This window comes from Thunnus albacares, chromosome 17, assembly GCF_914725855.1.
Source record: "Thunnus albacares chromosome 17, fThuAlb1.1, whole genome shotgun sequence".
In the NCBI taxonomy this organism is placed as follows: Eukaryota; Metazoa; Chordata; class Actinopteri; order Scombriformes; family Scombridae; genus Thunnus; species Thunnus albacares.
In genome coordinates this window covers 1,063,317-1,135,405 of record NC_058122.1, presented here as the reverse complement: position 1 = coordinate 1,135,405, position 72,089 = coordinate 1,063,317, and the positions used below count along the sequence as shown (strand labels likewise).

Below are 72,089 nucleotides of genomic sequence, written 5' to 3'. Positions count from 1 at the left end.
CTTACATTGATTAATGACTCTTCTTGGCTTTTTACTTGCAAAGCTTTTATTGCACTTACAGTAACACAATGAGTTCAGTTGTTGTCAACTCTCCAACTCTTCACCGTTGTCTGTCTCTCCTCTGCTGCGCTGCACACATGGAGGGTGCAGCTGTGCCCGCGCTGAGAGAAGCAATGAGACGGCAACCATAAATGGCAGCAAAACGCAGTAAACTGTCTTTCTTTATGTAATTTACCAAAGTTATGTTTAGTCCTTTAATTTCAGCTCAGTGTGAGAATCTCTGTTGCGTTTTGCTGTCATTTATGGTTACGCTACTCTCTTCTGCTCTCTGTGGTTCACTGCGGGTGGGGCAACTAATCAGCAATTAATCTTAATTTCTGCAAACATTCACAGAGGTATTTTGTTATTAATCTATATCAAAAATGATATTACAAATTCTTGTCCTCATCATGCTTGTGAGAAGCTTGCCTGCTCGACACAGACCCATCAGGGAGCAGCAGCATGTATTGACAAGGTTTGCTAATGGGCATGTGCATGAGTGTCTTTATGAACTAAACAATGGCCAAAAACTAATACCAGCACACTAATGCCAGTGTGACACAGTCAAATATGGAGCTGGGAATAACAAAAAAACAAAACAAAAAAAACCCAGTAATGTGTGTTCTTTCTTCTTGTGTGTGTGTGTGTGTGTGTGTGTGTGTGTGTGTGTGTGTCAGCGTCCACAGCAGACGTTCAGCCATGTGTGGGCTGCCTAATTAGTGTGTGTGTCTGGGTCTGTTTCTGTGCGCATCTTTATTTGTGTGTGTGTGTGTGTGTTTCAAGGACCCCCAGAGAACTCTGTTTTCCTCATTTGTGGTGACAAATAGGCAGCCCGTGGAGAAAGGGCGATGTGCCGCGTTGCAGTTGACCCTTGACATCTCATTTGGGCCTGATAGATGGGCGCAGTTGCAGGGTGCTGTTGCCTATCTGAAGAAATGACCAGGTAGCATACACAGTCTCTCCCCAACAAACTCCTCTAGCACAGAGCGGCTGCCTGTATGTGAGGATGTTACTGGACAGGTATTGGGTGTAGGCAAAGCCTGTTGCTATTATTTTTATGTTCATGGTGAACTGTATGTCAGACAGAATTGAAGTCTAACTGGAACTGATCTGATGGACTGATTAATTTTTATTTGTTTGTGATGGTTTCTTCAGTATCAACAGTAGCACAGTGATTTTTGTCTGTCATGGGCATAGATTTGGGTATGGACGGTATGTCCCTACCAATGTCATGGTTTTGCTGAATTGTCCCTACCGATATTTTTACTTATCTCAAATGATCTTGCCATTTTAACTCTGTATAATAATACTGGTATGAGATCTATGCAGAGTTGCCAGGTTTGTGTGTTTTCTTTGTTAAATGGGTTATTATGATTAAAAAAATGAAAAAGAGGGATGTAGAGGCTTGATGATCTGGCAACCCGTAACTTCCAACTGTATTATGTATTGCTGACTAGCTGCAGCAGTTATATCAGCAAATACATATTCAATAAAGTAAACTTTTTTATTTATTTTATGTGTGTGTCTGCGCACACATGTATTCATATGAACAAGCACAACTATTTATTTTGGCTGTCTGAAAAAAATGTCCCTTCCAAAGATAAAATTTAAGTCCTTGTGTGTGATCAGAAACTGTCAGTAGTGAAAGCAGCATGACTTTTCATGTTAAAGATTTGCCAAAATGTGAACAAATATAGACTAAAAAATCATGGACAGTTTTAAGTTTGATATTCAAACAGTTGTTGAAGTTACTCCTCAACAACTTTTGAACATTATCAATAGAATCATCACATTTGTTGTGCAGTGCAGGATAAAGCTTGACTGATGTTGCACTGGCAGTATTTTTATGTCATGATCCAATACTGACATCTGGCACCGTTTACAACTTGACAGTAGATGGACACTGAGGAGCTTTAGTGAGAGACTGTCTCAAAACTTTTGTCAATAGTTTCGTCATTTTTTTGTCACAGACACTTCAAACCAACTTCATCAGGACCTCCTCCCACTGCATGCATAACCTGCAGTTTGATTGTTTTTTGAGAAAAAAAGGCAATATGGCCAGGGGACTGGGATAATAATTGAGGCTGTGAGTCTAAAGTCTCACTCTGCACCTCTGCAAAAAAAAAAAAAAAAAAAGCAATCAAATATATTTTTTAGTTTTATTCTTACTCACAAAACAAGTGTCTTCAGTTTCAAGAGTTAGTCTTGAAACTAACTTCTCACTTCTATAGTTAGAGAGTTAGTTATTGTGTCAGGAACATACAAGAGCCCAGCCCACATGGACTTATAAGACACCAAAATACAGCTGCAGTAACATTTGTCAAACATAGTTAAAGTAAAAAACTTCTCACATTACATTGCAAAGAAAGAAGCTTTGTCTTCAAGCTACAAAAATAATAATAATAATAAAAAAAAATCAGCCACACAAAAGGTTCCCTTCCTGAAACAGCTCAAGTTTTTTATAATCATTCATCCAGAAAAAATCATCAGACATTTTACTACATGTAGCCCTTAAATCATCATATAATTAGCAATACAACATCAAATGGACTTCTTCTTCAGTCTCATTTAAATCACATAGCAAACAAAATAGTTTCTCTTCAGAGAGACATTAAACCTCCCTGTTGATATAGCTAATGGTGATGTACCTATGTGTCTATAATGAAAGCCACAGGAATAAGTTTGTTTTGCACTTGGCATTTTCACAGAGCTCTGAATGGACTTCTGTTGATCATTAGGAAGCTCTGGTTGCTCTGAGTAATTGGAGCTACTTCCACCTGACAGGAAAGAGTATACAGGTTTTTATTTTCAACATTTCCACGCATAAGCATCTCTTGCTTTCCTACATGATTAAGCGTTCATATCAGTCATTAATTTTTAAATCATCAGTCCATATGATTTCCATCAAAACTGTTGCATCTGTAAATCCAAATGCAGATGTATTTGTGAAATAAACTGACAAAGTTAGAGGTTGTAGCTATGTGTTACACCCTTAGTATACATTGCACAACTCTTAAATGTTGATCTTTTTGGTCTTTATTTTTGCACAAGGTTGTGTGAGCATTTTGACATTTTTTCTCATCAGCTTGCACGTTTTGTGCCTAGTAAGACCAAAAATGGTGTTTCTTTTTGGTTCTCAACCTGCCATATTGCCTGTGAGAACACACTGAATTTGATTTCATTTGGAGTTTCTACCTGAAGCATTGTCTGGCCTCAGGAGTGGGTTGATAGGTGCTCTGATACCACCGATAATTTGCCTACTCATGCTTGGAGCATCTTGGGGTGCTATTATCCCACTGCCTTGCCTTTCTTTCTACACAGGGTCGAGACGAGGTATTCACCACACTTGGCATCAAATTGGAAAGGATTGGGAAGAACGCACTGGCCACAATGTAATAAAACCTGTCACTGTAATAAAAATAAGATAATAATGATACTTTAAAAGGATCTCATCTGTGAATAATGGTCCACAGTAATGATCATTAATGCTGTTCCCCCGAATCATCATCTGCCACATTTTTCATCACGATCGCCCAGTTTTCCATCCCGACTGTCACCACATACCCCAGAGGCCTTCTAATTACAGGCAGCTCCAACAGTGGACTGTACTGATGCCATGATGGTATTTATACTCCAAAGCAATGAACTGTTTGTTGGCAACATCAAGAGTCACTTGCAGTCTTCCTGAGACAATAATAGAGTGGAGAGATAAGACAAAGCATTTGATATTCAAATCAGAGTGGAACATGAGGGAGAGGGAGTGCCAAACTAACAGAGTGAGAGGCATCAAGAGATATAGAGAGAAAGTGTGGGGAGTGAATGAGAGGCCAGCACAGAGGTGTCATGTACATGATTATAAATAGATTTTCTTTAGAAGCAGAATGTGAAGTGTCAGATATGAAGGTCAGGGGTTTTTATGTGAAGCGCATCTCTTCACAAAAACGTGTAGGGAAATCCACAGCTCCAGGGGACTGTATAGCAAGTAACATTATATATACACTCGCTGAGCACTTTATTAGGAACACCTGTACACCTGCTTATCATACAATTATCCAATCAGCCAATCATGTGGCAGCACAGCAATGCATAAAATCCTGCTGATACAGGTCAGGAACTTTAGTTAATGTCAAACATCATACATAAGAATGTGGAAAATCTGTGATCTCATTGACTGTGGCATGACTATTGGTGCCAGACGGGCTGGTTTGAGTATTTCTGAAATTGCTGATCTCCAGGGGTTTTCATGCACAACAGTCTCTAGAGTTTACTCAGAATGGTGTGAAAAACAAAAAACATCCAGTGAGCAGCAGTTCTGCCTTTTTGATGAAAGAAATCAGAGGAGAATGGCCAGACTGGTTGGAGCTGACAGACTACAGTAACTCAGATAACCCATCTTTACAACTGTGATGAGCAGAAAAGCATCTCAGAATGCACAACTTGTCGAACCTTGAGGCAGATGGGCTACAACAGCAGAAGACCACGGTGCCTTCCACTCCTGTCAGCCGAGAACAGAAATCTGAGACTGCAGAAGGCACAGGCTCACCAAAACTGGAAGACTGGAAAAATGTAGCCAGGTCCCATGAATCTTGATTCCTCTCAATGACAAAATTATACATGGATATTAGGACATTGGAGCAGACCCAGTATTATGGATGGGCCCTGGGGGGCTCTCAATTTACCAGTCAATCTACGTTCCAAATGTCACCTATGGTCATGAGCTTTGGTGTAGGGACTTAAAGAATGAGGTCATGGATACAAACTCTCTCCAGAAAGAGCTGGAGAACATGGCTGAGGAGAAAGACTTCTGAGCCACATTACCTACTCTGCTGCCACCACAACCTGGACCCACATTAGTGGCAGAGAACAGATTAATGGGTTGAAATACTGTAGGCCATGCTGAAAATCAGTGAGCATAACTGCACTATTGGATTTACCTAAGTGTTGCATCAATTTGATGAAATATCTTCACATGTCAGATATTTAATTCACTGGATTAGCACCAGACATCTGCAACAACAGTTAATCAATTTAATTTACAAAAAAGAAGTATATCATGACATCCTGCATACCCATATTAAGGTATAAGATTACTTACTTCTACAATAACTGTTAGATTTGGTCTAAATCACCACTAGAAATTAACATTACAATTAAGATGAAAATATGTTATAATGCCGCCATAGTGGCTGGCAAGAACAATGTTGTCTTTAAAGAAAATACTGAAAATTGCAAAAAGGAACAAATATCAATCTAAAGTCTTTTCTTTCTTTTTTGGTAAACTACCTCAGTGCAGAGATTATGATGCATAGGTAGTTTAATGATTTTCTTATCTCCATTGTTTGTACTGTGTACTGGCTTGTAAGATTGTGACTACACTGCTCAGCAGACATCTTCCTGCTCAGGGTTCATTCTGGCTGCTCTGTACTTTTAAATATGCATTGGAATAAGATAGCTTCCTTATTTCTTCACTTTATCCTCTTTTCCTCCCCCTATAGCCTCCCCATCTCTCCAGTCTCATCATTATTCTCCTACCACCCTTCCCTCAAGCTTCAAATGTAAGCTGCCTATTCTCTGGCCTATCTAATCCAAACTTAATCAGAGGTACACATACACTGCTACAGAGACGGAGGGACAAGGAGATGGAAGAGTGAAGGAAGAATGAATTGCAGAAAGAAAAAGCATGATTGAGAGGGAGACAGGTCAAGCAAAAAATAGGGGAGAATTAAAAACATGGGAAGAGAGAGACAGAGCGCTTGACTGACAGACAAATGAGAGGGGAATAGTTGATGGTTCTCTCCAATGACAAGCAGCTAAACAGCACATAATGCAGGATAGGAGCATCTCTGTCATGGAGAGAGTGGATTCATGGTTTTCCCTTTTCAAGTGGTGCTTGTCTGTTATCTAAAAAAAAATATCTGTAGGCGTATCTATGGCTGGATGCAAAGTGGAAATGGGCATTTGACAAAGTAATCTGAACATAAGGTTGGAGTTTGCTTCTCATTTTGTCAGAAATTTCCTAGAATTTTTGGTTTCTATCTTAAATCATGTGTGTCTCCTGCAAAAATCTGTTACATCTATTTTTTTCAAGTCATTTGCACTGGGTAACACATTTAGGATTTATGTGGAATCTATACAAATGATGTTCCACTTTTATCATTTGATTACTGTGATCTTCTGATTAGTTTACTGACCACATTGATAACTGTACTGTCGTTAACTTATTCCTGTAGTAGAGGTTTTCATAGGTCCAAAAATTTGTGCCCGAACCCAAAAAGACCTGGAAATGTATTACCCAGAACCGAATGAGACCCATCTATTACTTGAAAGGTGGGACCTGGACCCATGCAGAACTGAGAAATGTTGGACCCAAACCCACATGGGAGACTCCACCTTGCCAAGAAAGTTGGTAAAATACATCTAGGTTCTCTGTTGCTCCTCTCTTGCTGAAATAGCATGGCTAATCCACTTGTTATTTCAGTAAGTCCACTTACTGTCACGGTGACAGATGAAAAACGTGACTCATTTAGAATCAGCCTTGCAGTTTTGTTGCATCTGGCACAATAAAGATAACTTCAGCAGTTTACCCTTTTGAACTATAATAATGATTGCTCATTCGATGCTATGACTTCTAATGTTAGCATTGCTAATTTGCTATCATCTGTGCTCTCCAAGATAATAATAATAATAATAATAATAATAATAATAATAATAATAATGATAATAATACGTTTATTTAGTATAGCACCTATCACAGAAATGAAATTCACAAAGTGCTTTACGGGAATAAAAGTTAAAAATAAGACCATAAAAACATACATACAATAAAAACATATGCCACAAGTTAAAATTAACATTAACACAATAAAACACAGACAGCAAGGTTCCTCAAGAAGATACACATGAACAAATGATCATTACACATCACACACAATTCAAGATGACACAAATGCCAATTTAAAAAGATGGGTCTTCAATTGTTTTTTGAAAGCTTCTATAGAGACTGCTGACTGTATATGTACAGGAAGAGAGTTCCATAGTGTTGGAGCCACAAATGCAAAAGCACAATCACCTTTAGATTTCAGCCAAGAGCGAAGGACAGCCAGTAGGTCCTGGTTGGATGACCTGAGTGACATACTAGCAATGTAGGGATGGTCCATGATGTACTCAGGTGCCTGTCCATGTAGGGCTTTATACGTAATAACAAGAACCTTAAAATGAATCCTAAAATGGATGGGAAGCCAATGCAAAGAATTTAAAAAAGGAGTGATGTGAGTCATCCTGCCAGACCTGGTTAACAGCCTTGCAGCAGCATTCTGGACCATTTGTAGCCAGTTCAGATATGCTTTGCTGAGACAAGTGAAGATGGAATTACAATAGTCCAGATGGGATGGATGATATGAAAGCATGAATGATCATTTCGAGTTCCGGTTGTGATATGATGGACTTGAGTTTTGTGATATTTCGTAGATGGAAAAAACATGTACAGGTCAATGATTTAATATGTTGATCAAAATGCATAGCCTGGTCAAATTTGACACCAAGATTTTCTGAAGTTTGACCTAACAGCTGATGAAAGGTACCCATTAGTCTTAGCGACCTTGGGAACTATACTGTCAGAAACAATAATGGGAACCTCTGTCTTGTCAGTATTAAGCTGTAAGTAGTTGTTTGACAGCCAGTCCTTAATAGCAGTCAGACAGTTGTGAAGCACAGACAGTTTATCGGGGTTATCAGGCTTAAAAGATATATAGAGCTGAATATCGTCAGCGTAACAATGATAGTAAAACATCACTAAATTTGCTGATAACCTAACCTAGGGGGAGCATATATAAAGCAAAGAGAATAGGATCCAAAATGGAACCTTGCAGCACACTGCAGGAAAGAGAAGCACTTTCATACATGTAAGGACCAAGAGACACAGAAAAACCCCTATCTACGAGATAGGAGGAGAACCAGTCCAGGTCGCTCCCTGAGACACCCACACATTGCCTGAGCCTTTCAATAATTATTCTGTGATCCACAGTGTCAAAAGCAGCGCTAATATCCAGCAGCACTAAAACGGAGTACTCACCCACATCAGAGGACATCAATATGTCATTGGAAACTCTGAGAATAGCAGTTTTGGTGGAATGCTGATTGGAATTTATCTAAAATGTTGTGTGCATTCAAGACAGCAGTGTGCCGTTTGGCAACAACCTTCTCTAAAATTTTAGAAATAAAAGGCAGCTTGGATATAGGCCTGTAGTTATTGGGACTGTATAGATCAAGGTTCGTTTTTTTCAGGAGGGGCTGAACAACTGCATGTTTTAAGTAAGCTGGGACACAACCAGATTGCAGGGAGCTGTTTATAATAGAAACCAGGCATGGCCCAATACACTCAAGTGCATTTTTGAGCATGGAACTGGGTAAAATGTCAGGGGAGGAGGAGGATATCATACTACTCACCAGATCAGTGACTTCTTGCATGGAAATAGGTGAAAAACTGTCCAAAATTGATAGCCGAAAAGCATGAGTGGAGAGGGGAATAAATGAGGGGATAATACCAGCTCTGACGTCTCTAATTTTACCAAGAAAGAAAGAAAGAAAATTGCTGCAGTCCTTATTGGACCAGACAGGCACATCCAGAGGTGCCGGAGTGATGATGTTGTTAATAGTGTCAAACAGGACTTTGGGGTTGCGCTTACTGGTGGAGATAAGGTTGGAAAAATAAGAAGCCCTCGCATCTTTAATCATGTTGTTTAGCTCAGTTAAAAGGTCTTTGAAGTGAAGATGGCAAACATTGAGCTTAGATGATTTCCACAGTCGCTCTGCCCTCCGACATCTACGCCGGAAACAACGAATGGTGTCATTTAACCAGGGAGATGAATTTATGGATGGAACAGGTCGCAATTTATAAGGAACCACTTTGTTCAAGATGGTGGAGCAATGAGAGTTGAAAGATTGGACTAGACAATCTGTGTCTGCTTGAGGAGACAATACTGCACTTAGGTTAAAAGCTGCAGCAAACTTTCCAGCTGTGAGGTGATTTAAGATACGAGAGCATTTTAAACTTTCACTGGGCAGAGAATCTAGGTTAAAAGACAGGTTGAACAAAATACAACTATGGTCGGTAACAGGCAGCACCTCAGAACAAACAGTCAATAGATAAACCATGTGTAAAAACAAGGTCCAGGGTATACCCCCTAATATTTCTCAATAAAGTCATCAAGTCTATTTACAAATAGTTTGAGTATTTTAGAAAACTGAAGTAGCAAAGACACAGGTCTATAGTTTGATATAATATGTTTGTCACCATTTTTATAGATTGAATCACCTTAGCCACTTTCATTTTATTGAGAAAAATACCTGTTTGAAAGGATTTATTACCTATATAAGTAAATGGCCCGAGGACACAGTCAATTATTTCTTTTATAAGTGACATATCAATATTGTTTTCATCAGTGGATTTTTTATTCTTAAACTTTCTGACCACTTCTAACATCACTCTCACAAAATCCACCAAGGAACATTGTATTGTTGTTGTCAAATGCAAAATCAAGATTATTGTCTTCATCTGTAGGAAGGTTAATTTGCCAAATTTGGGCCTACATTAACAAAAAATCATTCAACTCATTAACAATTCCCTCTATATTTTCAATAATTGAATTGTCATTTTTTACAAAATACGTTGGAAAATCATTTTTACTACAATTTTTAATCATGTCATTAAGTACTTTCCAGGTAGCCTTAATATTATTTTTATGTTTTTGCAACAATTGATCATAATAGTCTTTTTGTTGCAATCTCATAATAGATGTCAGTCTGTTTTTATACTTTTTGTATTTGTCCTCCTTTTCCTTTGTTCGATGCTTGATAAATTCCCTATAGAGCCTATTTTTCTTTTTACAAGCTTTTTCCAAACCCTTTGTTAACCATGGTTTTCCCCTCTTTTTAGGATTTTGTCTATATTCTTTCAATGGACAATGGCAGTCATAAAGTTTCAAGAATGTATCTAAAAATGCATTATATGATTCATTAGTACCCTAACCCTAACCAAATTGTTAGTCTGCCTATTTGTTCTTAATTTTAACTTATTATTGATGTCTAACATTGTAAAAACAGGCAAATGATCACTTACATCAGTCACTAGTAGTCCACTTTTTATCTTCCCTTCAATTGCATTTATAAAAATATTGTCAATCAATGTTGCACTATCCTTTGTTATTCTGCTAGGTTTTACAATTAATGGATAGAAACTCAAGCTAAACATAACATTAACAAAATCCATAGTTTTGGTATGATCATTACATTTCAGCAAATCAATGTTAAAGTCACCACAAACCAAAATCACCTTATCATTATGTTTTTCGTACAAATCAGAAATCTTCCTATTAAATTGATCAATGCATGATCCCGCTGTTCTGTAAATGCAACTAATTAATATGTTTTTGGATCTTTCAACCTCAATTTCAATGGTTACACATTCCATCAAGTTGTTAACAACTGTTGTCATATCACCAATAACCTTACATTTAAGAGCAGACATCACAAACAGGGCAACACTCCCTCCCCTTTTATTGACCCTGTTTTGCCAAAACATTTCATAGCCCTCTAATTCATCCTGCAGATCTTTATTATCACTCAGCCAGGTCTCTGAAATTGCTATTACACTAAACTGTTGCTGAAGCTGAAAGGTAGTCTTTAATGTTGGAGAAGTTACTGTATAGACTCCTACTATTAAAGTGAATCACTGAAAACCCCTCCATTTTCATGTTGGAATTGAACTGGTCCTGAGAATAATATTGACAATTCATGTTAATGTTCTGGTAGAAGTGGATCTCTGGATCAATGTCATTTTCTAACTCATAAAGTTTGTGATCCTGAAAGTCAAAAGACTTAAAATCTGTATATTCACACATTTTCTTATACCAGGTTTTTCTCTCACAAACATTTCACCTCATATTTCACAACACAACTAAAATAACAGTATGACATTTCCCCACTATTCCACCTCTCTACCATAATATTTTTCATTTTCATTTATATTGATCAAGATCTCTTATGTCTCTGATGGCTATTACTTTAGCCTGTTCAGGTGTACCATTCAGTCTTATCATTACCTTACAGTTCCTTGTCCAAGTGTCCTGAATTTGCTTCCCCTTTCTCAGGATTCTGGCTTGTCTTGCAATTTCAGCATTTTTATTTGTGAGATGCTCATTTACATATACCCCTGTGCCCTTCAGTTTTCTTGCAAGTTTTAACACCTCAATTTTGTGTTTTCTACTCACAAATCGAATGATGATGTGTGGCCTGTTGTTTTGTTTTTGGGGTATGGCGTGACAAGCAGCTATACTTTTACTGTCTATCGGAATGTGTTTGCTGTTGAAGAATTTAATGACTTGCTGCTCAAGCGAGTGCAATACCTCTTGGTGCATCCCCACCCTCCTTATCACCTGCTGTGATCCGTGCATAGGTGCGGTGGGTTGTCTGAAGTCCAACTGACCATATAAATCGTGGATCTGAACCTGTACAGGTCCTGGGTCGGGTTGTGGGTCCTAGGGTCCTCTATCCTGTAGTTACTGTTCAGGTTACCATACCATGCAGTGATATTGTATGACAGATCACTTTCAATAAGAGATTTAAAGAATAATGGGAAATATTAATGTCACTGACATTACCACTTACAGTGGATGGTATTATTACAAGTGTGGTATTCTATACCTTGGGTGAATGCTTCTGTTTTGTATGTGAGGTTGATGTTGACAGATGTGAAATAAAGCATTAGTATCCTGCACATTGTTGTTGGAGAGTTTATGTATTGGACAATAAATGACAATATGATAAGAAGATGTCGACATTGCACTGCAATAAAACTAAAAACTGCAAATAAAACTGCAATAAAGCATGATCAAAATTATGGCAAATTATGAAATATGAAAGAACATCAGGTCCCAGAATCTGATGGGTCTCAAATGCAGTGCAACACCTGTTATCTTATAATTATGAGCTAACTTCTTATAATTATGAGATCCAGATCTCAAAAGTATAATAACTTTTTCTGGTAATTATGAGATTGTAAGTCATGAGATAAGGTCTCCATTTTTTTTTTTTTTTTTTTTTTGGTGAATGCAATGCACTTCTGTACCAAAGCACTCACAGTTAGGCCAACTGGATGAACCATAGTTTTGTCATTTATCATGATTTCATTGGTTTACAGTATACAGAAAATAAAAGGGGAGATAAAACACTGCCCTCTGCTAATTATAAGTTTCTCAGACACCCGTTGTTTTGTAGACCTACTGTGAGCTGTATTATCTTTCACTGGTCATATTTTCAAAGAAGACACTGTGGCAGACAGCATTATGCCATCAATATACAAGTAATATTTCACGTAAAAGATGTCTTCATGTGTAAATGAAATGTCGATCTCGAATTTGTTTTTAAACATTGTGCACTACATTTATTTGGACAACTTGCCAAATTAAGTACTAAGCTAAAAAAACAAAAATAAACCAAAACAGAAAACACAACAGTGCTTCACAAAAATACCACATAATAAATCAAAATGACAGAAAACACAACTGTATTCCAGAAAACACAAAAACAATTCAGAAAACTTCAGAAATCACAGAAAATTTAGCAAATCTGACATTACCGACATGGTTTCTATTACATCAGACATATCTTTGACTTTTCTATACTCACTTATTTTCAAAAAATAACTCAACTGAACTAAAATTGTAAAGACTGTCTGAATATTTTGAGGATTTTTAAATCAGCAGCTTCAATCAATAAGAAAATGGTATTCAACATCACTAGACAGCATAACATAAGCCACAATTATTCTTAGTCCATGATGATGATGGATTTACATTATTGAGGAGCTGATCAAGGTTGGTTACTTGTATTTTGCATAGTGCAGTGAAAGATTTCACAGTAAAATCCCCTTGGCATTTTCACCTTGACCAAATGATGAACGCTTCTCTGGCATCACGTTGGGGGAGATAAAAACCCTTCCTTGGGAAATGGCAAGCAATTAAAATTATATTAGCCATTCAAGGCCAAAAATAATTACTGCTCCTGCTCCATTGTGTTTTAGGAAATAGCTGTGGGCTGCAATCATAAGCTGCATGTATTCAGACATGTACACAAACACAGCTTGCACTGCAGTCACACTGTAGTGTGAAGGAGACACACATACATACTACACACTGAACCAGCAGGCAGACAGAGGACCTGCATCAAACCAGCATGGAGCTTTCTGCTTGACTGTTGAGCTTGCTCAACTCAAACACATGCCCTCTCTGAAAGGCTTCACTTTGATTTCACCTCTCTGTTCACTCCAGCCTGTGGCCTCTTTTGCTGCACATTCTGTCCTTCAGTTTCTCATTTGCCTCTAGAATAAGACGTTATCTGCATATTAATCAAATAAGGTCAAAGCTGACCCTTTCTGTAATTATGCAAGGTGCTCGTGCATGAGACACAATACAGGGCCAACACAGGATGTGTTCATGGTTAGGCTCAGTGGTGGAAGAAGTATTGAAATACCTATACAACAGTGTAAAAATACAAAGTATGAGTAAAGTATTATGAGTTTGACATAGTTAAAGTATTGCAGTAAAAGTAGTGGTTTGGTCCCTCTGACTGATATAATATTATATATGACATCAGTAGATTATTAATGCTGAAGCATCAGTGTTAGAGCAGCATGTTACTGTTGTAGCTGCTGGAGGTGGAGCTAGTTTCAACTAGTTTATATACATTTAGCCAGTTTAGTCCAGTGGTTCCCAACCAAGGGGTTGGGCCCCTGCAAAGGGTCACCAGATAAATCTGATTGATCATGAGATGATTAATAATAATAATTTGATTTTTGGTGAAATATTGAATCATTTGAGCATTTACTGAAATGAAACCATGTGGGAGGTTTAGAAGGAAAATCACTATTTGGTGGAGCTGTTAACAACTCATAGACATCTGGGGCCAGATGTATAAAACTCTGTGTAGATTAATTACTAAAACTGTGTGTACGCAAAAAGCCAGAAATATGCAGATGCATTCTTTTCATCAGATCTATCAGATCTAAGCCGTGCATATGCATGTTTCTGTGTTATAATTCTCAGTCATTGAGGAACTGGGTGCATGTGCACAAGCCTCTTTTCCACTCCCACTGTTAGCCATAAATGCATGAAGACATGCCCTGAACCAGCTGTTTTCATATAAATTTGCTGCCTGCTCCACCAGTCTGTACACCTGTCAATGAAACAAACGGGAAAGAAGTGCCACTGATTGTGTTGCACTGGCGAGGTTCCCCAACAGAAGGACAACTGTCATCACAGCTTTGTGGCTCTTCTTTTGTCCATATCATTAATTCATCACATGAACATGTAAACCATCATCGGCAGTGATATCTCAGAAATGTAATCAATGACCAGTTTGTAGCACTCATATTTCAACCCACTTTAAAAGGTGTGACACAACTAAGGATAAAATAAAAGGAATATTAACACACTGCTTTTTGTAAGACATTAAAAGCCCAAAAGGTTGGAAACCACTGGTTTCATCTTTAACAATGTATTGTATTTTAGAAGCTTGTTATGTCATCCATTGTGTCAAATCTTCATCTGAAAAGTAACTAAAGCTGCCATAACCTAGAGGAGTAGAAAGTACAATATTTCCTTCTGAAATGTAGAAGTATAAAGTAGCATCAAATGGAAATACTCAAGTCAAGTACAAGTACCAGTACTTAAGTGCAATACTTGAGTTAATGTACTTTTTACGTTTCACCACTGGTTAAGTGTGTAAGTTCTAATCTTGTGTCCCTGTGTTAATTATTCACTTATCTCTTGTTACATTCTAAATACTGTATGTGTAAATAATAATAATAATAATAACAATATTTTTTGAATGTTTTTTTACTACAAGGTCTCTCACTTTTCTTTAACTGTAAATGCAAACATATTTTGATAACTCATCTTTGATGCAGGTCAGGTGACATAAATGTAATCCAACCAAATATGATTTGGGTTAACTAGCTAACCTTACCCATCATATAACACAAGCTGTATTGTTGAAGTTGAGGTTGAAAGGTCCCCTAATTCCACCTCTCCCTGATATCTCAGTGTAACTGGGGGAGGATGAGTTCAACAATATGTGTAACCTTCCAAAACAGACAATCCAACAGCCACACCCACTTCGCTCAGTGACTGGCCAGGTGGTTGGATGTGTGACAGTAGGTGGGGTTTGAACTTCTCTCTCAAATTCTCTTTTCTCATTCTTCACACAACTACTTCCGTCTCTTTTCATGTGAATACCTGACTGTAACACCATGAAAGTCTACAAGGAGAGACTGTCTGATAGAGTGCGCCGTTATCCTCACTTCCATAATTTTATTGCATCGAAACTACAAAGACACTGAGGCCTTTTGCCCTGCCTTCAACTGTGGTCATTTGGAGCAGGTATACACACGTGCTCAGATGACTCCTTATATGAACCAGTTAGTTTGAAGCAAATCGAGGCTTTCATAGAACCTGAATTATATAGCATGCTCCAGTTATTGTGTCCACCCCCTGTATATGTGAAAGATAGGAGATGTGTGGGCAAGTGACAAGGTATGTTTGTGTGTGTGTGTGTGCTGAAGAGACAGTGTTAGCTCTAGCTGGCCTGGAGGCAATCCTTCCAACAGGATTTACTGCTTGGAGATGAGAGTGTGCCCTGCACTGCAAAAACTATATATACCCCCTGCTGAACACACACACACACACACACACCTCATTTCTCCAGGCTGCGTGTGCTGTGAAAGTTTTGCAGGACTGTTGTCAGCGTAAGGTGGCTGCTGCTGATGTAAAAAACAGAAAGAGACAGTTGTAAAACAGACAGAGACCATTTTGTTGTGTAAGGGCCAGAAATAGTTTCTGCTTCAAGAAAAAACAAACAAACAAAAAAAACACAGGGCAACAGGGAACACACAAACACACACACACACACACAGCTGGAAGAACCAATCCAGAACCACCACAGAATAGGAAGTGAAGGCAAGGATGGGGAGAAGGAAGGTGAAGGTGGGTAGATTGGAGATAATCTTCTTCTGCATTTATCTGTTCTTCTCCTGCAGCCTGCTGGCACATTGCCCTTGGGTGGAGGTGTGGGGGTTTAGAACAAACTGTCTGCTGTAGCCTGAAAAAACCCCATAAAATGTCTTAAAGCTACATGAAGGTAGTGCGCAAAATAAAGGATAGTGAAAGTTAAAAATAAATAATGATCAAAAGGAGGTTTACACAGATTTAATACATATGACTAACACATTTACACTAATCACTTTTGTTATATTCTTTCTTTGCTTAAATGGGTGTTTTCTCATACATGAGAAACAAAGGTATACTTTATACATTTATACTACTTGTCATCTATCTTAAAACAACATTCACATGCCGTATGTTCATTGAAAGAATTCTCGGCTGTTATCATTCCTCCTCTTCATACTGTCCCTGTAGTGATCCCTATCACTGGTCTTTACTGTAAGAGACAGGGGAACCAAATCCATTCATTCTGTTGTCTTAAGATAGACTAGAATGAATCTGAACCTATTCTTTAGTGTACTTCAATATTCTGTTTGTTCTTTGTTTGCATCCTCATTGTTTGAATTCTAAGGGAGCTTTTTTGGTAGATTTATTGTTTGAGTTGTAAGGTTGACGTGGTTAGATGTTTTTTATTGACATCTGGAGCCAGATGCGTAAAAAACTCTAGATTCATGACTTAAACTGTGTGTACACACAAAGACAGAAATATGCATACACATTTTTGTCACATTAAAAAACTGTGTGTATACATGACTCTGTTTTATAAATCTCAGTCATTGTGGAAGTGGGTGCACAAGCCCCAGTCTTTACTAGCTAGGTTTCCATCCAAATAGCACAAATTCTAACTTAATTTCCAGAAAAACGGTAAAAGAAATGTGATTTATGCGTTTCCATCCACACTCCAAATATTGGATTTTGTCGTCAACATATACAACTGGTGGTGCTAATTCTCCAGTCGGTGCCATTAAACCGTTGCAGAAGAAGAGGACACAACAACATGACATCATTAAAAGAGTGGCAGTCAAAGCTCAAATGATGGAAAACAATGAAGAGAGCGTGATGGAAATATGACATTTCTGTTTGTTTCATGTATTTATTTGAGGAACGTTACAGTCTCCTCATCACTTCACACAGATCTGATGTTTTCATCAGCTGCTCATTTTCTTCAGTGGAGGCTTGAGTGACATCACATGCGTCATGTATGTCATGATTTATTCAACATCACTTTCCATTACCCTTTGTCACATTTTGCTTATATCGATACATCAACTTTTCCACATTGTAAAAACTTGTTTATGATATTTTGGGATCCTTTCAAATTTTCAGCGTTTCCATTTTGGGTTTTTCTTTATGCACAAATTGAAAATTTGAATAAAAACCAGTGGGTGGAAAAGCCCCTAATAAACAAACTAAGAAGAAGTGCAACATTGATTGTGTTGCATCGGTGAGATTGAGGTTCTCCAACAATGCCAGAACAGCTGTCATCATCATTTAGGGAGTCATATCATTAATACCCGTAAACCATCATCAGCAGGGATATCTCAACCATCAGAAATGTAAATACTTTGTTTGTAGTGCTCATATCAAAGCAGACTTTACAGAATCATCACATTGATCACACAAAAGTAATGAATCAATATTAAGTTTATAAATGCACTTTTGATTGGCATTTTACAGATCACTGTGTAGATGCATAAAAATCATGCAGTCAGTGCTGTCGGAGGATAAGACTGGTGGTTTTCTATATTTCTCTTATTGTCATCAAATCTCACATTTGGATCCAAACCAACAATGAACGGATCTACTAACAAGTATTGTGTGTGTATCAAAGTCTGATATAGCTTATTCATCTGTGCCATAGACCCACAACCAATTGTTGTCCAAAAACTACTCAAAACACATCAGTGAGTCACACTACTGCACTGGGGGTGACATATTCGTCCATGAAGATGGGGGTTACCATAACTTGTTTAGAAATGGCTCCAAAGAGTAAAAACTGCAATAACATAGTAACCCTCAAGAAACATGGTTCCGTTTACAGAGCTTCAGTAGCTTGTTGTGCTACATATAACCTCTTGACTTTGTGCTATACTATTAATTTCTCAAAGAACTTCAGTACAAAGTCAAGAGGTTGTGTTATATAGCACAACATGCTAACAAAGCTCTGTAAACAGAACCGCGTTCATGTCACCCAGTGCAGTGGTTTGACTCATTGACGTATTTTAATAGTTTTTGGACAACAACAGAGGTCTACACCCCAGAGGAATATGATATATCAACCTTTGGATACACAGCTTTCATTGTCGTTTTGGCTCCAAACATGAGATTTGTTGACAATAAGAAAAATCGCCAAGCTCATCCTTTAACAACCTTAACAAAGAATGTTTTATTATATTTAAATTCTGCCTCTCAACCTTTCTTTCATCTCCATGTCATCATATCACCTCAGATCACTCTAGAAAACAGTCTATGTCTTGTCTGAAGTCTGCATGAAGTGAGCACTAGGGATGTGCAGAGAGCACAGTATTTGTATTTGTATCTATATTTGTTTTTACCATTTTACATACCCATAACACAGAGACAGCACACTATGTAATGTGTAGGGAAGAACCTCAAAGGTGATTCTTGCTTTGCACTTTTCATTTATTGCCTATTTTTTTACAACATAACTTTGTGGAAAGAAGGAACAACAGGTTATGGAGAGTCCCATGGGAGCACTTTGCGTGTGTCAGTAGCTCAGTTTTATCTCTGGAGTACATACCCAACTCCGGAAATGATGTTCAAATTAGTAAATATGTGTCATGTAGCAGGTGGATGTGACTCCCCTCATTGAGACCTGCTGATAGACGTAACAACAGAGCAGAGGAGAGAGAGACTGAGATAGCGATGTAACTGACCTACACACTGATATTTTATGTTTTTTTTTCTTCCATAAAACAAATAATTTTTAAAATATTTGTATGAAAAGGCTAAGTGGTATGAATGTTGTATGAAAATCTCTGTCAATCATTCTTTGAGTGCCATAACAGGAAAATAAAACAGGATGCTAAAACAGGCTAAAAACTAGAACTGTGAACTGTGTTTGGTTGTACTTCTGAATAGATTCTGCAGCTATAGTGACCCTTTCACATTTCATAGAATCATTTGATCAAGTGTTAATTGACTAAATGTGCCAGAATATGTGGACACATGGACATTCCCACCATTTTCATAGTTGAACTTTCCACAACCATGTTCATCAATCTGCTGCAGTAAAATCTTAATGTGGTTAATAGAATAGTGTTTAATGCAGGTTCAGTTTCCCCCAGTAGCAGTTAAACCTTTTGTCAGTAGCTGCTGGCAGGATCTTCAACATCTTTACATAGACCTTTGATCAGTGTTTGTCTGTCATAACTGATATGTTCTTTTTAAGGATATTAGCAGATGCAAGTCTATTTTTTGTCAGGAGCTGTTAAGTTTAAATTTTTCTGTTTATTCCTGGTTGGTACAAAACGTTGATTAACTGATTGATTGCACAGGACAGCAGAAACTCTTTGGAATTTTTTCTCTTGGTGTATCATTTTGGTGTATCTCCTCTGTCCATTTCCTCTGTCTTCCCACAGTCTCTACTTCATTTTTCTACTTTCTGATTTCTCTCACTCTGTCTATATCTTGTTTTTCCGCTTATTTCTGCTCTTTTTATCTCTCTTTAAGGGCATGCATGTAGCCATTTTCTAGCCAGTGGTTCAGTTTCCTCCCACATTCATGTTTCACTTCCATGTGTCTGTGGCTGGAGGTGTTCTTATCTTCTCCTGCTGCCATAAACACTGGAACACACAAACACTAGCCTCTAAGGGAGGAAAAACTATTATCTTTGCACCTCTTTATGATCTGCCATTTCTGTTTTTAGTGTGTGAATGTGAGTCAAGAGGATTTTTGGTATAAATACTTTTTTTTCTCCTTTGGTCAGATGGAAGTGAGAAGGTGGGATGAGGACACAGATGCACAGATATATATACTGTATATATAGAGATTATAAGAGGCTGTTGTAGTTTCATGTTTCTTGTTGAAATAAAAACTGGATGTGGTTCATGTTACCACATCTTCCTCCACCTCTCCCATGAGCTGCTCACTGCTTTGTATTCATATACCTGGAATTTTTAATCATCTTTCACAGATCACTCAGTTTCAGCAGGTTGCAGCTGATGGTGCTATTTTGTTTTTATGCATATATCATCTTTATTTTAATGTGTCCTACTTATATTTCAGGTGTTTATTAGGGTGTAGACCAATGTGTAGTTCAGATTTTAATCAACCCCTTGTGAAAGTCATTTTCTCATGCTGTATAATGTGCACTAAACGTAAATGTAAAACTCAGCTGAAGCTCCACTTACTCAGCAAAACCAAAAATCAGTAAGTTCAATGATGAAAGATTATTTTGTTAGTTGCAAATTATATTTTCACAAATTGCTGAATTATTGAATTATCTGTTGAAAAACATCAGATCAGTTTCATGTGTGAGTCAAGAATTGGAACTCCGTTAAGGTGGAGTTTAGAAGAACAGGCCACCACAGCAGTACATTTTTACAGTAAACCTTCCTTCCCATAGAATTAAAAAATTGGAATAACAGATTGACCTCCTTAATATTCTTGAGCACAGTTTTTTCCTCTTACAAGAGAAGACATAAGACTCATGTACAGCCCTGTGTATGTACTCTGCTCTATGGGCATGTAGAAATCCCTGTGTGTGTGTGTGTGTGTGTGTGTGTGTGTGTGTTCGTGTCCATGTGTGTAGGTGAAAATCCTGTTGAGTCATAGAAAAGCAGCCTCCTATCACTAAAAAAAACAGTGTGCTATCAACACACTAAATGTGTTGTTTCAGTAGTAATGTGTTTCATGTCAGTATTTAAAATAATACATGTTAAACACGTTTTGCATTACATTCACCGTATCCAACACATGCTGCAGTGCTGGTAACTCACTCATGTTTCTGTCACCACATCTGTTCCACAAGATTGGCTCCCAGCGGAGCGAATCATGATAAAACCCTCATATCAGCTTTGAAATGTGATGAAGCAAACAGAAGGTAAGCAAATCAAAAAGACTGCATGTTACATAAGCCCAAGCCTGTAACAGTGCATACACAGTGAACCTATTCACACTGACAACTCAAGCCAAGTTCACCACACAAGTGTTTTATTGTAGGTGTGTTGTAATGTGATTGCTGAGTATCGTCATAAAGTAGGTGTTAGGAAATGGAAAATGGATCCAAATAAGCCTGGCACAGTCTGACACCTATTAACTCACACTGGGCCTCATTTACTAATATGTGCGTAGAAATGTTCTTACTCGGCGCATTTTGCGAACGGAAAATTACCGTCAGATTCAGCGAATTTTGCTCTACTAACATGCATATGTTAGTGAATCAATATCATTCGAAATTGACAGGTGTGTGCCAGTTATCAGTAATTAGCATATTACCATTTCTCTATATAAGGAAAGCTCAGTTGGAGCAGTGCAGTAGTGGAGCGAGCTGTCTTTCATTACAAAGAGGGCTGTGATGGTAAAAATGTAGAAAAGCTTTACTGCTAGTGAAATGCAAACAATAGTTTCAGAGGTAGAAGCCAGAAAAGGCAGGTTTGGCTGGTAAACATGTCACTGGAACAACCATGTGGAGCCTGATTGTGAATCCTGTACACAGCCTGCATACCTGTTCCACCACTACCACAAAGTACGTTCATAACAAAATAAAAAGTTGGTAAATATGTAGATCTGAACTGATCTAAATAAATCTCGACTGGAGCACCGGGTGCACATCGTGTTTCATCTCTGTGCACAAGAGGCTGTGATGTAGTGAAAGCAGAGCGTCCCTCCCTGTACCACTACTGAACTGTCAGGCTGTGAGGACACTGAACAGGCTGCTGGTTAACCAGCTGCATATATCACAGACAAATCTGATGGGGGAAATTACTTGCTGTGACATTCCAATAAGGAAATTCCGATATATACATTAAGCTAGTGTCATCTAAAAGTGGGAACAGGACAGTTTTAATATATTGATAATTTCATTACATTTATAATGATGATTTATGGATTACAACGTCTTAGCTATTAAGTTTGTAATTAGAAAATAAATTGTGTATTATCAGCAATTTCACCCTTTTAAATGTATCTTCAGGCCTGATCATTTTTTAAATAATTGTGGTACTAATATACTGTTTACATTGAATAAATATCGACTACATAGTTTTTTAAGAATGTGGGACAATTATGATTTGTGTGTTTACATGGTCTAAGGGAGTTTTAAATTTGTTTGCAGAGTGAGAACAAATTCAGATAAGACCATGTTGATGAATCCCGGGTTTGTGCTTAAAGTTTTAGTTTAAGCACAGATTTGTGCGTATGCACTGTTTGTGAATGAGGCCCACTGTTTGTAATCTCTCCCTATTTCACCCAAAATGCGAATGATTACATATCGATCAACAACAACATTGTTGCTTTTTCTTTGACTTCAGGGCCCAGGCATTCTGAGGGATTCATTCATGAAAGACAGTTTCAGAATATGTTGAGAAGAAAGGAGAAGTCATCAGTCTATGTAGTGCTGCTACTTGTTCAATTAGGGTACTAATTCAGAGGCAGTCTGACTGATGAGAGTTTTTAATTATAATCATGCCACGCCTCTAGTGTGATAAATGACTGAATTAAGGGGCCTAAAGTTTGATAAATGTTGTTGATTGCACAGATCGGTCCAATCAAGGCCAACACATTATCTGTCAGAGAGCTGCAGTGACTGAGAGAGCTCTTCTGAGAGAGAAGAGCTGTGTGAAGGAACAGAGCTCAGGGAAGGTATCGCAACATTTGTTGGAGCTGACAACAAGATGAGTATCAGGGAGATGTCTTTGACTGAATCACTTTATCTTTTTTCTTTAACTTTTCCCTGTTGTATAACATCAGTGTCATTGTTTAGCTGAATGATAAAAGTGTACTACCTCATGCAAGAAAGGAGAGAATGTGGCAATTTCAACCGCATCTTGTGGTCTTTAATCAGCAAATGGATGGCTCAGTTGTCCTCACATGACCTATTGTCAACTCAAAATTTCTCAGTGGCGCAGTGCTGTAACCACTGTTATCACTTCTCATTACCTGGTGGACTGACCTTAGTAAAAATCTACAAGCTACAAAGCTAATGTTGCTAGCTGTAGATCACTACATTTCAGAGACTCAAACTGTGTCTTTGTAACAATCCTGGTAGCTGCATCTGCATGCTGATATTTGGCCAAGGCCCTTCAGACAGACGACTTATTCAGACCAATCCATGATTTAATGGAGTGGCTACTTGAAAAATAGGTCAATGCAAGCAAACAAACAAACACACCGACACCTCTGTTCCCAGGGAAGACAATACTGATGCACACTATGCAGGTGCCTTCATCTGTATGTGATAAGATAAGATAGGATATACTTTATTTCCCTGAGGGGAAATTTGACTTGGGCAATAGTGCTATATACAGCTACAATCAACCTAACCTACAATATGTAACCAACAAAGTATAGTGGTACATCAAAGACACAATAATAATGTACAGCAAATGTAGAAAATATATTTCAATCAGGACAGACAAGTGAATGAAGCAAAAAGAATTGTTTATTATTCAGATGATATTGATGATTAGGTGTTGTCAAAAGTATTTGACTCTACAGAGAGATTTTGAATTGAGGGACATCAGTCCTGAGCAGCAGCAAGATAGATCCCCCCATGGAGTCCAGACACTGGTGGTGGTGGCTGATGACTTCTGCTAAGACTGATCAGGCTGATGATGTGGACAAAAGCATTGATCTGGTTGTTTGTTGAGAAGTGCTATAGATGTAGGGAGGAAAGAAAGCTTAAATAGGCTGTTTTTAAATTTGCTGGCTCTGTAATATCTACCTGAAGGTAATAGTTGATATTCAGACTATAGAATGTCTGAAAGGTCCTTCAGAATTGATGTTCTCTCATTAATAGTGTGAGGGGACGGGTGCTCTTTCTTCCCTATCACTTTTACTGCTGTTTTCACCATATTGTTCATTCTTGATCTTAAATGGATTGCAAGGGTGTCGTACCATGATGTCATACCATATCAAATGATGCCTTCTAGCACAGTGTTGTAGAATATTAACATGATCTCCGTACCCACACTGAACAGCCTGAGTGTATAAAGACAGTGAAGTCTCTGAGCCAGCCTAGCACACAGATACTCAACTCCACTTTAGTTTATTGTCCATGTGTATGCCCAAATACTTGTAGGAGCACCTGTTTAATTTCCCTGGCACCACTGAACACAGGGTCATGCACTCTCACCTTTCTGGGGTCAAATATAATTACTTTAGTTTTGTTAACATTAAGAATGAGGTGGTGGCTGTCACACCAGACCTTAAAGGTGTCAGTCTCTCTATGGTACACTATGGTGCAGTCGTTACCTCATAGCAGGCTTAATATAATTGTATCATCTGAGAATTTGATGATTATTTGGATGTTCGCTTCTGATTTAATTTCTATAGTGTGAAGAGGATGGGTGGGCTCACACAGCCCTGTACTACAGTGTTTTACTTCATAGAGTGAGCTATTGACCTTTACCAGTTGGGACCTATCTGTTAAGAAAGAATAAAACCATATAATAATAATAAAAGGATTTACATGCATGTCATTTAACTTCTGGACCAGCAGGTGTGTTGGAGTGTATTAAAAACTGAACTAAAAAACGCAAATTAGAGTCCTCTGAATGCTTACTAATTAGGTGCGTCACACTGATAACAACATCCTCCGTACTCCGCCCCTGCATTTAATGCAAACTGAAGGGGGTCCAGACATGAAGCCACATCAGTCTCAAGCATGTTTACTATGACTCTCTCTAAACACTTCATCGCTACAGATGTTAAAGCAACCGGTCTAAAGTCATTGTTGGCAGATGACTTTTTCCAGAGAGCTGAAACAGTGTGACTGTCTAAGGACCATTGAAAAATAGGACTCCATGCCGCAGTTAGGTATGATGAGAAATTTTTTAGCAGGAAGGTGGGCAAGCCATCCGGCCCCATTTATTTCTTATTGCAGACTTTGCTAAAATGGTTTGTACCTGCTTTGGTCCAACTTCCAGCCTGTAAGAGGCATCAGTAGTGGTAATGGAGTCTAAGGTCTCAGCCCTCTCCTGAGAAAAGTCTTGTGTTTCAAATCTGAGAGAAAAGTCATTCAGTTTATGAGCCCTGTCTTGTTCATCCAGAGAGATGAGCTGTTTCCTATTAGAGTCCATGCTTATGTTTTTCATACTATCCCATAAGCTTTTATTGTCCATTGAACTGAAGCTCTGTTCAATTGCAGATCGATGTTTCTCTCTTGCTTTCCTCAGAAGACCATTAAGTTTTTGTGCTGTGGTCACGCCCATACAGTCTTTGTTCCTAAAAGCCTGCTTCTTTTTGTTAATACAGACTTTAACCTCCACTATAATATACAGCTTATTGTTGGGGAAGAGTAAAATGTCTTTTTTAGGAACTACATTGTCCACGCAAAACTTAATGTAATCCGTTATTGTATCTGTTGCCTCGTCAAGCTCCAAGTTATGAAAGATTCTCCAGTCGGTGCTAAGGAGATAACCACTCAATTTTTCCACACTGTCTTCAGTCCCCTGCAGTACAGTTTTGTGCTGGGGCTTGCTTGACTAGAGCGCAGATCTATATGTTGGCATGAGATAAGCAGTCAAGTGATCTGAGTTGGAGAGAGGAGGAAGAGCCTTGGCTTTGTAGGCACTTTTAATGTTCCCAAAGCATTTATCCAAAACTCTGCTGTTCCTGGTTCCACATTTAGCAAACTGATGAAATCCTGGTGGTGCAATCTCAAGTCTACAGTGATTAAAATCACCAGGAATGAAGATGGGAGCCCTAGGAGTGTGCTGGAGTTGGGTTTGAAAGCATTCTGCTGGACAATTTGCAGCTCTTATAGCATTTCCACTTGGAGGAATACTGTAGGAATTTGTGCATGGGGGTTCCTTATGTGATCCTTTCTGCTTGCAGGAGCTTGTTTAGATGGTCTGGTCAGTGAGGAGTTTGGGACTCTCACTTATATATTATTGGCCAACATTCCTGGGGCGTTGAAGAAAGAGCTGGTTGGTTGTTTAAGGCTTGTGCTGTCTGCCTTCGAAACATGCAGGGACTTAACCCACAAGTGTTTCTACATAATATTACCTAAAGGAAGCACATATAAGGTGAATAGTATTGGTCCAAGCACAGAACCTCGTGGAACTCTGTGTCTAACTTTTTCATGCATGGAGGATTCATCGTTAACATGTACAAACTGAAATTGATCTGATAAATTAAAATCATTTATTTATTTAAACCAGCTTATTTAAAACATCTTAATGCAGTTCCTTTAATGCCAATTAAATTTTCCAGTCTCTAATAGGATGTGATGGTCAATGGTGTCAAATCAGCACTAAGATCTAACAAGACAAGTACACGATCTCATGATCTTGTTTCATGATCTTGTCAGCACAGCCAGGTGTCTGGCTATGTTAGGTTTCTCTCATGACAATGAGGGTCCTCACAAGTATTACAAACTTCAGTTTGTGTGTTTGTGTCTTCGGGCATGTGCCATCTGCCACCTCAGTCAGACTTGGGATGTACCACAAGCAGCCTTTAAACACTGACCCTCTTTTGCTTTTATCTTATTACAATTGACAATTCAGCTACAGACCAAAAATGAATAAGTATTGTCATAATAGCCACAGATAACAATAATGATATTGTGTGTCAACCCTGTCTCCCAGAAATTATGTTTATATACTACTAAATTGTTTTCCCAATTACGTTGCATTGGCAAACAGAATCGCTGCCTGAATTCATAGCTACATTTTTTCTAATAAAGGAAGAGCTACATTTATATATCACACTGAAGTCAGTGGGAGGTGGTTTGGGCTGATGGCAGGTGTACACTATGCAGGATGTTGACACAGGATACACAGGTGTGTGTGTGTTAAGGTTTAGGCACCAAAAACACTTTGATTAAGGTTAGTGAAAGATCGAGGTTTCAATTAAATGTTAAAGACCACATTAATTAAATTGCTTTTTTTGTACTATGGCACACGTCTGCTCTGTATATCACCTGTCCTGTGTTTTCCTTTGAGAAAAAATCTGAAACCAGACGAAAGAAATTTATATTTTAAATTCTATAATTTCATGATGGTGTGCCCTACTTTTGCATTCATTTGATGAAATACTGTTCAGTTATCCTATGTTGTCCTATGTAGATGAAGATCTTATTTCAATACAGCCAATCAAATCGTTGCATAAAGCAGTAACGTGACATTCTATCATAGGCAGAGCAGATGGTTATACTGAGCCTGATAGCATCCTGCTACACAACACAAGAGCCACAGACTGAACTACAGCCCACATTACCTTTCCTGCTAAAGTCTCCTTCTTATCTAACTTACAATTATGAACATGTCTTGTCCTGCACCTTAGCTTGTTGAATGAGCCGCCAAACAAACATTCACTGAGGAAGAGTGCATTGCTAATGTCAGTTAGGAGGCTAGATAGCCAATTAGCTACTCAGTTGCAGTACATTAAACAGCATGTAAACATACCTGCAAATGTCACTTCAGTCCAGATGCTGATGTGGTTCTTAGTCTTCAATACCACTGCTAACAACACACTGTCTGCACATGACTTGTAGCTACAGCAGTTTGCTTACTTTGTCTCTCATTCCATACAGTGTAACACCAACACTGCCTGCCAGCTGGTGTCAATCAAACACAGATACTGATGTGCCCCTCCAGCTGACTGAGAAAAAAGGACCAATTTTGATATTTAATGAGAAAGAACTTTTTTTCCCCTAAACTGAGGTTGAACCATAGAAGCAGTTTATGGCCTTCCATTGGTTGATTTTGCTGCCAATCAAATGTGTCTGCACTCCTATTGGCTAGTTTTATTGCCTCCGTCTGTGTTTGTTTTCTCCTATGTATGCTTGTTCTTCTCTCTTGGGCAGTTTAACTGAGTGGGGGACGTTCCTTTGTCGCAACTCAGAACCCAGAAGCCCTGCCCTGCTGTAATGTGACAGTGTTTATATCAAACAGGCCCCGCTGCACTCAGACATGGAGCTGAGTGGCTTGCTGTTCGCTTGTGTATTCAAAGTGTATTAATATTAAACATGTCACATGTCCAAATTGCACCCAAAGAACTTTTGTCTCCACAGTAAATCATCTGTTGAGTGTTTTATGGTTGTTTATTTGTGCTTTAGAATGTAACTGCTGTTTAACAATCAGAAAATAACGTATTTCTATCATTCACAGGCTTTCCCTCTCTCAGAGAAAGCTTTCCAGCCTGTCTCTCTGTTACTCACTCCTGCTCTCAGCTCCCTCACCCTCTCTCTCTCTTTTTCTTTTGTCTTTTTTAAAATGAGTTGGGAAACTCACAACAAAGCAGAACCTTTAACATTATCAAACAGAGATGTGGTCCCCTCGTATCTCTCATGGCAGGATTATACAGCTCTGGGCTCTGACTGCATGATATGCAGTAGCAGAGCCCAGAAGCCCCACCCCACCGCTGTGATGCAGAGTGTTCGCTTGTTTATTCCCAATTTATTCATATTAAATGTGTCACATGTCCAAATTGCACCAAATTTCAACAGTGCACTCCCTTGTATCCCCAGCAATACACCTGCCAAGTGTTAAATGGATCAGATGAACGGTTCTCAAGATATGCAAAGGACAAACATACAGACAGACAGACAGAGAGACAGAGATTCCTTGTTTCATATAGAGAGATTTAAATGGAATTTCTAGGAAACAGGGTTGTGTGTGTGCAAAACTGACATTAGGACCTTGGGATGGCACTAAAGGAAAGCTTGTATTCCAAAATGCAAATGGGGCCTCATACATACATGTAGATTTGATAAATGTCAAGATAATTAGTTTATGATGTTTCTGGTGTCACCTACGGACATGGTCTCACCAATCTGATCACGTTTTCTATGTGCATTTACACCTTGCATTAACATGTTTTTCCTTATCCAGATATCCAGATAACAGAGTGCATGTTGATGCCTAGTGTAAATTTTGTTTTTATTGCTGGTAGGTGTGAATGTGAGCCTGTCTATATTTGTTGGCTCTGTGATAGAGGGCGTACCCACAGTTTACCCCACCTCTCGCCCAGTGTGAGTTGATAGGAGACCCATGAGCCGCAAACCCTGCACGCAATAAGCAGTTATAGATCATGAACACATTTATTTATCAAAATTCTCAGAGTAGAAAATCAGTCCTAACTGGAAATCACTGCTCTCGCACAATGAATTAATTTATATCATTTGCATATATGCAGCAGTTAGACAAAAATGTGAGGGATGCACTGATATTAAAATTCTCCAAAAAGCCGAAATCACAGGTTTCACATACAAATCTTAGTTGTGTGCACAGGTGTACAGTCCATACTATCACATGATAGTCAGTTATATCTTGGATTAGTGTGCAGTCAAAGTTAAAAAAAAACATCTCCACACTCAGAGCAGTAGGTCTCCTGCAGCCAGTTTTGTGGTAACTCCAGAAAATACTTTGCAGACTGGTAGCAAAGTTTTTACACACAGGCAAAATTAAGAGTATTACATGTACCTGGCAACAACAGAGTGGTATTAGGTCTCCAACAGCCAGTTTTGCAGTAACAAGCAAAACAAAATTGTTTTGCAAGTTACACCATGAGGATTACCTATAAACCTAAAATTGAGCTAGCAAAGTCACAGATAGTGTGGTGTACTCAACAAATTACTTCACGCAAATTACAACCAACCACTATCAAAACAAAGCATTTGTTGTGGTAGTTGGGAGTTCATCTCACCATACAAAAACATACAACACACTTTTACCTATAAAAACAAAGTTATAGAAGGTATTAGAGCTTATTACATATCTAATGTTACCATGAAGATGGGATATAGCAGACTGGTAGCAGAGTTTGGGGCACTCACCCCTACTTCTGGCGCCAGTGCTCAGAGGGATTCCTGAAGACAAAATCCTCTCATCCTCTGGTCTATTGTGCATCTATTGTGAGGTCCTTGACATGAGAAAGTTTGCAACAACAGGGTCTCACCATCTGTTCCACACATATACAAAAAACTACTTATCGTTACTTATCTACCCATAGGATGATCTGTTACTATTTACTACTTTTAAAGAGCTGTAGCCTACTCGACGCCTGAACTACAGCCATAGAGAATGGTAACCTATTATTCTGTTTGCTCTGTATATTTTGATTTTCATCTGATTTCCATCATTCGTTGTTTTAAAAAGCCATTTTTTACAGAAGCCATTTCGTCTATCACGGAGATTCCAACAGTAATTGAATTTGTGTTACCTGCTTACGGTGAGTTTTTATTTGTACTCTACGCATTTTGTGTGCCTATTTAATGTATTTCTGTTTACCTTAATGTCGTCTCTCTCTCTCCTGAGGTTTCTCTTGAAGACTTAGAGGGTTGGACAATGTTCGCACCAGGGTTATCTGCAGTGCATTTGGATCAAAGCGCAACGGTCCCAGTCAACCCAGTGGTAAACAACAACAGTCCAATCCCTGCAGACAGCTGCGGGGTAATTCATCCAACTTAAGAACAGAGGTCGCCAACTCCTTTAACTCTACCAGCTGACCCTCGGAGCCTGGTTAACCCAGTAGTAAACAAGGACACTCCAAACCAAGTGGACAGCTCTGATGCAATTCCACGGGTTGAAGAACAAAGGTTGCCTGCTCCTGTAAGTCAGCCAGCGGCCAGTCAGAGGCTGTGGAGCAGGTCTCATCCAGGGGGGAGACAAAACACAGATAGCAGCTGCAACAGCAGCAGCTCCAAGAGATCACACAGATCAGCCAGTGGTGGTAAGTGAAAAAATGTTTGAAATAACTAATCTGTGTCTGCATCCCTATGCCTGCACCATAGGGTCTTAGTTCATTAATGTTTTTGGTCCTATGTGGAACAAACAGCAGTGTATCAAATGTTCCTGTGTGACATAATGAACAAAAATGAAATGGTGACATCTGCTGGGTAGCTAATGATGTTACATCTCTATGACTGGATTATTTCTGAGACACTCTTACTGCTTATCTGTTAAAGGCATAGCTTTTAAGTCTAACTATTTATATATTTATGTAAAGTTTATATATTAATATTGTCTCATTCTATTAGTTATATTGTATGAGTAAAATCTGAAGTTGTACTCTATTTATATATCACTGGAAAATTAATCAATAATAATGATTCATATTCTATTTGTGATTTTTGTTTTTACATTGTTTTCCTCTGAAATATACAGAGGATTATTTTTAAATGTGTAAAACCTTAATTCATGGTGTTAGATTACCTAATATGCTCCTTTGTCTCTGTCTCTCTCTCTCACACACACACATACACACACGTCTTTATATCCTTGTGAGGACACTCATTGACATAATGCATTCCCTAGCCCCTTACTCTAACCTTAGCCATCACAACTAAATGCCTAAACCTAACCCTTACCCTAAACTGAACCTAAACCCAATTCTAACCTTAACCTTAAAACCAAGCCCTTTGAAGTTGGGAGGACTGGCCAAAATGCCCTCACAACACAGAAATGTCCTCACAACGCTGGTTTTCGACTGAAATTGGTTCTCTCAAAGATAGAAAGACATGCGCACACTTACACACATACACACAGAAAATACTTGCAGTCTGACACTCTCTCTCTCTCTCTCTCTCTCTCTCTCTCTCTCTCTCCCTCTCTCCAGAGGAAGCAGGAGGCAGTTGAATAGACACCACTGCTGATGCAGAAGATGTTACGACGAACACAGGACATCCTCTTTCTGATGAGTGAACCATATTGGGTCATGGCCAGGACTTTATCAGTTTGTAGCAGTCGTAGTTTGTGACATACGATATGCAAGATATTTTCTGTATGTACTGATTTGTAAAAACTTGTGTAATCAGGTGTGACATTTTTATGGCATCATGGTGAAAATTCTAAGGTTTTATCAGACGACCTATGACAAAATGGTTTAAATGAAGTTGAAGTGCCAGGATAGTTACAGCATCTAATAAACAAGTTAAACGAGCAAAACCCCTCGAGCTCTGAACTTTTTGATCCATTGAATACTATCAATGACTGAAAGCTTGGCTGAACTTGATCACTCACAAACTGTAGAACGCAAATGGAGTGATTCAGATCTCTTGACTGCAGTAGACAATGCTGTAAAGTGATTATCGGTACCCTCATATGCAGCTGCTCATTCAATACAGCAAGGAGTAAATGTAAATCAGACAGAATCCTCACAACATGGGCAGAATAAACCTCAGACTCTCTACAACGCACAGGAAATGTGGATAACGTAAACAATAAATCACCCCAGCCAAGGTTGGTGATGCAAAATAGATTAAACAACATTGAAATAAGGCACCTCAGGCATTCCTGTTTACTGATCATTTTATGGGGGTGTGATGGAGAGTTTACACAAGCTTCCTGAAAGGGCCTTTTTACATGCAAGGCATCAAGACATGATAAAATTGGAGTTGAGAGGCGAGAGACTGCGTGGTAATGTATCCATCATCTTAAGGGGTGACGCTGACATGATCTATCTGGTTTTCAGGCTCTCCTGGACTGAGCCATACAGTCCAACATGTCTGTTATGACAAACAGTACTCTAGAATTGGCTGCACAGATGATCCTTAACCCTTGAGACTGCGGTAAAAGAATGTCGGAAAAAAACCCTAAACAGCAAAATCATTAAAAATCGTAGAAAACCCTGATATCAAATTGTGTTGTGCCATCAATTTGGCTCATCTGCTTTATCCCAATCTCACTGACAGAGATGCCGGCATGTACAGTAGAGAGATTAAGAAAAAAGTGGGATTGAATGATGGCGATGACCTTTAACAACATCCCAAAATTTGAAAGGGCTTTGAATTGTAGAAAGGTAGTGTTTTACAGGGCTGATGGTGACAGGACCCTCTCTAAATTTTAGACCAGGGGGTGTTCGAACTGGTCATTTGCACAGAGTGTAACAGGACATGTGGCTCGCTTTCTGTTCCACCAAACACAAAGCGTACAGAGAGAGCCAGGTCTCAAAAATATGTCAGTAATTGCAAGGTGGAGTTCTCAGGGTGTTTCAGGAAACTTAGTAATGTATCCATCTTTGTCACAAATTTCCTACCTCCTAAAAGCATAGAGATAACTTCACCCAATGATAACAGATGTCAATTCAAATCATACTCAAACACCAGCATCCAATAGTTAGAGTGGATATCACATACCAATTGCATCTTCATTCAGCACACTTTGAACATGGGAGAAAAACAGATAGGATGCTACTTTATAGACGGCTAAGCCAAGGTTGGTATGAAATATGTATGGGAGTTTCTGGGTGGTTTTTACCACAGCTATGCATCATGTTTTCAGCCTCATGTGACCTGTCTTCTGACAGGCAAACCATTTGAAGAGTTGCTCTTGTCCACCATGGTGAGATTACAGACGTTACAGTCTGTCCATTGTATCTAAGTGATCATTATGAGAGAGCATAACTGGGTGGAGATGAAAAACTTCCATCAGGGGTTGAAGGATTTCCTCAAGCAATATGACACTCCTCATCCCCTGAAACCGCGCAATGCTTTTTATGGTGGAAGGACAAATGCTGGCTGAGATACACGGTGGTGTCCTGACAAATAGACCTACCGCTCAGAATGACCTACCAACACAATGTGCGCATGTGCAGAGCGAAAAAAAATGTTCCAGAGGGCATGCCCATAATTTTAAACTACCCGGGATCTTCATGGTGGAAAGAGCATGTTGTAGCTGCTGCAGGTGGAGCTCATTTGAAGTACTTTATATAAAGTTGGCTAGTTTTTTGCTATGAGCACATCACTCTCATACAGTTCGTATCTAGTTTTGCTAATATTTAGCACTCTATGGATATGCAAAAGTGGCGCAGTTTGCATAGAGTTAATATGCTCAACAAATACATTGCTAGAATAGCATTTCTGCCAAAAATGCTAGCTATGTAAGGGGCGCATTCACAAGGAATGGATTGTGGCTGCTGATTGCACCATGAATTGCACACATATGCGACTGTTATCTACCACGTCTCAAGGTCTGATTCACAAAAGATATTACACTAATGATATGACGGCACAAATACGCCCATAAAGTTTTGCCTCTGAGTGCAGTTTGCCCTTATTTTGCATCTAATTGAGTGAGCTGAGCGGTTTCCAGTGTCTCCTGCAGAGAGCACAAAAGCCTCAAAGTGCGTGTCTTTAATTAACAGAGGTGCGCAAAAACAGAACTCTCAAGAACCACAAACCAACTTCTATGTATTTTGCTCCTCTTACTTTATTATTTCATATTTATAATATGATCTACTGAAATGTCCATCAAAATAGGCTTCTGCCATTAATCAGGCAGGTCTGAAACGTGTTAGATTAAAGTCTGAGTCTTACAGTAATGTCGTTCAGGTGTCACCGAATGTATCCAGGATTTCGCAGAAACATCAGTACTGATGTTCTGCTTGTTGACCACAGCTAGCTGTGTGTCACGGCTGGCTGGAACGTCACACAGCAGCTGAAACGATAAGTGCGTCTCCAAACTGAGAAAGAGGATGTGCCTATTTACGCACACGGCACAGCAGTGGTAACTTCATTGACACCGGATCGAGTCTCTTAAATTGCATCCATGTTTCCCTAACTCATGTCCTTTCCAAGCGAGGGGAGAGGAAATGAGGAAATATGTTTTTAGAGACATGAGACGTTTCCTCTTAAGCGTCAAGTCAAGCAACGTCCGTTTCTGATGATGGCGGCAGTTGATCACAGCTGGATCAGCTGTCAGTCGGCTTTAACAGCTGTAGTGACTTTTGATGGAGTTTGTGGCTGCACACATGTGCACTGTGATAATACGAAAGGTGCACAGTTATCACTGCCAGAGCAGCAGTGTTCTCTCTCTGCAGCCTGTTAACTGTTTGACAGACACCTGCACATGAATAAAAACTTGCATTCTGTATTTATACTGTGTACTGTGTCCTTCTCAGAGGCACAGGAACCAAAGGGACAATGTCAGCATGGTATAAATATAAATTCTGAAAATTTATAGAAATAACAAGATTTATTGGTGCTTCTAGTAATAGAGGATAATACAAGGTTCCATTACTTCATTATAAATGCGTCTAAGTCCACTGTTACATGTAAGGCATCACACATGAAATTAACAGTATGATGGTATATTCTGTCCCTGTAAATGGTTGCTTATATGAAATATTTTGAACTAGTACTCTCAGTATTCTATCCTCTATTTAGAAATATCTGACCACTATTATTCTCCTCAGGTGCAGTGCAACGTTTGTCTCCGATGGGCACATCATGACAGTCTGAAATCTGTCCCTGCAAATGGAAATGAAAATTATATTTGCTTGAAATGCAAAGAATAGGAAAAAAAATGGTTATATTTTCTTGAGAAAATGTGTGTTCTTGTGAGATAGCAAATAATAATAAAAATAAGTGATAGATGTGTTTATGTGTTGGGTGCTCATTATAAGCCACTCTACTTTTGACCATATTTATAATATTCCATTCTGATAGATATTTCCTACCTGACAGTATGAGCTATTCTACTTATAATTACATTTATAGAGGTAGTGGTTCATTCTGATTTCCTGACAGAATGAGCTATTCTACTTACAATTACATCCATAGAGGCTGTATATCTGCTTCTCACACATATCTGACCTGAGTAGCTACTAAACAATATTTTTTGCTAGGTACGTCATTACGAGTGAGAAGCTTAGTTCATCAGACTAGTCTGTGGGTAGCACAAACTGTCAGAACAGCAGCACCGAATGAAAATGTACAGTATGGACATGTGACATCCCTGTATCCATACATCAACTGCATCTTTCCTTACCCTCTAAGACACCCTGAAATCAAAGAACTGCAAAGCTACTTTGGGCTAATCAGGACCATTGTCTACCTGCCTCAGGAGTTATTTTTTCCCCTTTTGCCTTACAGAAAGGTTGTAGTTTACCCTCTGTTGTACCTGCACCAATAATGAGGCCAGATTATTGATGGGGGTTTGGGTCACCCCTGAATTTAACAAGACTTTGGAGATGGGTTATTGGTTGGCAAGGACCATGACAGTGTGGCACTTTGATCAACAGAGCAATTCCGTATTCATTGTGTACATACACACTTTTCTGAGGAGTAAACAGGAAGCAATAGGGTACCTGCCTGAAGCAATGGATCAGGAAAGTAGGGAAAAGTAGGGACTCATCAGGGAATTTTGCTGGACATTCAAAATTAAATTAAGCCTGGCTAAAAGGCAAGTGTCTAAATTGTGTCTCAACAGATTCTGGGGAAAGTTTGCGCAGAGAGGCAACCTGAACCAGGCTGCTCTAATCAGCAAGCTTGAAGCTTTTGGCTACATGTTTTCAGAAAAATATAAAATCAAGTACTTTTCCTTCCTCAACAACCAAGTGGCTCTGGTTCAGTGGAGTCACAGCAATCGTTATATCACACCCCCAAACAAGATGAATTACATCTTTATGTGGGTTTCACCACAGCCTACAGGTGTCTGAAGTTGTACAGTTATTCTTTGGACAGCTTCTAGGAGGACTCATTAAAATCTAATCCAGAGGGATGGCTTTGAGGACAAGTCAAAGAGTTTTTGGTAATGCCTCAGCAGTTAAACCGTCTGAGTCAGATAGCAGATCAAACTCAATCTCAAACTATGAGACCTACAGTCGAAAATGATTTGGATGTAAAAATGAGGGTTATATTAAATGAACTGTGGCTGAACACCTATGAAAATATTTAAAAATACAATGCTCTGCTGCAAAAATACCTAGCCCTGATCAAACAAGGGTAGAAGGAGGAATATTATATTATTCTTACTCTACCTAAAAACTGACATGCAAGAAGAAGAGGCAGGAGTGGTGAGGGGGAAAGAGGGAGGACAAGATTAAATGATGAATGAGGTACTACAAAGCCTTTCTCCACATGAGAAAGTGAGTATATCATTGAAGAAATTAGCTAAGAGCCAGGAGAGATGGACTCCTAAAGGTGAATTTGTTCATAAGGGAAAGATTGTGAAAGGGTCATGTTAGATATGATAGACTTATTTAATAATCTATCTGCTTCTTAGAATTTTTTTTCACAAAATTTGATACCAACACATCGTTTTGTTATCACATTGTTTTGGTACAAAGATGGTTTGTACATTTTCAAAAGATAGCCCTATGGCATACACAATAAACACAATGCTGACTGCACACCATAGACAGGATATGGTACATGGTACATGTGGTACAAAATGGACCCACATTAGATTTCTAAAAATTGTAAGATGGTTACAGGGTAATGCATTAAATTTGGAGGGAATCCAGAAGAGTCAGAAAAGGTGGCTGTCCAGTCTTCCTCCAGAGTCCAGATCACTTTTTCCTGTGAAGGCCAGGCTTGGTTCACCATACCTAAAACGATATATTTAGGCATCATTCCCAGGAAGAGATTCTCTTGGTTACATATTTGGCAATTCTTTGGGATGGAGAAAGTTTTAAGTGATAAGTGGTAGAGCATTACCCCTCAGTAAGGCTACTACATGACCTAAACACATGGCGGGGGAGATGGTCGCTTTCTTGATAAACAGAGGCCCGCTGTATTTTTAGAATGGCATTGGAAATTGGTGTTAGGGGCATGAGACAGAAGGTGTTGTTAGCCCAAGTCAACTTAACTCCCAGATCTACAGAGTTCAAAAGAAGCCTCTCACTCCATCCATCATCCTGTCTGCTTTGGTGATTTTCATATGGAGGTGTAGGAAGGTGTCGTTCAGATCCAAATACTTTTCACCGTCTCTGGAAATAAAAAACTCTATCAACCCACTGTCAGTAATGTCAGATAAAGGTAAAACTTTTGTGTAGAGCTTTTCATTAATAGACAGCTCTGTCATGAGGGCCGAAATTAAATCCAGCTCCACCACACTGCATTTGGCTGATATGTGATGTAAAAGAGCCATTCTAAAATATCCAGACCTTGCAACAGGGCCCTAGGTAGATAATCCTTTGGGATTTCTTCTCCCAACTGATTTTCTCATTTCAGAACACCAGTGATTCTTAGAACCCCCTGAAACATGCGGCCCAGGAGGTCTCTTCCTCACTCTTCTAGCTAGAACCATAATACTGCCGGATCCTTCTTGAAACCCTGGTCCAGTTGACAAATTATTTTACTGATGTTGTGACACTTACAGGTTTTTGGATTTATGATGATCATCAAAGGTGCTACAAAACAAAATAATTTTGAAAATATAGACCCTACTCCACGGCCTTATTGATTTTCATAATAATTCACGAAACAGTGTGGATCGTGACTCAGAGGAGGCAAAGCTTTTTGTAAGTCTAAAATGGAGTTTTATGATAGTCTTCCCAAAGGTAAAGTTTACAGGTGTGTTTTGATCCATTTTGATCTGAATATGAATTAATTTCAATGTGTTTCTTCACCACAGGTAGATAGTAGGCAGGATTAAAATACTGTGTGACTACAGTGCCATATGTCCCTTGTATATTGACAGTTCCCCTGCCTTTATGTCTGCTGTGCAGGGAGCCATCCTTTCCTCGAATGTGAACCATTCTCACGGTTCCAGCTCTAAAATGTAAGCCAAGGGTCGAAAAAACACAGATGATATTGACTGCCTGCTTGAAATTCAAATCACTTTTGAGTGGCACTAAAGAGTCTAAAGATATCAAATCCAATTTTTTTAAGAAAAGCATCCAGCTCTACCCTGAGATGATTAACGTTGGTGTAATAGCCTCCTCTAATCCTTGGACAGTGGAGAACGCTTTCCGACCCTAGGTCTTGGGATTTTTCCTCCATTGAAAGTAGGCCAACTCTGGAAGAATATTAAACCAGGTGTGAGGGTATGAAATCTCATCCAAGGCTACCTGCCGTGGACCCTTTAAATCAATATGCTGTACTAAATCCATGTGATAACTGTAACTGATGTTATATTTCAATACATCGAGGTTGGCGTTGGACGATAAGGTGATGTAAATCCCTGCAAGGATCACCTATTGTTTTATACATTTTTCAGGCCTCTAGCTTTGACCCAACTGCTGAATTTCTTAGGCCAGTGTTTCCAATGTACCAACATCTGTTTTTCACCCCTGACAACGTGCTTGTCCAAAATTTATTTCACTTGATAGCTCTTGTCTCGGGCTATCTTTACTTTTTGTAACTCTGTCTCGTAAAATGTGTCTTGGATAGGTTCTCCATCATAATCTTTCAGTTTTGTACACGGGGTAGACGAGGTACGCATTCTGACACTGTTAACACCTTGTCGGTATAGCTCTGTTCATGTTTTTTTTTATCAAATACTTCTCTCAGTTTGGATAATCTCATTAGATCTCACTGCTTGAAATTCATATTTAAATTTTCTTTGTAGCGGAGGGGAAATGTGTTGTACAGGTTTTGAAAAACTTGTGGGTTGTTCTCGGCCATCATCTGCATAGGCGTTATTTTTATACTTCAGTGATAGCTGTTACAACTTTTAACCAAATCCTGCAAGACGTTTACGTACCTGTGGGTGTCTGCAGCTGTGAAATACCTCCACATACTATTCTGACTATTCAATGATTTACAATGTAACATAAATCTTTTTATGTTACATTGTAAATCATTGAAGCTTTCAGATCAATGGCTGTTGCAAAATGTATAATACCACATTTCTTCATCAATGCCTCAAAACTCTTGTTAAAGAATTCTTTACCTGCATCCCTTTGTAACTTTCCAGGGGTTTGGCTGTCTTTAAAATGGAGACAAACACCCTAGTGACCTCAGCACCTGTTTTTTCTTCAACACCCATACATAGGCCTTTTGTGAAAATACCTCGATGACAGTCAATAGTTAATGAAAACTGTCAATATGTTCAGTCAAGGCCTGCATGTCACAAAGGTCTGCCTGAAATTGGTGTAGAGGTCACAATAAAAATCTATTGCTGACAAAATGTATCCTTGCAGGCAGTATAAGTGTTCTGGTTGGATAAAAAATCTTTGACTCGTACAATGTTTACTTTCTATCTATTTCATCCTGCACAGCTCTGCGGAGTTGATCCACTCATCCAAAACTATGTGGGTGAGACGGGTTGTAAACACACCTTTTTCATGCAACGTTTCTCAGACATGTTTCCTGCAGACCACTCTGGTGTTTTCTGAAAAATACCAGCGACAGACACAAACCCCTTTACTGTCAAATTTTATTCAAAACAGCAAAAAAAAAAATCACTTTATCAGTTGATCAAAGATCAGTACTGTAAAGATAATAAAAGAAAGACATGGAATAAAGGAAGTTTCATAATACTTTAAGCTAACTTCTACACAGATTCAAAATGCTTAAGGCTAACTTCTACTTAGGTTCCAAGGGTATTGCAAATAACTGCAATCTTCACAGTTCACTCAAGGTATTCATAGGCATGTAGTTTTGTAACAAACATCTACAAACAAAGTGTACAGAGTAAACAGGTGGTGCACATTTGAGGAATTAATCTCTTCAGTGAATTTACAACATGTATCAGACACTGAGCATTCGTTCATGATGTGCCATGTGTTGTGTACAGTCAGTTCCCAAGGTGTGTGTACAGAATGGCTACAAACTACATCCAGCATGTTTTCCAGTTTAGCAACTTCAACGTCTCTAATAAAACTGTTTTAACAACCATTCTGTTTTTAATAACCTGATCCAAAACATCAATTTACTGACAGAAGACAACATGTTCCTCTATATACAGTACATGACAAGTTTTCTGCAATAATTACCCATTTTCAGTTATTCATGAAGTCCCTTCCAAAACTCCACAGCTTCTTCCAACGCGTTGATCTTGGTAGGGTCTTGTCCAATCAGCATGTTGTAAATCTTGGTGATTTTCTCATTGATATGTATAATTTTGAGGTCGTAAAGAAAGGCCTCAGAAATACCTTGGACCCTGTTTTCGGATATGTGAAGTCTTTTCATCAAGTCGTCATAGTGCAGACATTTGTGTTGACTTGACATCTGAAACAGATTTTGGCTCTGTATTTGTACAGAACCTTGCTCAACAGTCGAACCACCATGTCTTTTACCGTGTTTAGAAATATAACGGACAGCAACCCGTCCATTTCAACAGCTTTATGGGGAGATCTGGGTGGTGAGGACATTGAAGAGGTTGATGGGAGACAAGGTGCAGATGCTGATCTGTGTAGTGAGGATGCTGAAGAAGAACCCGAGCTGGGTGGTGAGGACACTAGTGACGCCTGCTCAGGATGGGCTCCCACCTGGTGGAACAGGTGAGGGTGGCAGTATAAGGAGAGAGACATAGTGTTTCAGCTTAAAATGTCCACCAGGTGTTTCAGCTTTAAATGTACTGCAGGGAGGGCAGGGTTTTGCAGAGAAGAGGAACCGTCTAAAGGGGTTTTTTCACAAGCACAATGTCCATTGAGGTCCGACTACTTACGCAAGGTCCTTTAAACCTTGGCACGTTTTCATCAATCGTTTTCTGCCAAGCCATGAAAGGAATGTATAATGACATCTGAAATACCCCACATTGAACATTGAAATACTCCAAGACAAATTTGTGTTTCTTGCGCGTTTTATCTCCCACACGTTGCTGGATACAATTTTCTTGCTTTTTGCAAATGGAATCTCTTCCTGCTCCTCTTTCACTCTTGCACCTCCCTCTTTTGTCATTCTTCTTTCTCCTCTAAGACATGTATGATGGTTACACTGAGATTGTTTAAACCCATCATATTTAACACAGCCCTATCTGTTGAGGTGAGTGCTGCTTTTACAGTGAGGGGCCCAAAAGTCTTCCCTTCATCTAGCTGAGAAAAACATAGTTCATTTGCACTATAGTTGAACACATACCTCCCGCATCTAAACTCTGCTCCTCCTGAAACGAGGCAGGTGGAGGCATCTGGATCTGACACAAATGCAAGATATGTTTAATAGGTGCTGCAGCTGATTCTTGATAACTCATGACAGGTGTCTCACAGATCACCCTGGAATCAGAGGTTCTCTTGGCCATGTTGAGTTTTTTTCTTTTTCTAAATTCAATGAATTAAAAAATTGGATCAGGATTTCTACAGATGGTCCATTTTATCACCACCCACTGCCTCTTATTTTGTCTGAATTTGACGTAATGCTTTAACTATTGGGAAATAGGTAGGGTTACTATAGGTCATTAGGTAGGCGAGACTTCCAGTGACGTAGAGCGATCTAGTTGGATGAGGTAGGGTTACTTGAGTTCAACAGGAAGTCGCAACTTCTTGTGACGTGGCATGATCTGATTTGGACCTGTCAAAATCTGATGAAACGTATTGCATATATTGTCAAATTAGATAGAACTTGAAGAGAAAGAGATAAAAAGGAGTGTGAGTGTGGTGAGTGACAGATGAGATTCATTTCCAAGCTCAAAGAGAGAGAGATGCTGGCAGCGCTCTGCTATTGGACCCATCCAACAGAGGTTGAGGGTCAGTTTACTTTCCATTCAGCTTTTTCAGGTAGAGTAGAGTTTCCTTGTAATTTAAGAGCTGAAAATCCTTTCAGCCACAGGAAAAAAAATCTCTTATCCAATCTGGAGAGGAATTACCAAGAATGAAACACTTTGTTTAGTGCAAGTCGCAGTTAACAGAACCATGTTTTCTTCCTTTCCTATCTCTTTAGCGATGACTTAAACAAAACATCCAAACATCTTTACAAAGAAGTGAATGTGCGTTCCCTTTCTGCCAGTTTAATCAGCCAGTTTTATCCTCTTCATCCATCTTCATTACATAAATGGCATATTATTTCCTGAATTGCCCCTCTTAAACTATTTCCACCTCATATCTGAGTTTACATATGAGACATTCACACAAAATTAACCAGGTAGTGAATTCCTCCTCTCTATTGTGATGTTTCTTCCAAAATTTCGCTGTCAGAACAATTCAGTTTGAAACAATGAAAGTTGTCTGTTTAATGATGTAAAATGATTGATAGAGAGGCAATAGTGTGAGTATGTCATTGTTGATAAACTGAGCACACATGTATATAATAAAATCATCAACATAGACTGAGGTGACAGTAAGATGAAATAAAGGTGAACGACAGGATCAGGAAAGAGTCTTCTTTTTGTTCTTATGCAACACAGATTTAGTTTTCAATTTTCAGTTTTAGACATTTGACCTATACACTCTCTTGACAGGCCCACCATTTAAGGGCTCCACTGCATGTGTGGCATCCTGCACTTCTACCAGCCTGTAAACTGTTGGTCCCACACATCCAGAATAGTTTTCCTACCCAGCTGTCTATGGTGAAGATAAACCAATTGACCTACATGTAGTCATGGACAGTAGACGTCCTTCTCTTGCGCAACTCTCTGGTGTGTGCTCTCTGCTCCTGACTCGACACCTAGTGCATCAACAGTCTGGAGCAAGGAATCAGAATCATCTTTATTGGCCAAGTATCTTTACACATACAAGGAATTTGACTCCAGTTTAGTGGCTCTCAATGTACTTTTACAGATTAACAAAACAACATTGAACATAAACACACAAAATTACATAAGTGTCCAATACCTTGGGCAGAGGCTTTGGCTATCTCTGTTATTTAATTGGGGGTTTCCCTAATGGTGATTTAGTGTTGTACGAGTCTTCTTCACACAGTACAGCCTGCACAGCTCAGCCATGACCTCACTTTTGAAATTACAATCCTGGTCAGAACGTAACCTCTCAGGGACTTAATTCATGAACCATTCTCAAAGACGGATTATAAGAACGATTTTGGCTGTGGTGTCTGCCTCCTGATCATGGATTGGAAATACTGTACTGACAAGACTGCAACTTTGGAAGATGCCAACTGCATTTGATAAACTCCAACTGCTGAAGCCTCATATTAACCTCAGAACTTGCACTGGAAGCAGATGAGGGAAGGATCCTTTAAAGGCCGTTGTGAACAGGAGGCATAATTAGAGCAAGCAAAAACCATTTCATTGTACATGTGGGCATGTATCACACAGTGTATGTATATTAAGATAAACTTGAAAAAACGTGAGCCTTTTCTTTAAGGGCAAGAAGCTCAAGCTACTCCTCTGCTGGCATATGCTATTACTTCCTTACTGGTCCTTTGTTGTTGGTAGAGAATGGCACTTAAGCCCTGGCAGGAAAAATCAGTGCCAAATGGTCCAACAACCCCTTGGTTTGCTTAGGCCCACTCTCTCTGAGACATTTGTTGACTACATCATGAAGAGGACCACTAATCTGTGAAAAGCCTTCTATGAACTGCCACAACTATTTTCTCAGGGTTAAGGTTAGGGTTAGGGGGTTAGGGGTCTTTGCCTATGCCTTCAGCAGAAACTCGGTGCCCTTTTCAAGTTTGACTTTCAGTCATGTTTTTTGAATCTGCAGAAGACAGTGTTAAGTCCTGGAATATACCAGAATGTCATCCAACTATACCATGCATGTTTAGGGACACCAGATCATTAATGGTGGCTAGCATAACACCTGGGACACACAGCCTGCGTGAGCAGCATGTGTGCATCGCGGAACCTCTTGCTTTTCATTTCGGCACCCATGTTAACAGGTTAGAGCAGCCACACAGCCTGCGTCTGACATGTGGCTTCTGCGTTGCGTCATCTAGAGATTTGAGGTCTCGCCTATTTTCTCAGCGTGACGTGCGCTGTTCTAAGCAGAAATAGACAGGGAAAACGATCTGTTGACAGTCATATGACATCATACCAGAAACATTATACTTTTCACTATGGTTTCAATGTCTTTATCAATAGAATGTGTCACAGACATGAAGTGTCACCACTGCAGGTCAGCCTGCGTGGTGCACTCCAGGGCAGCGAGCCCCTCTGGCGGGGAACTCAAGTACGGAGAGTTGGTGACACATGGAGCTTCAGCAATATAATCAATAAAAAATAAAAAATATATTCACATATTGTTTATTTATTTTTAACAATTGAGCACATGCCTCTTAATCATTTTCTGACTAAACTAAATATAAAGGAAATTTATAATTAAATGATGTGAAATGTGCTATTATTGATGGCCATTATCCAAGCCAAACTCTATGTAGAAAGACAGAGCTGGCAGCAGAAGCGCCGCAGGAAGTGTGCTAGACGCAGCAGTTCAGCGATGCACACGCACTGCTGAGGTTCACGCAGGCTGTGTGTCCGAGGCATAAACCTCTGGAAAGTGCCTAGCCCATTACATAACCCAAAAGGCAACTGGAGGTGCTCATCAGTGGAGGCTGGTCCATAGAGGCAGAGGAGGTTGCTCCTCTATATTTTGAGAGGCAAGAGGGAACTCAAAATATAAAAAAGAATATTTGGTTGAAATAAACCATTACCAAATCTCAGTGTTGTTTATAAGATTCTCTCTTCTTTGGAAAAAATCTATTATAGAAATTCTGATTAAAATGCTTCAATAGCGACACCTGCAGGGCAGGAGGAGAAAGGGCAGTGTGTGTGAAGTGGTGGTGGGGGGCAGTGGAGAGGGAGTGGGGGACAGAGGAGGACAGGCTCCTGCTGTCCTCCTTAGGGTGGGATCTCCCACATCAATTTAATGTACTTCATTTTTTTTCATGCTAATCTATGATTGGCCAAGACATGTAAAATGACGCTCCAAGGGAGGATGTCCTCCCTAACCAATCAATAACCAGAATGCAATATTGACATGCGTTGGTCCGATGATAGTTTCCGGATTTCATCTTCAATTCTCTACCAGTATCACGTATGTGAGTGTGACAAACTGTTAAGAGAAGAAGACCGATAAGACCGATAAATTGCGTTTCACTTCTTTTATTTAGCAGTAGATAGCTGTTTCCGTTAGCCAACGCAACAGTTAGCTCGTTGTAGCAGCCTGAAGGACTGTATACATCCATGGAGGACTGTTAAGGACTGTTGTTAAGGCAACCGTAGAATGGATCTGGACTGTGCGGTGCAGCAGTGGCAGGACGCCCCCAGGGAGCAGCTGGAGAGAGAACCAACTGGGAAATAACCAGGAGAGTTAGCTTGTTTGTCATTGTTGCTAATGATATCAGACTGATTAACCAGCAGCCACAAAGTTCTGTTAACTAACAAACAAGATGACCAACAGCCACAAATGGATGTTATGACATGGATACTTCATCTCCATGAAAGAAAGAAAAAGACATCAGATAACGTGCGTCAGACACAGCTTCTCTCTCTCTGTCCCTTTGGTTGCTAATTTAATCTCTGATGGTTAAATGTCTCTGTGGCTGTTGTGTGAATTTATCTCCTTACCAAGAATGCAGCAGAGATCATATAACGTGCTGTAGGTAGTTTGTTTGTTGAAGTTACAGTGAGCTGTCAGGACTCACTCATTTATTTGGAATTGATCCCGTTTTTAATTGAGTGGTTGTTCAGTCACCTGTTGATGTTGTGTGATTAGTGAATGAGTGGGCAGGAGGTCTGGCTGCTTGCTTGTGACATTTTCCTCAGTTGGTTTTTAAGCTGAGCCGTATATTTAGTAATAAGCTGAAAGTAACTAGAATAACAAGTGTTAACATGTCATTGTAGACTATATTTTGTATGTGGTGCACCTACACTTTTAGATCTGTTAATGTTTTTAGTGTTCAGTCTTTCTGGTGTTCAGAACTGATCTGAACCTGTATCACATTATAAGCTTTGTGGTACTTTATAGATTTCTGTATACTAAGAAAATACATAGGAAACGTGTAAATCATGTGATATGTTGTCTGTTTTTTTGATGAGAACATGAATCTGTTGTCACAATAGAACAATACTATAGATTTGAATTTAAATTTGTTGGTAAAATTAGACATTGTGAACTACTCCACGGCTAAAATGAGCATTTTTTCTTCTTATGTATACAGTAAATGTATTTAAAGAAGCAGCCTTTTCACCACTCAGTGGTTTTTGATTTTGAAAGCAAATTGTTTTATTGGCATATAAAATTGTCCCCCCATCCCTCTGATTTCATCGGGTGGGTGACAATGATGTAGTTTGATGTGGTTTGTTGTAAGATTCCATGTTGGTTTTCCTCTTGTCCTCCCCAATTTTTTGAGTCACCAGCTGCCACTGGTGCTCATACATATAAAAAGGGGTGGTTCCTTTACAACAGTCTTACTATACCCACTAGAGATGTCTATGGTAGAAAATAACTGAGCACTGTGGGCAACAAAACTTTCATTGATCCAAGGCCACAGAAGACTTCTTGCCTAGTCTTGGTGTTAGGTTTCTAGAAATCAACCTAAATGAGCCTAAACACCGTGTCTACACAGAAAGTGTTTCAGCTGCATTTTTCAATTGTTTGTCTCACAGTCCACGTAACAGCTTGCATGTCACTGTGACCCAAATCTATTTTCCTCTACTTTACACGCTTAACTACAGTCATTGTGTATTGGGCTCTGAGTGCTTTCAAAATGCAGGTCATGGCATAGAACACATAAGCATAGGCCAAATGAGTGTACTGTTTTTTACTATCAGATGTGCTTGTATAAAGCCTTTTGAAATATGCTCCTCTCCTTGTGCATGAGTTTGAGTGTGAATGGGTGAATGAGCGGTAGAAACATTGAAAAGCTTTGAATAGGGAGCATAACATGGCCTTTTAAGAGTGGACTGGCGGTTCTCTCTCACCAGCTTGCATAGCTCTCTCCGAAGGGAACAGGAGACAGAGCATGTGAATATTCTTTCTCTCCCTGTTCACGAGCATAAAGCATATTTAAAACCTGCGGGACTGTACACTTCTGGTTTGAATATCCTGATATCCTAATTTCATCTACAAACTCATCCATAGTATGACCGTCCTTTGTAACATCACTGGTGAAATCTGTCACTGACATGGTACATACATAAACATATGTTGACCCTCAGTCGCAACCCCAGGTGGTTTGGTCTTTCGGTGGTTTGCTGGCACTGGCAGGGAGGAATTACATAACTTTACAGATCGTCATCACTGTTGCTAAGAGTTCTGTCTGTAATTTTTAGCCATGGTAGTGGCATGGATTAGGGGTGGTAATGTCAGTCTCTTGGGCGGTCAACCACTGGTGGGTTTTACATTTTTGGTTTGGCATGAGAAGTCTCAACTACTATTGGATGGACTGCAATTCAATTTGGTACAGATCCCACCAGAATTGAAACTATGTCAATTCGAATAAATCTGTGGTTTGTAGTCAATGTGCAGGTGTTACTCTTGTTACTGATGCTGATTTCCAGTATCCTTGCACCAATATGTGGTGTGCATATAACTGTGCACCTATGAATAAAATTTGGTTCAGACATGCATGCTCGGTCCCTTCAGGATGATTTGTAATAATTTCATTAATCCCTTACATTTTCATCTAGTGCCACCATCAGGTCAAAATTTCAACTTATCCAATACTTTACTATCTGACCAAATACCTGCAAAACTGAAGGCATTCCCATCAGCCTCAGCTATGCTTTGTTTTGTGCTAATTAGCGAAGTAACATGGTGAACATTGTAAATATTATAAATGCTAAACATCAACATGTTAGCATTGTCATTGTGAGCATGTTATTATGCTGACATTAGCATTTAGCTCAAAGTACCGCTGTACAGCCTCACGGAGCTGCTAGCATGGCTGTAGACTCTTAGTCTTGTTATAGTTCAGTAGTTTATTTAGTTTTCATTTTAAGATCACCCACTTTCTTGTGCACTCTTTTCCAGTAGTAGGTAGATAGTGGCCTGAGGGCCAAATCCGACCCTGCAGCAGAAATAATTGGCCCCTTGATGAAATAGGCAGCAGAACAGGAATGGTGTGTTGATGCAATTTTTTTCTAAGACAATAAAAACATAACTTTCAATCAGCCATAAAGGAAACAGGTTGCTGTTTATCATGTGTGGATAACCAATAAAGTACGTCTCTTTTCTCCAAGTGCAACACAGAACATTTATTCACAAGTAATTTTTTAACTAAATGAGGATTAAAATAAGTTGTAACTCTGTGAGCCCTCTCTTACTCATGGGTAAAATGACATCTGCCTTCAGATACAACCCTAAACAGTGTTATAAATCGATTTTATTCTTAAATGAATTAAAAGAAGTAAACAAAACAAATAGGGCTGCGTTTCCACTATGCAGTTTGACAGCCCCCATTTAAAAACCCATGAAAAACTGGCCCATGGTTGAACTGAATCGCTGATCCCTTTGATAAGCCTTTAGACTCATGGATCAATTACTCAAGCCAGTCTTCTTCCTGGATCATATTTCATCAATTGCTATGAAACAACGCCTTCACTTGAAAGCAGTCCCCTTGTATTTGTTAAACACAGTGCTGTTTGTGGTCTGAACGCCAGATAAAAACTCCTGCAAACCTCAAGTGCAGAGACTTCAGTTAAACTGATCTGCCTTGTGTGTGTCTTTGAACTGTGCAGGGAAACCCAGTCAGACACACGGGGAGAAGATGCAAACTTCTCGCACAGAAATGCCCCAGCTGACTGGTGGACTCAACCCATGACCTTCTTGCTGGGAAACGACAGTGCTAACCACTGAGCCGCTATGCCCCCTCATGACACTATCACTGATCAACATAAATCTACCCCTGCAGTCTTTGGACCTACTCCAAGTGCACACATGTGTTTGTGTGAGTGAGATGCAGGGACAGCAGATTTTAGGGAGGGTCTACTGGCAGATGGGCAAGGCCTGACACACTAAATCAACACACTCAGTCAAGCAAACACACACAGACAGACAGACAGACGGACACACATACACACACACACTCACTCACACACACACACACACACACACATACACACACACACCAACACGCACCACTCCTAATCAAACATGGTGCAGACATGCTGTTCTTGCCAAGCCTGACTATGGTGGAGTTTGTGTGGGTGCTCGATGTGTGTGTGTGTTTGTGTGTGCTGTAGCAGATGGTGATGATCTGCTTACCTGTGTGTATGTAGAAAACTGAGTTGATTAGGAAGATAAGTCAAACAGTCAATGATGAAATTTCATTTCTGCAAACACTAATGCCTCTTCCTCATTAAGATACTGACATCAAGTGGGCTGTGTAGTTGTGGTCTGTCTGTCTGCCTGTCTGTCTGGCAGTGGACTATGTTCCCTACCTGCCTGTCAGTGTAATAGTCTTTCCTCCCTGTCACTGCTGTGTGTGTCTATTATTGTCTGTACACACACACCTGTTAATAGTGCCATCTGCTGGAAAACTAGTCAAGATATCAAAAGCAGTATTCACAAAGTTCCAGCAAACAGTTTCCTCCCCTGACCTTTCTGCCATAGTGAGGAAAGGGGCAGAGTTGAGTCTATTGCTTTGGACAGCGTTACGGTGACTGGCTGACTGGTCTGTGTTCGAAATAACCAAATTAGCTTTATTTAATTGTTTACTGTGGTTGGTGATCATATAATTCATGATCTGTTGAACAACATTATTTCCTTATAGCACATTTATGTTTTGATGGACAAATCTGTTGGCAGACAGCTGGGATATTCCAACTTCATCAGTGCTGCTTAATTGTGGACCAAGTTGTGGAAAGTTGTGCAGACTCTTATTTCCAGTGTTGGTTGGTTATTTATTTGTTTGCTTGTTTGTTTGATGAAGTGATTGCATCACTACTAACACTAAAGCCATCAAAACCTCCTTATACCCCACAATACCTTTTCAAAAGCACATTATCATTGTATTTTGCTAACATGCTAGCATGCTGACATGATGAGACCAAGTAATGTACCTTCAGCAGCTGATTGACTGTGAGCAGATATTATTATTGACTCATGACTCCTCTGGATCACTTCAAACATCTTGCAGACTTTGGAGCCGGTTTCAGTGCTAAAATGCTTAGGATTGATACACTCCTTATTTTTATGACTTTTTCCTAACTTTGCTGCTTTTACTTTTAGCATTAAGTGTTTTCATGAAGTAGTGTCACTGTATGTATTGTTTTTTGTATTGTCTTTTTAATTCTAATCCTACCTAATAAAGGCATTTTATGCCTTTATCAGACAGGATAGTAGAGAGATGACAGGAACTAAGGGAGATACAACAAAGCTCCATGGTCGGATTTGAACTGGGGATGTTGCGGCTCATGGTTGGCCTCTCAAGGACAGTATTTTTGTGACTGATATCCTCAATTTTCTCTTTAAATTCTTCCTAAGTATCTGTAAATGGAGAAAAACATTGCTACATTGTGTGATGTTCACATTAAGTAAAATATTAAAGTCACTAGTACTGTGCACTGCTTTATACAAACACTAGGGGCAGTGTTGGAAATTACACTTCTACACGTAGTGGCTTTAAAATGTACATTTTTACCTTTAACCTTTGCATCACATGAAAGAAATGTAGATGTCTGGTGTATCACTTGATAAATATTTTTGGGTATTCCAGTGAAGAAGAGGTTTGAAATACAATACTTTTCAGTCACCTGACAGGAAAGAATCAGCTCACCTTTACATACTATGTTTAGTATTAATGTCATTGGCTTGAGCCAGGCCCAAAAATGTACACATAGCAAAATAAAAATGCATTGGAGATAGGCGGGCGCATATCATCTTGAGCCAAATACAGCATCTGCAAATATCAAAACACGAATTAATGATGGTCAGTAAATGGTTAAAGTCAATGACCATGCTCTCACACTGCACCACTGGTAAGCTCTGGTTTTACGCACAGCTGGTCTGGTGCATTACGACCGAAGTGATACATGTAAATGAAGCTCTCAGTGTTTTGGTTACAAGTGGGCTAAGTATGTGTATGTTCATCTCAGTTTATGGACTGAATGAATCGCACGTGTAGAACTGGTCATATTAGTAATGTTCCAAAACTGTAAACAGCAACAGTCAACATGTTTCATTTCACTGATCAGAACAATTGTCAAAGTGTGATGCTGAACTTCTTTCTGTAGAAAATACAGCATTATCATAACCAATAGAATTGATGGCTGGAGCTAAAAATAAATCATAGTTTTCCTTTAAAATTTTAGAATATCATCCAGGCAGCCTTTGCTATACAAAGCATGGATAACAGCCTCTCATACCTGTGCTCCCATTGTGTACCTAGTCCAATCCAATTTCTATATTGGGTGTCAAGTGGTTTTGTGTTTTCTCAAACATATGAATTTAGATTGTGTTTTGTCACACTGAATTGACAGCAAATTCAGAGCAAGCTTGTTACACCAGTGTAATATTGATTGTGTTAAGCTAAATTTCTCTGTCTTTGTGTGTGTGTTTTCTACAGTACTTCAGTGCAGAGTAGCAGCTGCAGAAATAAGGACAGCAACTTGGTAAGTACAGCAATCTCTATCTAATCTCTATCTCTATCCTTGCTTTTATCGGTAACTTCAATCAAATACTAGCCTGATAATCAGACTGAATCACCATATAGTTTCTACTTTCATGATGCAGTCGGATATCGTATTCATGTTAGCTGGGGTGATATTTCTTAGTTTTGCCCTAACAGGTAAGTAGCGACTGATTTATCCATCCCACTAATATTATTTTGAATTGGCATAGAAACATTTTCCATGACAGTCAAAGAAATATGCAGATTTGGAGTTGTTAATTCTGTGAGTTGTTGACTTATGACTACCTGTACAGCTGTATCGCTCTCATTCAGACTTGTTGCCATTTTTTCTGTTGCTGTTTTTTATGGATGTGGCTATTTTCTTCTGGCTCTGACACAGGAAGATAGCATCCCTGTTCTTCCAGAGAGATGAGTTAGCCTGGCTGTCTGAGAAGTTGAACAGTGAAAAGCCTTGTATCTTTATTTCAGGTAAAATTGGATAATTTTGTTTATTTTAAAATTAAAAGTAGTTTCTTTGAGTTTAGTTTGCAGTTGCAGCTCTTGTACTCTCGGTAAACCTAGACGATATTCATCTCGTTGCACTGGGTTGTTCACATGAAAATTAACAGATTTAGTGGTAGTCAAGAGAGCTTGAGAATTTTAGACCCATTTTCACATCTCCACACACCCAACCAATCACGGGCGAGTTTCTCAGATTGTCTGTTTGAAAAGGGGGTTTCAGATATTGTTTGTGATCCCAAATGAATACCTTAAATAAAAAAAGTAAGTGGTGTGCTCACACTAAAAAAAAAATTATTAATATTAATACTGTTGATGTGAGATGTGAATGAGTATATACACAGATGTTAAGTACTGTAATAGTGAATCTTTTCTCATTTCAAGTATAATGAGGGCTGTATTTAAAAATAAGAGAAAATATTCATCCTAAAATAAAGTGGATTGATCATATTGGGCTCTTATATGAAACGTACTGGTTTTGAACTACCCATGGGAAGTAGCCTAAGAGTCTGTTAGAAACATCACAGGCAATGTAACTTCTTGTCTGTTCTCTGGTTAATGTGCTCTCTGCAAGCTGGTGACTGTACTCAGCCAGAGATCATCTGTGAGGGAAAAGAACCATCACTCTGTAACATCACTCTACAATCCCGAGTGGAATGTGTATTCTTGTAGTCCAAGCAGAGGGATGATTCATCTCGACTGAAACAATAGACCGATAGCTTCATGTCAGTTTCTGGAGAAAGTCCCATTAAACTTTCATTCATATCATATGAATATTTTAAGTCAGCTTAATAGCTCTCAATTAGGACCTCCATTATTTGGACCAAATAGCTTGTGAAAAATATTATGCAAGAGTTAGTAGACTACAAAAGTTATTTCAATGTGTCAGATGCATATTTAGTCAACATTTCCATACATTTCAGGCTGGAGCTGCTGGTTGCCAACCTTAATTAAGCTGACACTGTTTCTGTCTTCTCTGAGCACAAAAGGTGATTACAGATCAAAATAAATGTGTGTGTGTGTGCATTAGAGCTGCAGTATAAAAATACATTTGCAAACTATTACCACCCTGTTAAAAGCCTTTAACAGCCTGGCTGTATGTTGTTTCCGCTTGTCCCATCAACACTGCAGGTTTCTATGCAGGGAGCTCCCCAGGGTGCTGAATGTACAACACACGTACAAACAGATAATGAACACTAGATGGAGCTACAGTGCCATTCGTGACAGCTCAGCTGCAATGTGTCAGCAGTCTCACCAATGAAATTATGCTGTCTGTATGTTTCTTTCACAATAGAAACCATGTGAAGTGTGAGACAAATGTTGAAAACCAGACTGAGTGAAAATAGTTTAAGAAAGCGGCAAAGATATAAAGTAAAAATAAGAAAAAGTGAGAGGACAAATGAGGCTTTAAAAGACTTAAGAAAGCAACTGACTACATTACTAATTCATCAAATAGCTAGATTAAAGACATTAGAATACTTTTTTGAGACTTTAAATGCAGATTAAATATTTGGGCATCAAACTCATTTCATCTTGTCATCTACATGTGACCCTGAACCAAAATTGCAGTTATCTAGGTTCTTTAAGAAGGGGACATTGGTCAGGTGTCATTTTAAAGAATGTTTTTCAAGCTTTTCTCCTTGTTTGTCTCAAATATAACAACACACAATTTAATGATTTTTGATGACCTCATTTTGTGGATGGGTGGTATCAGTTCACAGTGGGCCTTCAGTTTTATTCCACTGCTGCCATGCTGAAACACACAAATTTAGATTACACTCAGAGGACAAATGTGAAGACTTTGGAACTGTTTTTTTCTGTATTGGGAACCAAATTCTAAATTCTAGAAAACCCAAATCATCACACACTAGAATTGGTTTTTGATGTTTTGTTGTTCTTCTTGGTTGCACCGTGTTGTGGGATTTCCTGCTCCACCTTAGGGACTAGTTCAGTCAAAAGAAGCTGTCTCAAAAATAAGCTTATAGTCCTATTGTAATACTGCGTAAAAATCTGTCCTCTATCCGTTCATATACAGTGTGTTTAATGAACTGATTTTGCTTTTGAACTGTGACTGCATTATGAACTGAACTGAGCTGAATCTGTTTTTTTTTTCTTTTTGCTCATCTGAGTTCTAAATTGAGGGAACTGGGTTCATTTGTGTTTGTTTTTACATTGACTGAGATATGGACTCTTAATCACTACACGTGTGTACTCACTGTCCAACTTTTATCAGGGCAATGCTGGTAACCCAGAACCCAAAATAAAACCAATGGCAGTACAAACAATCACAATCTGCTATCATAAGCCTGTAAATAAAGAGAAAGTCAAGCACTTTTGCGTTGTGGGGTGTAATGCACATTGCAGCCTATTGAGTGTGCTAGCATGGCTTTAGACTTTAGTAGTGTTAACACACCGCTCTAATGAAGCAAAATCAGGCTGCAGTGAAGGTAGTGAACAGCTTCTTTTACAGCTGCTGGTAGGCAGAAAATAGCATTGAGCTGCTACTTTAAGTGCCTGTTACCCAGCTTACATAAATAGAAACAAAGGATGTGTGGAGAAGAAAAGGCTCTCACTCAGTTAATATGGCACAGCATTAACAGCGTAAAAAACTTCAAATGGGGAACCTTTTGTTAAAATGACCCATATTACATACATGCCTCCGGGGCCCTGCAGGAGAAAAGGTCTCTCTCATTCGTGCTGCTTGATTATTTTCTTTTACATAAATAAATAAATAAATAAATAAATATATACACTGTCACTATAATTAAAGCATTTTATTCCTTTATTATTGTGACAATGGAGAGACGAGAGTAAAAGAAGGGAGTGAGAGGTAAAGTATGACATGCAATAAAGGTCCGCTGCCGGATTTGAACCACGGACGTTACAGTTATGTGGCATGTGTCTTAGGCTACTGTGGTATTCCATGCTGTTCGAGTATGAATGCTGCCTTCAGATGTTCCTGAACTTCAGATACTGTAATTGCAGCCCACAGATAGCCTTAACAAACTCACCTCGATGCTGTGTCCTCTAACATACCCCGACTCCACTCAGTTTTAAAGAGGGCATATTTTTAACATGACTCAACTTTCTAAAGAATAGCAACCAATGAGCAGTGGAACACTTAGTATACCCACTGACAACAAATGTAATGTATGGATGAAGAAGTGAGGATGATGAAATCATTATGATAAAGATGATAAAGACTGAATGAAGGAGATGAAGGATTTATTTCTCCATTGGCTCCACTTCAGGTATCTTTTTTTTTATCTTGTTTTATGGATGGAGGGATGAATGGAGGAGTGATGGCGAGGCTCATCAGCCAAGGCAGAAAATCCCAGATGGGTGTGTGTGTGTGTGTGTGTTTGTGTGTGGGGACTTGCAATTTCATATCAGTCACAGTTTGTGCAGTTTACAGCTTTTACAATGGGATTATCTTTGCTGTTATTTTTTTATGATTTTTTTATTGCCATGTGTATTTAGTCATGGTAGCAGTGTGGCTAAGAGATGTTAGTGGTGGTTGGTCCACCACTTTGGTCCAGACTAAATCATCTCAGCAACTATAGAATGGATTGTCATTAAATGCGGTGCAGGCATTCATGTTCCACAGAAGATGACTCTTAATAACTTTTCATCTAGCGCAACCAGCAAGATTGCATGCCTGGTTTTGAGTGGAATGTCTTGACGAGTAAATGTTATCCTTTATTTATTCAGGTAAGTTTCAGTGAGACAGATTCAGACTTGGAACAAACTAATTGGATTGATTGTCATTAAGTTTGGTACAGACATACATGTTCTTGATGAGATGGACTGTAAGAACTTTGGTGATCCTCTGACGTTCCGTCCAGCACCACCATCAGGTCAAAATTTAAATTTGTCCAAAGTACTGCTCTGCTTAAAAACAGCCTCTCAGAGCTGCTAGCTTATTATACTTTCTTACATATGATTGCATAATATGAGACATGTCATGTATCATGAGTGTTTTATTTAATAGTTTTATTATAATACTACATCATGGCATTAAAGACACCATTGAACACTGAGTATATGGAGTAAATGACAATAAATTGAACCATGACGGAATGTTCAAGTTGTGGTGGAAGTCAGTGTTACTAATTTGTCTGAATGCAGGCATGCCTCTGCATTCAGTCTGCACATCACATGCTGTATTGAGACAATGTTTTTACTGCTTCTATCCAAGTGTGTGTTTGTGTGTGTGTGTGTGTGTGTGTGTGTGTGTGTGTGTGTGTGTATTTGTTTGACTCCTGCTAATCAGCTAACAAAGTCTGCCTCATCATAATTCCAGTGTGTTCTCTAACTCTGCTCACCACTTCCTCTCTGGCTGAGTGTGTATGACTTTGTGTGATAGAAACACAGAGTAGTGACCAGCAGGGGGCAGGAGGTTTCCAGTTTGCAGTTCAGTGTGTGTGTGTGTGAGAGAGTGTGTGCAGCCCACAACGGGACTTCATCAGTTAATTAGTTTTTCTCCCTTATTTTTACTCTAGTCTGCCCATTGGGGATTTCTCTCTCTCTCTCTCTCTCTCTCTCTTTCCCACTCTCTCTGTGAGTGTGTGTGTGAGTCTCTCTCTCTGTCTCTCTCTCTCTCTCTCTTCATCACTGTATCATCTGTATCAGCAAATTATACTGCAGGGAATTTTTTTTCCTTTAAATAGCCCCCTTCCTCACTCTCTTCCTCTCTCTCTCTCTCTCTCTTTCCTTCTCTCTCACTCTTTTTTTCTTTTTTGTTATTCACTCCCTCACTCTCTTTTTCTCTCACTCTTTCCTTATCCATTTCTCCTTCCATAAGCCTATTCCCCTTGAAGTGTGCTGGTTATGGATGCTCAAGTTGTCGGCCTGAGACCAGGAGATTATTAAGAGGATATATGATTAAAGAAACTCTCATTTCCTCCATGGCTGCAGAGAAAACTTTGCCAGCAGACAGATTCGGACCCTTTTAGTTTCCCTAACACGTCTGTTGGCACAACCAGACTACAGGGCAGGCTGTCTTACAATGTGGCATTAAAAGCACTGGCTGTTCTCTCTTTAATGGCAAAATGGATCATTCCTTGCATGGAGAATTCTGATCTGCAGTGAAACAGAGCAGAATGAAAAGAAGAAAAGGGAGAACGAGTGCCTGGTTGTGTTTATAGCAGTATTTCCTAACCATGTGCCACTGTGACACAGAAGAGACTGGAGGTTTATAATAACAATTCTGTACGGTGAGCTGAATGGAGCATGCTAACATGTTCACAGTGACAATGTTAACATGCTAATGTTTAGCAAGTAATGTTAGCCATAGTCATCATCTTAGTTTAGTGTGTTAGCATGCTAACACACTAAACTAAGTGGAAGTGGCTGTGTGTTCAGGAGGTAGAGCGGGTCTACCTCCTGAACACATAGCCATGTGTGTGAATGGGTGAATGTGATTCATAATGTGAAAGCGCTTTGAATGGTCAGAAGACTAGAAAGGCACGATACAAGTACAGTCCATTTACCATTTACCATAATAGTCACTAATTAACACATAACACAAAGTACAGCAGAGGCTGATGGCAATGTCATTAGTTTTGCAGGTATTTGGTCATAATCCAAAGGACAAATTGAAATCAAAAGTCATTAGGATTCATTCTAATACAGAATACATAATTTTATGGATATACATCCAATAGTTGTCAAGATATTTCAGTCTGGACCAAAGTGATTGACCAAATCAGGCGCTAGTGTGGCTAATATAACACTATCACCAGACAAGAACATCGATATTAGACGATTCCTCTTTTCAATGACAATGTTTTTTTCGGTTCTGTGCCAACATCATCTGCACATGGCAACTATGGTATGGTTGAGATGGAATGGCAGTGGTTACAGTTAGTAGTAAGGCAAACATTAATTGTATATATATATATATATATATATATATATATATATATATATACACACACACACACACACACATATATATATATATGTGTGTGTGTGTGTGTGTGTGTGTGTGTGTGTGTATATATATATATATATATATATATATATATATATATATATATATATATATATATATATATATGTCACACTGCTTCCTGCACTGCATTGGATATAAATTGGTAGGTATGGAATTCTAAGGGATACTGGGTTGGGCAAAAAACTCTTCTCTCTTCTTTTTGTTTGTCTGTTTTTTAAGGGTTTTTTGCAAGGAGTGCTGGGCCACACATTACACTGTAGCCCAAATAATTCAGGAGAGAAGTTCCTAGTACGGCTATTTACAGTGCCTCACTAGCTTGTTGTGTTGCATATCACAACCTCTTGACTTTGTGCTACATTATAAATTTCACAAAGAACTTCAGTACAAAGCACTTCTCAGAACTGTTTCTATACAAACTAACATGACCAAATTCTTCATGATGAAGAAACATCTCACCCAGTACAGCGGTGTGGCTCATGACGTGTTTTTAATAGTTTTGGGACAACAAAAGAGGTCTACAGCACAGAAGAATAAGATACACCAGGCTTTGATTCACACATAATACTTGTCAGTAGATCAGTTTATTGTTTGTTTGGCTCAGCACATGAGATTTGTTGACAATAGGAAAAATATAGAAAATCACTAGCTATATCCTTCAGGTGGATCTTTGAGTTGAGTTAAATCTGTCACACAACAGGTGTACAATTATGTTGAAGGGTAAATACAACATAATTGATACAGTAGCTGTGACTTTTGAATAGAAGTGAATACAGTTCATTTGTGAAAGCAGCATCTAGTGGTCGTCAGAGGAACTGCGGTTTATGATGCTTGCCACTTTCTCCAATTGCGGCGGTTACCATTGGCCTCAAAGCCACTACATTATAGTTCTTAAAACTACTCCTCATAGTAGAGCCACTTTATGTGCCTTGTCTGTATGAAAGTGTGATATGTCTTATTTCCACAATGAAAAAGTGCTGTGGTTTTGGTATTGATTTCTGTCCCATACAAGTGTGATCAATTTGTTGATCAATTTGTTGAAATTTAAACTCTTCCAAATGAAAAGACCTTTGTCCAGCAACAGACCTTCCAGAGTCTTCTGTAAGTGTACTGTGTGAAAGTGTTGTACCCCAGATGCTGGCGTCATCTACATATTTCTGCTCTCTTGCCCTGGGCAGTGTCCAGCAGAATACATTAGAATAGCAAAATATTAAAAAGCATCGATTTTGTCATTTATAAAATGCTGAAGTCATGTATTGATTGCTGGCTGTGTTGCAGAGAGTACAGAAAGATGCTGGCTCTCTTTACATGCTTCACTTAGCATTTTTGGTAAAGCAGCATTGTGTCCTGTTTCAGGGGTGTGTTAGCTCTCTTTTTCCCAGCTTTAATTCACAATACAGTGACTAATAAACTTACTTTAGTATCTAGGCATGAAATTAATGTAATTGTTCATTTCGTTCTGTTTTCATTTTTGGGTATGAAGTTTCAACTTTGTAGTGAAAATGTCGAAGGGGTGATTTTCAAGCAGTCAAAGGGTTATTCTAAGGCTGGGGCAATAGAATCAAACAGCAGGGAGATCATTACTTATAATGCAAAATGGTAAGAAGCACTTATTTTAGGATTACTCTCATTATTATTATTATTATTATTATTGTTATTATTAGTCTTACTGATTTTCTTGATTAATCAATTAATTGTTTGGTCTATAAACTGATAGATACTGCCAGATATTTTATGAAAGTCTATAAAATGTTGATCTACAAAATTGTAAAAAATGCCCCTGATCTAAAGTACCAGTCAAAAGTTTGGACACACTTTCTTATCCAAGGTAATGGGAAAGTGTGTCTAAACTTTTGACTTGTACTGTATGTCTAATTTTGTCTAGCCAACAGTCCAAAACCCCAAAAGATTCATTTAATGTTATAAAAGATTCAGAAAATCAGTGAATATTCACATTGTAGAACCTGAAACCACTTTATTTTAGGTATTTTTACAAAAATGAATTATTATTATTATTATTATTATTATTATTATTATTATTATTATTATTATTAGAATTGTTGCTGATGAATTTTCTGTTGATTGACTAAACAGTTAATCAACTAATTGTTTCAGCTCCAGGTTACTGTTATGGTAGTTAAATATTGGGGGGGCATTTATAGCTGTCAATAGCAGCAAGCATGAAGAGTAGGAAGGTTTGAAGCCAGAGTTGCAGCTTACGGTCAGTGCCATCTTTTCCATTTGGAGCCAAGACCTTTCAAATAAGGAGTGTAGGGTGTTGCTTTTCATGTTCTGGAAACACACCCCGCTACCTTGGACCCAAGCTTATGCTAGCTTACTGGGAACACTGAGTGCTGCACACTTGAACTAACATTAGCTATTTGGGCTAAATTGTGCTAACAAAGAACGTATCATAATCAAGTAACATTAAACTCAGTTAAATACTGTGACAACAGTCTGACTCCAAGAGCCGGGGAGAGCAGCAGGTGAACCAACTGTTAGTCAAAGCTGTCAATCAATGCCCACATGGCAGACATCAAAGCTACTATAAGTTTTAAAGTTTTATTAACGGAGCAATAATTTCCAAAATGACCATCAGGACACTTATTAGAGGTCAACTAAGTGAATCTGAATTTAGCAATTGAGATGATAATGACTTGATTGATTTAGTATTTCTAGAAAGAAGTTGATGCTTTTTGAATGGGAGCCTATTGGAGCATCTAGTGGCCATCAGTGGCACTTTAAGGTACTTGAGCATTGCCTTCAGCCTCAAGCAGTGGTAGCTGCCGTTTGGTGCTATCCTCTAAGACATTTCCTTAAAAACTATAAGACTAAAAATAATAAGACTCATTTCTGTTTCTGTGAATTATCCAGAGACAGTTAATTCTTGGATAGACAGTGGATGTACAGCACCTGTCAAAAGATTGTACACACCTTCCCATTCACTTCAATGAGAAAGTGTGTCCAAACTCTTGATTGGTGCAGTAGATGTAGAATATGTTTTAAGACTTAGCACACCCTCAATTTCCTCCAAGACCCCTCACTTTCAGCATATTTAAAAAATGCAACAGAGAAGTGGGGGGTTGGTTGGTGGGGCAAACACTGTGAGGTCTGGCCTTATGTTACATCGCATGTGATGATGTCTGACACTGACTGTAACCAATGTTAAGCTGCTTGAGTAATTGATATTGAGAACAAGTTCAATAACTATTGAAATAACTATTTACTAGTGCAATGGTTCCCAAATGGTGTGTCTCAGCTCACTAGTGTACTGTGGGATTTTGTGACATTCATGCATTATTATTGCAATATACAATTGTGCAAAAAGATATTAATGAATTTTTAATTTACTACTTTGTACACACTCATTTCCCAATACAAAGGCAAATTCTATACTGCCCAAAAACATTTCTTTTAAAAACTTTCCATTAAAACAAACCCCAGTTTCCAGTGGTGGTTGGCAGTTAGTGTGACACAGTAAAAGCCCTAATTGACGGCCAGTGTGAAGGAGGATAACAACATTAAAAAAGGAGAAATCCATGAGAGGAGAAATGGATCACTCTCTAATGCGGAGCAAACCACAGCTAACCACCAGTGCAGATGACCCACCACCACCGTCAGTAGACAGTATCACAAAAGCTATCTGTGTTATGGCTTCAGCTCGACCAGGGATGTCAACAGCCCTCAGCCCGAGTGCGTCATCTGTCAGGAGAAGTTGGCTAATGCTAACATGGTGCCAAGCAAGCTGAAGAGGCACTTGGAAACCAAACAACCCCTCCATGTTGAGAGAAACTTGGCCTACATCTAAGGAGCACGGAGGCAGCAAGACCGTTTGTTGGACTGTGTGAAAGTGTCTGATAAGGCGTGTCTTATGCACAGCTGATTGCAAAGCAGAAGAAACCTCACACAATAGCAGAGACACTCATCCTCCCTGCTTGCAAAAAAATTGCATGTGTCATGCTGGGTCCAGATGCTGTAAATGCACTGATCAGAAGTGCCTTTGTCTAACAATACAATCAAAAGAAGAATCAACGACATGTCAGATGACATAGAGCAGCATTTGACAGAGAAACTGCAAGTGAGCGGCAAATTTAGAAAAAAAAAAAAATAGACAAATCTACTGACATAAGTGGGGATGCCCAACTCCTGGCAAACATGAGATATGTTGATGGTGACTATCAGAGAGACTTATCTTTTCTGCAAAAAAATAGAAAGCCATACAACAGGAGAAGAAATATTCAGGGTAACTGATAATTATTTCAAAGAGAAAAGTCTGACCTGGGATATGCACATCAGTCTTTGCACAGATGGTGCGGCATGCATGATGGGGAGAGTGAGAGGATTTATTGCCAAGGTGAAAGCAAAAAACCCAAATTGTGACAAACCACTGTATTTTGCATCCAGAGGCATTAGTTGCCAAAACCATGCCACTGGAGTTGGCTGAAGTGCTGGATCAGGCTATGCAGGTGGTGAATTCATCAAATCAAGGCCCCTGAAGTTTTTCCTCTTCTTCCAACTGTGCACTGAGATGGGAACTGACCTCCAAAGCCTTATCCTTCACACAGAGGTACGTTGGCTGTCACAGGTCAAAGTCCTGTCCCATCTTTATGAGCTCAAGAAAAGCTTTTGGAATTTTCAAAGGAACATGCTGTCTCACATAAGGACAAACTCATGGATGAGAGGTGGTGTATTTACTGTTTATATGCAAATTAGTTTTCATTCTCCGTGCATCTCTCTGATTACATCTTGCTTGACCAGGGATGCTGCCCTCTCACCAGGAAGACCTACCAGGTACATGTTGGCATTGTGCTTACTGACTACCATGCAGATGAATAGTGTAGTGTAAATGTACCATGCAATGTTACATTACTCAAACATGTCATTAATATCAACCAATGTTGTTTTTGTAACTTAAAGTCCCAATGAAAGCACACTGAGTCATCCATTTTGCAGTCAAAAATGAAATCAGTGTGTTTTTTAATGTACTGTTAATATATTTTTTTCTTTTTAAAGAAGCAAAAGATGGTATTTTTGAAAATATCAGAAATGTGCCTTTTCCCCTTAGCTGGCTGGAGGGGCATGTCAGTGTCTATGGTTGATTGACAGCAGCTGGCAGTGCTGCTGTTACACCATACATAACGGAGACAAATTACTGTGAACAAATTGCTGTAGCTACAAGTCAAGGACGGACAGTGTGTTGTTAGCAGTGGTATTGAAGAGTAAGAGCAACATCAGCAACTAACTGGACTGAAGTGACATTTAGGTACATTCATATGCAGTTTAATGTGCTGCATCCGAGCAGCTAATTAGCTACCTTGCTGTCTGTGGCTCTTGTGTTGTGTAGCAGGATGCTATCAGGCTCAGTGTTTTTTTTCAGGCCCGGAGGCACGCACCGAAAAAACCTTAAACATATGAGGCGCATGAGATGGCATATTGGTACCATCGGTTTTGGTCAGGTGTCGAAGCAGGCGGTCTGCAATTTATATTTGTGTTCAAACTTTTATTCATTCGGTATATTCAAGGCTTAAAGGAAATTAATCACAAGGAGAGGATGACTTAATAAGATGAATTTATTGCATAAAAGTAAGCTGTGTAACCTATGCACTTTTGTAAAACATTGCAAAACATTAGCACATCATGAACACAGTGTGCAAGATTCACTGCTGCTGCACTTAATCTTCCTTGGCTTGGAGAAGAATTTCACCATGGCATCATGATATGGGAATTTTACCACAGAAGGCCCCTTTATTGAAATCTTCATACAGGATCCCAAGTACTCTCCCTGCAACCTGTTCCTGATGTCTGTTTTCACCTACCAAAAGTGAAGATTGTCTTTATTTAGTACATTTTTAAAGTAAAAATTTGATTTAATGATAGAATGCTATCAAAAGCAATCATGAGTTGTGTGAGTTGTAGCCCGGTACTCTGTTCATGGTGGAAAAATTGGGTTCACAGTTCACACTGCCCACAGGAACAGTGAGCGCAGCAAGCTTGCTCAGGCAGGGTTAGAGCTGACCAAGCTCATCATACTGTGATGCCAGCTCCCTCATGACAGCTAACTGAGTCTTTTCCTTCAGTTAGATAAAGCAGAAGACAAGGCACATGAATAAGATACTTGATAATGGACAAAGCTAGTTGTGTAAAATGGCCCTCACCTTCAGCACACCAGTCAAAAGATGTTCTTTAAATGAAGGCCACTCCTCCAAAAGTGCCTCCTCATCTATAGGGGGAACTTGGCAGCAAGGGTCTTTAGGGCCCTGTTTACACCTGGCATTAACATGCGTCTCCACATGCGTCCTGACTGACCACTTGTGATCGGATCTCACTTCCCCGCTCTATATGTTCAGGTCGCAATGCAGTGTAGATAGGGCTGAGCCAGGAGGCTGATGGTCACCTCCTTAATCTTGCGGATTGTCTCAATTGTGACTGGTTCCTGGAGAAAAAGACACAAGTTGAATTTAGTATGCAATGTGACAACCACATACCTAAATCTTCTCCAGAAATATCATATCAATTACCTGGTTAAAAAAAGGAGGGGGAATAATCTTACTTGGTCTTCCACAGCAAGGAAATTAACATCCTCCTTTTGAAAAACTTTTGACAACCTCTCCAGATGAGGAAACACGTCAGCCTGGTGGTACAGAGCAGCCACAAAGCAATACATGGCACAAAAGGAGTAAAGAGCTTTTGCCACAGGACACTTGTTCTGCTCCACCTCCTCTGCCCTGGCTGTTAGCACTGCATGGAGATTCCTGCGCAGATTGACTGCTGCCTGGTGTTGAGAAAGCCAGCATGTGTCTTTGACCTCCTAGAAATTATTGAGAAAATAATTAGTACATCTCTGGCAAAAATAAAGCACAATTGAACCTTAAATATAGATGTCTATTCTATAATTCTCCTGGAAAGAATGAAGACTTGTTTTACCTTCACTTTCAGATCACAGATGCCCAGGGTTGTGGCTTCTGCCTTCAGGACTGCTGTTCTATTGGCACTGTTCTTAAAGTACAAATGAAGTTGCTGCAGGTGGTCCCTGAAGGTCTTCATGTACGGTGTTGTCTCTGAAGCATTTTTACATACCAGGGCTAAATGGTGGGCAGCACAGTGCACTGTAACTAGCCATGGCATTTAGTCACAGAGTTGTTTTGCCACTCCATTTTGCCGTCCTATTTAAAAACGGCAAGGGAAGAGGAAAAAAAGTGTAATTGTACAAACAATAAATTAAAGCACAATAAATATATGAAGTGCTTTGGTGTCGAGAAGGATGTACTAAATTAACCCGTCATCACTGCTGCACCGTCTGTCCCAAGACCAAATATCTTGTCCTGGTGAATGCCTTTCCGATTTATGATTTCATGTCATGGCCTTCCCATCAGGAAGTGGAACTAAGTCCAAAAATTTATGAAAAAGAGCTCCCTCTTTATCAAGGTATCTGACATTATTCGACAGATACACATTGAATAGCTTGATCTTTAACATAAATGACACAAGCATTATGTTTGCCTTTATTTGTTTGGACTGGTTCAGTTTCAGTTGGACTGGCATCAACGATGGTTGAGCTAACTTTGCTCCCCCCCTCCCCATCTGCCCCCCTTACCTCACTCTCACCTGCCCCTCTTACTTCTCCCACTTCTGTCCCTCTCCCGTCTTCCCCATCTGTTTATGCTTGGCTCCCGAGTTTTGCAGAAAAACGTTAATATATTTGGTTGTCCGTCATCGGCAGTTGAGTTTTTTCTCTTTTTAGGTGGTGCCATGTTCACATGCATCCTGCATCCCATACGCTCGCGCTCCTTCTCTGCAGTAATTTAATGGGACTTCGCTAGTGGTGGCATCACTTCAAGCGTTTCCCAGGCAATGACATAAAGGCTGACGAAACAGCGCCGCACAGAGGCTCCCAAATGCAAATGATTATTGACTTTTGAATGAATGTATATTTGGCATTATTTTTGGAATAAAAAAATTTTTTTTGGCCAGGCTTGTACAATTATAGGGGAAACACTGAGGCTCAGTGTGACTTTCAGTGTGACATTTACTCTGCTTATAATAGAACATTAACATTACTACTTTCTACAAAGATTTGATTGGCTGTATGGAAGGTCTTCTACGTAGACAAATACCTAACTATATTTTGGTTTCATAATGGCAACCCTTGCATTAATTTGACAAAAAAAAAAAAAGCACAAACTTCGCCCAAGGTCAATTGATATACAGAGCAGATATGTATGCAATTTAATTTCAGTTGGACTTTAAGGTAATGAGTCATTATGACATGAGCATTAAGCCTATTTTAAGCAAAATTAGCAACAGAATGTCCAGCTTTGTGAATTTCATTCATCATTTTATCAGGAATATCCTGATTGCAGCAGCAGGCTGAGCAGCACAGAGATGCACAGACAGGTGAGCTGCAAGCTAAGGTGTCTGATATCATGGTGAAATGTCTGGCAGTAAGTTCATGAGCTGATTAAAAGATAAAAACAGTTTTTGAGATGGTTTAAATATAGGTTAATATTCAGTCATTGCTCTGTCATGAATGCAATTTACACGTATAAGAAAATTCATACTGCATAAAGAATCTGTTTGGCAGACTCATGCTCTTTGTGTGTGTGTGTGTGTGTATGTCAGTGTTAATTTCGTTAATGAAAACTATGATGAAAAATGTTCGTCAATGACCTTTTTTCCAAGACTAAGAAGAGATGAGCTAAAAATAGATCTTTGATGATAAAAACTATGATGAAATGTATGTTTTGTTTTCGTTGATGAGACGAAACAGGAGTAAAATGTAAGTGGTGGGCTATCAAAATGTATGATTTCTCCCATTGTGCGCCTAGTTTGTTTGTCAAAATATAAGCAATGCATCCCTGTCATTGGTTGAATTGGTTGAGGGATGTGTGCAGATTCCCAGAATCCCAGCAATACAGGTGATGATTTCCCAAAGCAACAGCGAGCTACTGACAACAACATGATGGCTCCAACACAGAACGGGTTTGGTCGGAAAAGAAGAATAGATCTATGGACACACTTTATTTATAATTTGGCAGAAAGGAGAACACAATGCACTGTAGTAACGGGAGATGGAGAGACACCCTGTGGCTACAAATTAGGTGGGAACAATACGACCAACCTGAACAGACACTTGAAGGTGCACCACTCTGCTATTTATGCCATGGTAAGTTAGGTAATTGTAATGTTAACTAAACATATAAATTTGCTGATGTTGAGTCAATCTTATGTTACTGGGCAGTCAATTATGTCAACTTGTGGAAATTTTGCTAGTAAGCCATGTTAGCTTAGCCCCGAAGCCAGTCTTCTTCGCAAAAAAAAAAGTTTTCAGTTTGAGGTAGCAAATGAATGAGCCTGGCTTCCAGGCTCTTCCAGGCTAATGTTGGCTGGGTTAATGTGTTAGCTAATGTCAGTTTGCTAGCTTCAAAGCTTGTGAGTGAAACATGCAGGGCTTGACAATTAACATTAAGGCTTGTCTGGGACAAGTAAACTTTTTAGTCGGACAAGTGAAATGCTTTATCATATATTGTCCTATCGTTCGAGTGAGACATATGGAGAAAAAACCGTGGTGGCCTCTCAGACCTGTTCTGTTCCCCAAAGTGTCTATATACACATCACGTGTTGCTGCTGTAATGTTTATAGCCGGAGTTTATTTATTTTACACATTTGAACAAGCAACTTGTAATTCTCTGTTTTCACATACTTGTCCTTACCAGAAAAAGCTGAATGGCAAGACCTGAACATGCACTGCAGTTACTATCTAGTCAAACTGCAATTTGTTGTTTCTAAGATTACTCAGCAATTTATTTGGACGATATTTGTGTATGATTTCTTAGCTGTAAGGCCAGGTAGGCATATATAATAGGCTAGTTGTATTACGTTATCACATAATTTGAATCTTCAAAATCTATACTTATATTCTATTATATTTTAATGATACTATTAGCTAAGTATTAGCCTATATTTTATTAATTTGAATTAATCTGTAGGACTTAAGGAGGTCTGTATAGGGAGTAATTGTATCCACTCTTATTTTTTCCTCACCTAGATCCTAGAGACGACTACTCAGAAACAGCAACCTGGTGCTAAGAATGAAAGGACACGGCCAACTATCCCAGGATTCTTCACAGGATCAAAATACAAAGCAGAATCACCAGAACAAGGCGCTAAAGAAAAGGCGATCTCTTGGTGGATTAGACGCACCGGTCTGCGTGCCCGTTAAATTGAAGATGACGATTTCATCCTTATGATGGAGACGATCGATAAGAGGCAGGCTATACCCAAGAAAACAAAAATAAACAAACAACTTAGTTGATAAGCTTTACAATGACAAAATCAAAAATTCAAAGAAAGACTCACTACAGCACGCAAAATAACAATTGGTCTTGACAGCGTCATTCCTGACAATTAGTGCATGTTGCTTTTGCACTCAGGAAAACAAAGGGAAGCACATATTGTTGAGACTTGACCAGATCTCTCACCCACACACTGCAGAGCGTATAAAGACTTGTGTTGACCAGTGCACAGAGGACTGGGGAATACCAAAACACAAAATTCTGACAGTCATAACTCATAATGGAAGCAACATGGTTGCAGCATTCAAAAATAATGAACGTGATGAGCCCAGCAGCTCTGAGGAAAAATCCCAGGAGAGTGATGAAGACTCTGAGGTTGTCAAAGACCAAAGGTAAATTCTTTCAGTTTGTAGCTGTTAACATTTTCGGTAGCAGGCTAGATTATGTCAATGTCATTGAGCTATGCTTGGCTATATTCTCTTTTAGCATTAAAGTTTTGTGTTAATACATTGTTTATTGTGTTGCCCACGGCAATTGAATTTCCTTTAGGGGATTAATAAAGTCTCTGTCCTTTCTCTCTGTTTGTCTTATCTATCTAGATACGAAGCCATACAGAGGACCCCTTGCCTGCACTGTACATACACTGCAACTCGTGGTGAACATGATCCAGAGAGAAGTAAGTGTAAACCACTCCTTGACAAAGTTTGAGTACTTGTCAGGCTCTTCCAAAAGTCATCTGTGGCAACAGAGCGACTGCTGCAGCTGTGTGGACTCTGGTCAAAGATTGCCCCACTAGATGGTCCAGCACATACCTGATCAGGCGGCTGATGGGATGGGATGGGCTGGGACCGTCTACTGCCAAGTGAGTGGCAGAGGCTGACTCCTCTCAGAGACCTGTTCCTCCCCTTCGCTAAGCACACCCAGATGCTCCAGAGCAACACAATATCCTTATCCCTGGTGGTGCCTGCCCTCCTGGACCTGAGTGCTTACGTGTCTGACTTCCCCCAGGCCCAGGGTTCTAGCTACAGGGACCTAGCTTCCCTGGCACAGAAGATGAAGGCAAACATGGACCAACGCTTCAGCTGCTTCCTTGATCCCTGTGATTCGAAGTTCTCACCCCTCACTACAGCTACATGCTTCCTCGACCCGACAGTCTTACCCGATGCACTCATTGAAAATGATGACAAACAAATTCGGGAGCTAAGATTACATTGCTCAAATGGTATCACCAGTAATACAGGAGGAGGAGGCTGATGAAAATGCGGAGAGAGAAGAAAGAAGAGAGGCACCAGACACAAAGTGACCCAGATTTAGATTCCTGTCAATAGCAAGTACAAACCAGCCATCTAGACCTAGCCTCTCAAAGCCCTGCATCAGGCAAGAAATGCAGAAATTTAAGGAGCAGTTGTCACAGCCCATAAACGAAGAGACCTTGACTTTTGGGCTGCAAAGGGTTCTGTTTATCAATGCAAAAAACCTCTTGCCTTAGATCTTCTGGCAATGCCAGCATCTCAAGCATTTGCTGAGCGAGTTTTAAGCATTACAGGTGACCTCAGTTGTGGTCATCAAAATAGAGCAAGAGTCATTTTAGAGAGAAGTGCTTTCTTCAAACTGAATCGAGATCAATAGTAGCCTAAGTTTATTCAAGGTTTGTCTCATTTTATAGGCATGCGCTTTCACCATTTTTTTTTTTTTTTAAAGGGGACGTATTATGCTTTTGCTTATTTTCAGACATATATATATATATATATAATGTCACAATGACACGTTGGCCATTTTTAACATGAATATCCGACAAATAACGAGGTAAACATATGTAGCAGTAATCCCTGTGAGCAGAAAGCAGCAGCTTCAGGCTGCTCTGAGTTTCCTTTTTTTCTACTTTTGGCCCAAGCTGACGTCAGTTCGTGACTGATTTCTTTATATGGACATCTGCTACGTGCACAGCGGGCAAGTTCGCTGCTCTGCTCCGAGAGTAGTTACGCCAAGCCATGATGCCATTATACAGCACAGCAAAGCAAAATAAGTAGTTTACCTGTTGGAGGTGTGCTGGTTGTCTGCAGCTCTTCATAAAACAACTCACTGTGGCTGTTTCTGCCTGTACTAGTCCTCCTTGCATCATTTCTAACTGATCCGCTGAACAAATAGCTCCAAATGTTGTTGTTTTGACCAGTTTTTAGTGCGCTAACGAAGCTCCGCTACTTTCTGTAAAGTCTTCACAATAAAAGTCTCTCATTAATTAGTAACTTAAAAACTTTTAATTTGAAGCAGTAAAGCAGAAAATGTTTGGTTTGAAATGGTTTGCAATGACGTTAAAGTTACACAACTCTGAAATGCAAAGCTGGCCAATCAGAGCAGAATGGGCTCATTGGGAGAGGGGCCTTAAAGAGACAGGAGCTAAAACAGATAAGAGAAAGTGTGTATATTGAGGGGCTGCATAAAGGGCCAGTATAAGATAAATAAGGAGTTTTTTGAACTTTGAATCATGCAGAGCTACTCTAGTGGAGTCCAAAAATAAAATTTAGAGCTGAAATGAGCATAATAGGTCCTCTTTAATTTGTTGCTGGTGGGAACAGTTAAAGTTATGGTTAAGGTAAGGGAGTTTTTGCAAGTTACTGCTTTGCACTGCTGCTTGGCTAAAGTGATGATCCTATGTTGACAGTCAATATAGACTGTTCACAATTTTCTGACACACTATTGATAAATGTTGAGAGTCTACAATGGACTATCAAACTAAAATATTACCCATGAATAACCTTAATGAATCCTTCTTATTTGAAATGGTAAAGTCCAAATGCAAAGTCTCAAGTCACTGAGCTTAATTCGAGTCAAGTCTCAAGTCTGTAATTTTATGTTCAAGACTTAAAGTGTTATGTTTGTTTCATACCATTTCCAAATATGTGTAACTTTTTCCAAGATTTTACCTCATTATATTTGTAAATTGTCATAAATAATTAGCAATTTCTCCAATGCACTGACAGACAAAGTCAAGT

General features: G+C 39.2%; 3 long non-coding RNA genes across 3 annotated transcripts; all 3 read left to right on the top strand.

The window, feature by feature from the left end:
- The first annotated feature begins 28,309 nt into the window (after positions 1–28,309).
- LOC122966973 lies at positions 28,310–32,181 on the top strand. Its single transcript, XR_006398499.1, has 4 exons — positions 28,310–30,307; positions 30,393–30,452; positions 30,552–30,953; positions 31,839–32,181. It is a non-coding gene; the product is annotated as an uncharacterized LOC122966973 (long non-coding RNA).
- A 21,628-nt stretch (positions 32,182–53,809) lies between these two features.
- LOC122966975 lies at positions 53,810–71,288 on the top strand. The gene is made up of 3 exons (XR_006398501.1): positions 53,810–53,820; positions 59,207–59,210; positions 70,963–71,288. It is a non-coding gene; the product is annotated as an uncharacterized LOC122966975 (long non-coding RNA).
- Positions 67,638–70,786, top strand: LOC122966972. The gene is made up of 3 exons (XR_006398498.1): positions 67,638–67,967; positions 68,850–69,488; positions 69,696–70,786. It is a non-coding gene; the product is annotated as an uncharacterized LOC122966972 (long non-coding RNA).
- Positions 71,289–72,089: the final 801 nt, after the last annotated feature.